This window comes from Urtica dioica, chromosome 8 (assembly GCF_054948205.1).
Source record: "Urtica dioica subsp. dioica isolate 48M chromosome 8, U.dioica_male_clone48M_v1_H2, whole genome shotgun sequence".
Lineage (NCBI taxonomy): Eukaryota > Viridiplantae > Streptophyta > Magnoliopsida > Rosales > Urticaceae > Urtica > Urtica dioica.
This window is the reverse complement of record NC_142763.1, coordinates 26,400,230-26,460,669: the sequence shown is the minus strand read 5'-3', so window position 1 is coordinate 26,460,669 and position 60,440 is coordinate 26,400,230. Positions and strand designations below refer to the sequence as shown.

Sequence of the window (60,440 nt, the reverse complement as noted above, 5' to 3'; positions counted from 1 at the left end):
TTTTATCGACATTGAGAACTATGCATTTATGTTTTGATTATCTTTGATTTCTTTCTTTATGTCTCTCAATATTTCATTGATAATTAATTTTTTACCTCATCAATTATATATATATATATATATATATATATATATATATATATCTTTTTTATATATATCTTTTTTATATATTTTTAAGGGTTCGTGCCAAATTTATATATTTCAAGAGATAAATTTTACGTAAAATTATTATTTATGATGTCAAAAATCATATGCGCATAGGGCGTTTCCGTTACTTTGAGTAAAACATGTTTTCCTAAGCTACTTTTAAACTTTTTGGTTTGTTAATTTTTCATTACTTTTATTTATCTATCAAGATACCAAACTTTTGGCTTTTTATTTATTTATGTCAAATTTTTTTTTCAAAGTATGTCATTGACTATATATTTCTTTAAAATGTTTGCAATTATTATAAGAGTCTCTAAAAAATTAAACTCCCTAAGTATTATGTATGGTTGAAATATTTGATATCTTACTATTCATTTATAACCTCATGCATTGAAGAAAAACTTGGTAAATTAAATCATACAAATTTTAATTATTTACTGATTACAACTACAAACACCACGTGCGAATCACGTGTTTCAGACTAGTGTATATATATATATATATATATATATATATATATATATATAATATTCACCACGAACAATCTATAAAGAGTTTAATACCAGCATCGGAACAATATCTATTATCTATAAAGAGTACCATGAACAATCTAGGCGACATAGTATAGGGTTTAAAACCTTTCCATCTGCCTTCATATTATGATATATACTATTTTCTAGTCTCTAATATACATTCAATTCTTGGTTTCCCCTGATTAAACGTTCCATCAGAGGGTAACCTTTGAACGGGTCGAGGAGGTACTACTGGGGGAGGGTTATACCCCAGAGAGTCTAGAAGCTTTGGATTGTTATTAAGATATATATATATATATATATATATATATATATATATATACACTATTTAACATGACCCTATTGACCTATTCCTAATCCCCTATCTTATTTTCTTTAAAATAAATATATAAACAAAATCCAGACTTTATAAAATCTTTAGAATGGATTAGGAATAGGTCAATGGGGTCATGTTAAATAGTGTGTATTACTCTATTGACCTATTCCTAATCCACTATCTTATTTTCTTTAAAATAAATAAACAAAATCCAGACTTTATAAAATCTTCATTTTCCTTGCCGACCTCTTTTTTTATTTTTTATTATCATTTCCAGTTTACGTTCTAAATTTTATTTTCCTTACTTTTGTCTTTTATTTCTATCAATATTAATTGTAATATTGCTAACACATGCATCTCCAACTCGCGATCCGTGGGGACAAAGAACTAGACAAGTCTCTCATCAACAAGTCCTCCAAAGAGTAGTCATGTCGCCAGGGCCGGCCCTGGGCTAAGGCGGGCTAGGCCCAAGCCTAGGGCCCCGGATTTGGAAGGGCCCCCAAATTTTTTTTTTCCTATTTAATGAACGAGGCTATTTTCTCTTCTGCCTAACCTAAAGACGCGAGTCACGCGACCCAAACGAAGAGCCACCTGCGAGAGCTTCTCCTCCGCCTCGGCGACCCAAACGACCGACTCCTCCGCCTCCGCGCGACCCAAACGCCCTCTGCGCCATCTCCTCCGCGCGACCCAAACGAAGAGCCACCTGCGAAGAGCTTCTCCTCCGCCTCGGCGACCCAAAGAACGACTCCTCCGCCTCCGCGCGACCCAAACGTCCTCTGCGCCGCCATCTCCTCCGCGCGACCCAAACGTCCTCCTGCGAATCAAGGTGAGCCGTGAGGAATTAGAAAATTTTCCCCAAATTTTTACTTGATCTTGAGATTTGAGAATTAGGGATTTCTTTCTCTCTTGTTGAATTTACCCTGCGTGTCTACAGGGTTTTTTTTTTTATGTAGCACTTTGATCTAATCTAAGTACTCTTTCTTCACTTATCGCAATTGTCTCATCGTTCCGCTGAGTTAATTTGAACAAGCAATTAGTTAGGTTAGTAGGTATTTGATTTTATTTGAGTTTGACTGGAAGCAGGAAGAGTCCGTGTATGATATTGATACCGGTGAGTTTGATAATTGATCCCCTGGTTTGATTTTCCGCTGAGTTTGATTCCCTGGTTTGATTTTCCGCTGAGTTTGAGCAAGCAATTAGAATTAGGTATTTGAGGTTGAGTTTAATCGGTAAACTTCGGTATATATTCGTTTGAGAAAATTGGTAAACTTCGTTTGACTTTTTATATTCGTATTTGGGAGTAAATTGTATCCAGGAATGCAATTGGCTACATGTATTTGGCTGTAATACAAGTCTCTAATATTAATACAAGTCTCTGATATTAATACAAGTCTCTAATATTGATACAGGGAGCAAATTGGGAGTTTGAACATACCAAGCAATTTTTTTTTATGTTTTTTGCGTGTGAGCATCAGGTATTTGGCTGTAATGCAAGTCTCTAATATTAGTACAGACTGTAAATATCAAGCAATAGTTATGCTTTTTGCGTGTGAGCATATTTGGTTGGCTACAACAACTAATTTGGATGTAATATATTTTTTTTTTGCATCTTATATATTTATGAACTTATTTTAAATTGTTTTCAGTAGTTAATTTAATGAGTTCAATTAGAAAATACAAGTCGGGTGCAGAAAAAAAGAAAAGAAAAAGAGAAAAAAAAGTTTTACACAAGAGTCAAATTGGTTCTCTCGATAAGTATTTAAAAAAGATGTGGTTACGGATGAAACAAGAGTTGAAGTCGGGATTGAGAACGAACAAACTAGTCAAAACGAGAACGAGAACGAACAAACTAGTCAAAACGAGAACGAGAACGAGAACGAGAACGAGAACGCGAACGAGAATGAGAACGAGAACGAGAATAAGACCCCAAATGAAGAACACGATAATGAAATAGGTCCCATTTGTTTTGACGAGGATGATCCGGCGAATTGGAAGCAAATAAATCAAAGTCTCATCGATTTTCTTGTTGAAAAAGGTCCTAAAAGAAACATTGATATGAGATTTCCTAAAGATGAGTCTGATAGAAGTTTCTCTTCAAGTCATTATTGGCGACACTACTACAAAACAAGGATTCTACAACGCTTAAAAACCGTTGTGGAATGATTCTACAACGCTTGTCAAGCGTTGAAGAATCTTGCGTTGTAGAAGCTTCTACAACGCTTAAATATCCGTTGTAGAATCCAAGGGGTTTCTACAACGCTTCAATATCCGTTGTAGAATCCAAGAGGTTTCTACAACGCTTAAATATCCGTTGTAGAATCCAACTTTCTACAACGGATATCTAAGCGTTGTGGAACCTCCTACAACGGTATACATCCATTGTGAAATTTCTAAATAATTAAAAAATCCCCGCCGCGGCGACATATAATTTTCGCCGCGGAGAGATTTTTATACAACGGATATTATATCCGTTGTAGAATCAACTCGCCGCGGCGAATATTACACGTCGCCGCGGCGGGAATTTCGCCGCGGCGACGTCAAATCTTAGCCGCGGCGACATGATTCTACAACGGATAATTATGCGTTGTAGGAAGGTGGTGAATTTTTTTAAAAAAACTCGTCGCGGCGAAGAAAAAATCTCGCCGCGGCGAGACTAAAATTTCTAATTTGCCTGCTCTCGGTATCTTTTCTCGCCGCGGCGAATAATATTTCTCGCCGCGGCTTGAATTACTTGCCGCGGCGAGAAGTATAATTCGCCGCGGCGAGAGTATTTTTTTTCAATCCAAAATCTGTTTTTACACGATATACCAGCACCTGAAAATAATCTTCAATACCAAAAATAATATCCTCATCTTCAAAACATTCAAAATCTAATATATACATCTACAACCAATCCATAATTCAATAAAAAAAAAAACTAGCTAATCATCACAGTTAATAAATGTTTGTACATAACTTACCCATTCTTCCCTAACTCTCTCTAAATCCTCCTTTGTATAGGATTTCTTATTTTCTAATTTTCCTACACCTCCTACGACTATATCACGCATATAAGAAATCACAAAATACCCGCATTCCGTGTTTCCCGTTTGTCTCGGAGCGTCCCAAGCCTTGATGTACGTTGATTGCCCGTTACTATGGGCGTTTTGATGCTCGAGCTTGAAATCAACAAGAACCCTATATAACACGTAGATTATAAGAGAAAAAACATCTAGAACGATTTATAATAAAAATTATTTAAGAAATCAAAATATTACCTTTTTATCAATCGATTTAAATCGATTGGGATTTTATTTCTCAACGGGTCAAAGAACATAGCGCTATTTCTCCAAAGGTCGAGGACAACGAGCATCCAATGCGCACCTTTGTTATACGGCATCAAAACAAGTTCACCAAATGTGCAATGTCGTACCACGTTTCCAACGTCCTTGACTCGTTTTGACAAATAAGCCTCCTCGTCGTCATTTTCGATGTACGAACTTAAGCTCGGATTTATAAAACAATAATTTCGAGTCTTCTTCGCCTTTTCTAGCCTCGAGCGTAGATAGCTATGACAAACAAATATTTAGTTGATCAAAACACTAAATATTGAATATTGATATTAAAAAACGCATATAAAGAAAACTCTTACTCCATATAAACCGTTATGCTCCCCGCGCCAATTTCCAAGTATTGCAAAAAATCGGAAACGTCTTCAAATGACACCGGAATCGGGATAGCCGCGAGACTTGGACTAACATTGACCATAATCATATCCCCTTCCGGTAACATTACTTTGTTGGCATGTTGAGCGAGCAATCGATACTTGGGATTAATCACCTTGTACGAAATCTTCTTAGCATCATCGATGCTAGCTTCACTGTCAAAACCGAGCTTTGAGAGTTGTTTGACAACCGGACCGTGACTCTCTATTCCCGTGTCCATTTCTATGAGTCTCTTCGGCCACGAGACAAACCCGCCTATAGCATCTTCAATGGTTTGAGCTTCTATTTGTTTTTTTAATCAAAACCCCCAAAACGGCCACGCGTAAATTTCCTTCCTCCAAAGGTGAGAAATGAACTACGTCTCCATTCATGTACGCTCACCCATTTGCAACATGAATTGTGTCTCCTTTCACAACATCATCAATGAAAAGAAGACACTCGACGCTTTCATCCGAACTCGGTGTCACCGGCGTGGTTGGATTCAAAGAGCAACTAGCACGAACACTATTTGGTTTTTCCACAACGACATGATCGATCTTCGGACAATCATCAACGATGTTAGGATCGATCTTCGGACGATCGCCAACATCGTCGTGTTCTAAGCAAATCACGAATATATATCAATATCTTAATACCAAAATATTTAGCTTTATAGATAAAAAAAATGAACATACCTAAAGAGACCGCGTCATTAACGTGTTCTTCAACGTTTGCCATCTCTTCATCATCAACAACCTTGTCCTTGAGATTCTCTTCCACACGCTCGACACTAGGCGACTCGATATTAGCATCTCCGACATTAATGCTACCATTTCCACCGAAGGCTTTCATCACCAAAGATTTCAACTCGCTCATCTCCCGACGCATCCTAATTAATTCTTCGTTCGGCATTGGAGGAACAAAGTACTTGAAACGCGAAGTGTGTTTGGATTGACCGCAAACTCGCGACGTTCCCAAAGCTTCTTGCAAAATGCTCTTTCCCGATTCCGGCACCAATGTCCCTTGCGTTGCTTGTTGTGATAACGTTTTCTACACAAAATTATTTTCAAATAAAATTACAAGATTAATTGTTATAACAAATGTAAAGTACTTACAATTTTTTCTGCCATTAGTTTGTCTTTCTCATCCTTGTAGTTATCTACGTCTTTCATTCGCGAGTCACTCCAAAGTTCCTCTTTCGTAGGCCATTCCCCCGTTTCTTCGTGCTAGTAAGAAGTAATTATACAATAATTAATAAACAATGGCAAATTTGGAATAACTAAAAAAAATAAATGAACCTAACCTTTTCTTGATCAAGCTTTCGATATCCATTTCGGCCCGTTCGAGATTTGTACACACTTTTTCCGGTATTTGCTTTCCCATGTTCCGATGTTTGTTTGAACACTTCGGATCGTCTATACTCAACAAATGCTATCCAATCTTCTTCGGTGACACTTGTGTAGAATTTCAAAACACAAGCCGGTCTCTTTAAGGCGATTGGATCGTTGATATCTTTGAGTAGATCGTTGTATAGCTCATGACAAAATAACCTTTCCGCTTCTCCGACTCTCATAAGGCAGTCGTGCTTTTGTTCAATAGGAATCGTAAATCCTTCTAACATTTCGTTCCAAATCCGTTCTTTAATTTGATTATTCTCTTTAGATCTTCAATCGCGCATCGAAAGTGGAACGTATTCTCTAGCTAGCACGCCAAAGTAACTCGACAACTCATCACCCTCCTTACCAATTGGTTGTCCCTTTTCATCAAATTGTACCGGAATTTTTTTACCTAGAGTTTTGGCCTTATTAACCCGACTCATAAGAGTGTTTCTTCTTTTTCCTTTTTCATCGGAATTTAGTGCTAGTTGTCTTCTAATTTTTCTTTTACCACTATCGCTAGAACTAGTAGTAGTGGACGACATTGAATCTAATAAACAAAATTCAAAACATAATCTCAATTTCTAACTCAAAATCCAATCCGATTCCAACTTAAATACAACTTCAAATCAATATCAAACTCAAATACAACGAATTCAAATCCAATATACTAAAATCCAATACAAATTCTTCCTAACTTCAAATAAATACCAAATTCTAACTAAATAATAACATAAATCAAATTAAATTCAAAACAAGTTGGGAAATAACATACCCGGTGAAGGCGAGGACGTGGCGAGAGAGAGGCGAGGTGGAGGCGGGGCTGGGCGAGGTGGAGGCAGGGCTGGGCGATGTGGAGGCGGGGCTGGGCGAGGTGGAGGCGGGGCTGGGCGAGGTGGAGGCCGGGCTGGGCGATGTGGAGGCGGGGCTGGGGCGAGGTGGAGGCTGGGCGGGGTCAAGGCGGAGGCAATGAGTGAGGGTGAGGACCGGGGAGAGAGGGGCGGGAAAAAGAGAGTATGAGGCCGGAGAGAGAGGGGCGGCGAGAAGAGAGGATGGTGGCCGGAGAGAGATCGACGGCGAGTAGAGAGAGGGGCGGAGAGAGAGCGACGTCGAGAAAGAGGAGTAGAGAGAGAAGAAGAATAAGAGAGGAGTTGAGCGACGGCGAGAAGAAAGAGGGGCCGAGAGAGAGAGAGTGGTGGCAAGAGAGTGGCGGAGAGAGAGAGATGAGTAGTGGAGAGAGAGATGAGAAGAAATGAAGTAGAATAAGGAATGAGAATGAGGGAAAATTGAAAAAAAGCGCTAAGTATAGAATATGAAATGGGCGGGTAGTTAAAAATTTTGAAATTTTCAGATTTTAAAACGCTCCTACAACGCTTAAGCGTTGTAGGAGCTCGCCGCGGCGATGTATATTTCTCGCCGCAGCGAGCTGCTTCTAGAACGCTTAAAATAAGCATTGTAGGAGCCTCGCCGCGGCGAAACCAAATTCTCGCTGCAGCGACAGTTACCCAGAAAATTCTCGCCGCGGCGAAAATGTGTCATCGCCGCAGCAAGGTAACCCTAGATGTCCTCGCCGCGGCAGTATACAATTTTCGCCGCTGCGACCCCTTTCTACAACGCTTAAACAAGCGTTGTAGAATCCTCGCCGCGGCGAGGAATACATTCGCCGCGGCGTAAAATGTATGATGTCGCAGCGAGACTATATGTCTGGAACATGGTGCTCTCGGTAAGATTTTTGCCGCGGCGACGACGTGTTCCCGCCGCGGCGCAGGACTCCTGCCGCGGCGAGATTTGTACCTCGCCGCGGCGGGATTTTGTCGCCGCGGCGAACGCATATTTTTGCCGCGGCGAGGACATTCTACAACGCTTATGGAAGTGTTGTAGAATATTCTCGCCGCGGCGAAGTAGAAATGTCGCCGCGGCGAGTGACACGAGACTAGTGATATAAATTATCATTTCTGGTCTTTTTCACTTTGAACTCTCTCATAACCTCACTCGAAAAAATATTTCCAGTACCTTTCCTACTCATTCTAGAGCGTCCTCGTTTACTAGTCTCATCTACACATTCAAATCTTGTAAGTTCTTCTTTAACTTGTTCTAATTGTTGTTCTCTTGATAGTTTACTAATTAGAATGGGCAATTTTTTGTATAATTAGGGTTTTTCTATGAAGATGAGAAAGTGGATGTGGGAGAATAGATTGAATGAGATATATCGGAAAGGTGTAGATGAGTTTTGTGATTTTGCTAGAGAGAACATGGTAGATGTGAAATCTATTCGTTGTCCTTGTATTAAATGTGGAAATCATAGACAGTTTTCGATTGATGTCGTTCGGACCAATTTGTTTGCATATGGAATAATGACCTCGTATCAAAGATGGTTCTACCATGGTGAGGTTTTTCGTTCTACGGAAAATGAGGATGATGTTGAAGATGATATTGATGATATGTGCAGAATGGTGAATGATTTGGAGGACGATTTTGTTGAGCGACCGAAATTGTTTGAGTCCATGATGAATGATGCGGAGACACCATTATATGAAGGGTGTACAAGCTATTCGAAGTTGTCATTTTTAGTTACATTATTTCATTTGAAGGCGTGGGGGGGTTGGACAAACACTAGTTTTACTCTATTGTTGGAAACACTGAAAGAAGCATTTCCGAAAGACAATAAAGTACCTTTAAGTATGTATGAAGCAAAGAAGACTTTGGGTACATTAGGCATGAAGTACGAGAAATTCCATGCGTGCCCAAATGATTGTGTTTTATATAGACACGAGTATGAAGATCTAGATGAATGTCCGACGTGCAAAGAGTCACGGTGGAAGAAGGGTAAAATTCCATGTAACGGGGTTAAAGGAGTTCCAGTTAAGGTACATACATTTTCATCACTTGATTAGGAAATACATGTAGCTCATATTCATTCTTTATTATTGATTTTCGTTAAATATATTTCAGTCGCTATGGTACATTCCTCCAATGCCGCGCTTTCGTCGAATGTTTAATAGTGTCAAACACGCGAAGAACATGGTTTGGCACTCCGAAAAGCGTATCGATGATGGTATGTTGAGACATCCTGCTGATGCTGCACAATGGAAATCATTCGATTTAGAGTATAAGGATTTCAGTGTTGATACTCGAAATTTGCGCCTTGGTCTAGCTTCTGATGGAATGAACCCGTTCAGCATGATGAGCAGTAAATACAGTGTTTGGCCGGTTATACTTGTGAACTACAATCTCCCTCCAAAGCTATGTATGAAGAGAAAGTTCTTGATGTTAACGCTTTTGATTTCAGGACCGAATCAACCAGGAAATGATATTGATGTCTATTTGGCACCGTTGGTCGATGATTTGAAGATGTTATGGGAGAAAGGGATGGAAGTTAAAGACGCTTACCGTGGAGATTCGTTCAACTTAAGGGCAATGTTAATGTGGACTATTAACGATTTTCCGGCCTATGGAAACTTGTCAGGATACTCTGTGAAATTCTCTATTGGTTGTCCGATTTGCATGAAAGACACATCTTCCATCCGTTTGAAGCATGGTAAGAAAACTGTTTTTCTGGGTCATAGAAGATTCTTACCAAGAGATCACTCGTATAGAAGATTGAAACAAGTATTTGATGGAAATTCAGAAGAACGACCCCCTCCTAGAATTTTGTCTGGTGAAGATGTCTATGAGATGGTTAAAAACGTCAATGAAGTGCTTGGGAAAAGAAAGCGGAGTGCTAGTACTAAAGAATCGTTCAAAGAGAATCCTTGGAAGAAGAAATCGATTTTCTACGACCTTCCTTATTGGAAGACACACTACGTCCGGCATTGTCTGGATGTTATGCACATCGAGAAAAATGTTTGCGAATCGCTTATTGGTACACTTCTTGATGATCCAAATAAATCGAAAGACGGAATAAAATCTCGATTGGATCTCAAAGAGATTAATATTAGAAGCATTTTGCATCCCGAGGAGGGGGTGGGAAAAAAACAAAATTACCACCGGCAAAGTACACTCTAGATCGAAAGGAGAAAAAGAAATTGTGCAACTGGTTTGCTTCTATTAAAGTCCCCGAAGGTCATTCGTCAAACTATAAGAGGTTCGTGTCTTTGAAAGATTTGAGACTTATTAGAATGAAGACGCACGACTGTCATGTGCTGCTACAACAAATGTTGCCTCTTGCTTTGCGAGGAATTGTGCCAAAAGATGTGAGGTTTGCAATATCAAAGATATGTGTATTCTTTAACTCGATTTGCTCGAAGGTCATCGATCCAACTCGGTTGGATTTAATGCAGTCAGAATTGGTGAAAACTCTGTGCTTGCTCGAAAAGATCTTTCCACCTTCGTTTTTCGACATAATGATCCACTTAACCGTCCACTTGGTACGTGAAGTGAAATTAGGAGGGCCCGTGTTTTTACGGTGGATGTATCCAATCGAACGTTATATGAAAGTGTTGAAAAGCTACGTGAAGAACTACAATAGGCCGGAAGGAAGCATAGTTGAAAATTACATAGCAGAAGAGTCGGTTGAGTTTTGTTCTGAGTATTTAGCTAAAATAGACGAAATTGGGTTACCCAAGAATACCAATTTTGATTCAAAAGCTCTATCTACAGGTATTTTTTTAACACTTTATTTGTTTATTTAAATTATATATGAACATTGTTTTTAAGTATTTGTTTCATTATAGGTACTTATTCGATCGTCAACCGAAAAGAATGGGAGCAAGCAAGTCTCCATGTGCTACACAACGTTTCCGAGGTCACGCCATTTGTGGATATTCATTTGAATGAGTTGAGAGTGAATAATCCAAAGAAGGGTAGAAATGAAAAACGGTTGCAAGAAGAGCACAACCGTTTGTTTCAAAACTGGCTTGGAAAACGCTTATTTAAAGAGGCAGGACATTCATCTCCGTTGAGTAAACTATCTGGCGGGCCTTCCTCAATGGTTACAAGGTACACTGCTTGGTCTGTTAATGGTTTTACATTTTACACAAGAGAACGAGACAACAAGCATCCCGTACAAAATAGTGGTGTTACATTGTTTGCCGAAGCTTTACATGTTTCGTCGGCAAAAGATAAGAATCCAAAACATGCTTTTATGAAGTATTACGGATACATTGAAGATATTTGGGAACTTGATTATTGCGGATTGCGAGTCGCATTATTCAAGTGCAAATGGGCAGACAATAATCACGTTAAAGTTGATAATGAAGGAGTTACAATTGTCGACTTTAGACGGATTGGCTACGAGAATGATTCATTTATTTTGGCTTCGCAAGCAAGTCAAGTGTTTTATGTTTCGGATCCAGCAAATCCTGAGTTATCGTTAGTGGTTCATATGAAAGCGAGAAACGGTAACGAAGAAGAAGACGAAGACATGTCTAGCATTCCTCCGTTCACATCAGGATTACCGCCAATTGATCAAGAGATGGATGATTTTGATGATGACAATGTTTCACATCTACTTCGTAAGGATATAGATCCTATTTTTATTTGATATTGAACATTTAGATAATGTATTTTCATTTTGGATTTTATGTTATTCTCCTGTGGAAAACGTTATTTTTCATTCAAAATTTCTCTATACAATGTCATTTACATTAAAATTACATTTCTCCGACATCGCCGCGGCTGAGTATAACTCTCGCCGCGGCAGGATAATTTCGCCGCGGCAGTATACAAATCCTGCCGCGGCGAGAAGCTTTCTACAACGCTTAAACAAGCGTTGTAGAAACCTCGCCGCGGCATCGTATAGTCCATGCCGCGGCGAGGTTAGTTCGCCGCGGCGGGAATATCACCTCGCCGCGGCGAGACAAGTTCTTAAAAACCCCAGACTCTCGGTATAAAAAAATCAAAACCTCGCCGCGGCAAAATACAAATCCTGCCGCGGCGAGAAGATTTCTACAACGCTTAAACAAGCGTTGTAGAAACCTCGCCGCGGCAACGTATAGTCCATGCCGCGGCGAGGTTAGTTCGCCGCGGCGGGAATATCACCTCGCCGCGACGAGACAAGTTCTTAAAAAACACAGACTCTCGGTATAAAAAAATCAAAACACTCGCCGCGGCAGAATACAAATCCTGCCGCAGCGAGAAGCTTTCTACAACGCTTAAACAAGCGTTGTAGAAACCTCGCCGCGGCAACGTATAGTCCATGCCGCGGCGAGGTCAGTTCGCCGCGACGGGAATATCACCTCGCCGCGGCGAGACAAGTTCTTAAAAAACACAGACTCTCGGTATGAAAAAAATCAAAACCTCGCCGCGGCGAAGTAATATTTTAGCCGCGGCATAGAGCACTCGCCGCGGCGGGGACTATACGGTGCCGCGGCGAGAAATGTACCTAGCCGCGGCGAAGAAGCACTCTACCACCTAATCATTCACTTTTTTCCAATATTTTACCTGTTCTCCAACTACAAATGATCATTCAATTAAAATTTCGACAATCAATAAAACAAACCAAACTAGTCTTAAACATATAACATCAAGTTTCAAACATATATGAAATAAAACACAGCAAACGAGTCTCAAACAATGACTGAAGTCTAAAAACACACAAATAAAACACAGTAATCTAGTCATAAACATAAACAAACCAAGCGCGTCTTAAACTGAAACTTAAATTTAAAAAGAGTTTGAAATTTATATGGAAGAGTCGTTGTTGTTGGTTCTTGAAATTTACTCGTCATTCGGTGGTGGTGGTGGTGGTGGGTTCGCCGGATATTGAGGAGGTGCCATATGCGGTGGCCACTGTGGTAGTGGGTACGGATAGTCGGAGTACTGAGGATATGGAGGAAATAACACCTGATTCTCTTGGTTGATGTCCCACCGAGAGTAGAGATCGTTCAATTGGTTGATGTGAGAGGCGCCATACTCCGCTTGTTGGTGCATGTACTGTTGCGTGTGTTGGAACCCGTCGACGAGATAGTTAGAGCAATGAGCAATGTAGTCGATGGTGGCGGGGTCGATTACCGGAGGTGCTGGTAAGCGCAATAGTGGCTCCGCTTCCCTCTCTTCCCCCTCTTCCTCCGCTTCCTCCGCTTGTGGATCCTCCCTAATCTTGTACCGCTCGATAATGGAATCCGTAATAGGCCCCATTGGACTGTTGATCGTATCCCTTTTCGAGCGTGGTACCCCCGCATTTGTACAAAGGCCGGTAATGATCGACGGATATGGCAAACCGTGTCGTTCATTAGTATAGTCGAGTTTCTTCATCCAATTATAGATGAATCGACCGACGTTAATGGAAAGGCCTTTAACAATGCAGAACAACACCTGGATACGATCCTCGTCGAGAGTGGTGAAGTGCTTGATCAGATAGAGACGAGCGCAAACAAAGTAAATCCACGCTTTAGCGATCCTGGTGAGTTGGTCACGCTTGAGTACCCTTTTTCCTTTTTCAGTGACCCAATCCTCTCCCGGAATGCACAACACCCGCGACATCTCCTGATGGCTGCAACTTCTTAGCCATTCTCGATAGCCCTCGTTCTCGAAAGGCACATCTGGGGTCCCAAGAAGATCGTTGATAGCTTCGATACTCATATCGACCGGTTTCCCACGGACCGTCACAACATCACCTTGGGAGTCCGGCAAGTTTGCGTAGAATTCGTACACGAAGTTGACGTTCGAATCGAACTCGGGTACAACACAGTACCTCCACCAATCATGACCAACTATGCTGTTGCGGATTTGTAGAAATCCATATCAACAACACGAAATTAAATCAATAAACCACCTATATGCAATTCGGGTAAACAACAAGAAATCCATATCAACAACACGAAATTAAATCAATAAACCACCTTAAAAAACTTTTAAAATCATACCTTACAATGAGGCGGCAAGAGAGAGAGAGAGAGAGGCGCTAGAGGAAGCACGGCGAGGAGTCGGCGAGAGAAAAATGGCGGCGAGGACAAGGCGAGAGAGAGTTGGCGGCGAGGACAAGGCGACGGCGAGATTTTTGGGCGGCGAGGACGTGGCGAGGGATTTTGGAAGAGAAAAACTGGAAAGATGCGGCCGAAAATGGTTGTCTCGTGTGTGAGCATTGGAAAAAATGAGAAAAAAAACTGAAAACGGCCTTTTATAGTGAAAACCTAAAAAACCTCGCTGCGGCGAAAATATGTCTTCGCCGCGGCGAGACGTTCCTACAACGCTTTTTTAAGAAACTGTCTTTTACTGCGGCGAAAATATGTCTTCGCCAAGCAGTTTTTTAAGAAACTGTCTCGCCGCGGCGAGACGTTCCTACAACGCTTATCCATAAGCGTTGTAGAAACACCAAGTTTCTACAACGCTTGTCATAAGCGTTGTAGAATCCATAGTTTCTACAACGCTTGTCATAAGCGTTATAGAAAGTGGGTTGTATAATCCAACATTTGTAGTAGTGTATATTGTTATTTTATTTATTTCAGAAAGTCTATTCTAAGTAATTCAATATAGACCGTCCCTTAAAATTATAGCTCAGTTATCTTGATATTAAAGATATATAGGCAAAACTCAAACGTAATTAGATAATTATTATATATATTTCTTAATAATTAGATAATCAGATTAAAATGTCAACGTAAGTGGTATAAATGAGTCATATATCTAGCTTTTCGTTTATTAATTTTTTTTATGTCTATATATTTATTATTTAAAATTTAATTTTTCTATCTATTCTGAATTATTTTTCTTGAAATCAAATTAATTCTATTAATTAATTATAACGAACCTTTGAATGAAATAAACTATTACAATAAATCTTGCTTATTAACAAAGAAAATTTGTGTGATACCTTGTTTGATCTATTAGTAAATTTCACACCACCTTTAAAATATGAGTTATGGGTTCAATCCCATACCGGCAGCAAATTCCCTTTAAGAAAAACATACAAATTTTTTATATCATAATATATGTCAAATGTTTTAATGTTGCATTGTTGATTTACAACATTGATGTTACAACTTGAGGATGTAATGGTTTCGAGTTAAAAAAAATTATATATTAACCTCAAATTCTGATGTTACAACTTGAGGATGTAATGGTTTCGAATTAAAAAAAAAAAAAAAATATATATATATATATATATATATATATATTAACCTCAAATTCCCTTACTTATTCTAAAGAATAATGACCCCATAATTTATTTTAAAAATAGTTACAACTTATAACTTCAATAATAAATTTTTAATCGATCTTTTTCACTGGATAATAATAATAGATATTATCCCCAAGGGCTTAGCTTGGGTGACAAGACCTTCTGCATGTGAAGTGACCTCTGCGAAAGGACAAGGGTTTAATCCTAAAAAACGTATTATTGACGTTTGAATATTTGATTTTATAATTTGTGCTTAAATGTTCAATGTAATTGATGATATGATGTATGATATAGAAATTGAATTATATTAAAAAAAGTAATTATTAATAAGAGATTTGTAAAGAAATAGCCACTTGAGGAGAGGTGTTCTAAAATATTAGCCCAACTATCAGTTTATTAGGCAAATAGCCCAACATTAGACAAAGTACCAAAAATACCCTTCCTCAATATCCAAACTATCATCTTTCTCTCTGAATCGATCTTCTTTTTCAACTATGAGCTCTGACCCAAATTAAATGGCGATCTTTCCGATCCCGGCGACGATCTTCTCTGCGACGATAATGGTGGTCCTGACCAACGCGACGAACACGAACCGCATATACTCATCGCGATCTCTGATAGCTTCACTTTCGGAATCGTGTTCGGTCTCCGATGAGACTCGTGCCATCGGTCTCAGAGCTGTTCGTAGCTGAAAGAATCTATCTCAGAGCTGTTCAGCGAACTCCATCCCCACGCCGGGCGTCGCGTCCTCTCGAGCTCGCAAAGGCCAACGCGTCTTCCAACCCTAAGACCTGGATCGCCGTCGGGGTAGGCGTCGCCGGGATCTGAGACAGGTATGTTGGTTTTTTCAAATGGTAAATATTATTTACTATCAAACGGCGATTTGTAAATATTATTTACTATCGAACGAAGATTTGTAAATAATATTTACTTATCATTTTTATGAATAATCTAACCCAAAATCGTTCGGAGATGACGTCTAGGGTTCAGTTAATTATGTGTGTCTATATTTGAATCATGGAATTGGCCAAATCTGAGACAGGTATGTTGGTTTTTTCAAATGGTAAATATTATTTACTATCGAACGGCGATTTGTAAATATTATTTACTATCGAACGGCGATTTGTAAATATTATTTACTATCGAACGGCGATTTGTAAATAATATTTACTTATCATTTTTATGAATAATCTAACCCAAAATCGTTCGGAGATGACGTCTAGGAGTTCCCCGACCTGTTCTCCGTCTGCGAGGTCCGCGGCGGCGATGCGGAGGCTGGCGGCGGCGTCGGAGCTGCAGAGGCGCGCGGGGGAGTCCGGTCTGGTGGAGTTCCCGGAGAGTTTGATGTTTGGGCGGCGGAGAGGAGGCTCGGGGTCGAGATCCTCCCCTGTTCTGCTTCCACAACCCTGGCTCCGATCTTCTGCTCCTCCGTCACATTCCGAGCGTTCAGCGGCTGCTCCGCCGCGATCGGTCAAGCCAGAATCGGCACCGTATTTCGCTTTGGCGGCGGTGGTGGTGAAGCTTGCGTAAAATCGTTACTTGTTTGGTGAGATTGATTGGACGAGAAATTCAATGGAGTGAATTCAAAGGAGGTTTGAGTTTGCTCTATGACCACAGGTTCGTTGGATTGTTTTGTGAGAGGATTTGAATTTTGGCGGTGTATTATTTGAACGAAGGGTAGTATTGGAATATTATAATGTTTGGTTGTGAATTGGGCTAGTTACTTAAATTTTGTGATAGTTGGGCTAGAATTTTAAAAGTGGTAGTCAATTTGGGCTAGATACCTAGCCGCCCCTATTAATAATCTCCGATGTTACAAATTTATATTTAACCTCCTTGGAAAAAGTTCCTAACTTCATCTCATTTGAGAACGACAAAACTTGACTTCACACGTGTGTTACACACGAGACCCAATATTCTTACACACTGATAGTACCTCTACATGAAGAAGAGATTATTCATATTATGTGAAATCAAGACGTTCTTCATTTTGAATAATGACATACTTCGAGATATTTATAAATATATAATACGTACTAATTATCATTGACCACACTTAATTTCGTGTAACGCCGATGTCTTTCTCATCCTCGGGCTAATAATAAATCATTAAAATAGATCAATTATCAAGAAGTTCTTTATATCCGCCAAAATTCTCAATACAACAATAATAATTTGTGGTCTTACTAATATCGCGTGTCTAATGTCTAAACTCACCGCCTTTCACATATGTCCAGTTAGAGCATCTCCAATGCAAGCAACGTTGTTTCACACATCATAAAAAATAGTATTGTTTATTTATTTTTATCCACATCAACATTTGTGGTATCTTACATAAAAATTGGTGATAGCGTCAAAAGTTGCTAAAAGTGGTTCTCACTCTATTCAAAACATTAATGTGTTTAGTATTTTATATATTAAAAAATAGTTGGCATTGCTGTCAGAATTGGTTACTTTGCCATAATCATTACAACTCATAATATTAATATACAAAAATGAAAATGACATGGTATTGCCAAATAAACAATAAAGTTATTTTAGTTGCATCCATTGGAGATAATCTGTATAATTAGATATACCCTTTTCGTCCGGCACTTTTTTTTGTTATATACGAATTTTTGGACGTCCACATCACTAACCCAATCCGTTAATTTCCCGCTCTTCATAATCCACGTACGCTCGATGATTTACACGTCGATGCCACGTCACAAGACTATATCGAATATGCTGGCTTCTCAAACTCTCATCTTAAAAAACAAGAACTACTCAATCATTGTTGTGGTGGGATCTGAAAGGTACTAGCAGCTCTGTGCCTGAAACAAAACAATGATTCCCTATGGAAATTGATTCCAGAAAGCAGTTTCTTGGTTTTGCAAACCACGAACCTTATTATACGCCAAAAATTAATATTCTGGACTATTGGCTCTCTTCAATCTTGATGATGGATAATATGAAAATGAAAGCAACTTAATGCGAGCCATGAAAATTAAAGCTTACCCTGACCCAAAAGAAGGCTTGGTCAAGAGTTTCAACCAAAAAGGACACTCTGACTAGTCTTTGGTGCTTATCTTTTCCATGCATTAGAGTAGTGGCTGTTATTTAGTTTTTTTTTAGAATACACAAAGGCAACAAGGTTTATATTGTTTAAATGTGATATTATATTTTTCTGTGACATAAAAAGATGGGTTGGCTTGAATTTTCTTTATTTTGGTAAATAATATGTTGATTTACTGTTTCCATGGACAAAATTGATTTATAGTTAATAGACAGGGGAGGCCGTCGTTATGAGGGAGGCCGTCATTATGAGGGAGGAGGCCGTCGTTATGAGGGGGGCCGTCGTTATGAGGGGGCACTACAAGAAAACAGGGTATCAGAGACTAATTATTTAGTCTCCGATACCTGACAAACAGTCTCGGATGAGTATCCGAGACTGATTTTCAGTCTCCTAGGCTAGTCTCGGATACCTAGTGGCGGATGCTACTATCAAAGACTAAAAGTCAGTCTCGGATATGCCGCAATATTCATGACAAAGAACTAGTCTCAGATACCACATTTTTCAGTCCTTAATAAGGTCGGCCGAGAACTCGTATTTAGTCACTAATAAGCCTTTTTCAGACTGACTGTTAGTCCCGAATAACGTGATTGTTAGTCTCGGATAACGTGACTGATTGTAAGCCTTTTAAAACGAATTTTTAGTCTCGGATAAACTAATTTCTAGATTGAATTTTAGTCTCAGATAACATAATTTAGGGACCGATGTTTAGTCACTGTTCCATTTCTTGCTTTGTCTTTGATGTAGAGCTTTCGATACTGATTTTCACTCTCCAATACAGTGGCATCTGTTACTGTTTATTTAGTCTCGTCATGATGCTTTGGAGACTAATTTTTAGCTCTAAATATAATGCTTCTAAGACAAGCATTTATGTATACAAGACTAATTTTTCAGTTTCTAAAAAAATCAGAGTACATAAGAATCTAAAATAAGCTTCATTAGAATAGCTTTCGTACCTATAAATTCGTAAATAAATTTATAATAAAATCATGCATAATCGTCAAAACAATATTCATGAAAAACTAAGAATAAAAAAACAATCCAAATATATCCAAATCTCTACTGCAAAAAATATATAAGATAAATGAAATATTAAAGTTGAATCCGACATCCACGATTTACTAACGCTCTTGACCTGGTATGCCGTTGGAGTTCTCATTTCTTTGATCACCACTTCCTTCATTGCTCGTGTAGATGAAACCATGGTCGAGTCAAAATCATCAAACTTAGTAGCTAGATATTCTTGTAGTCAAAATCATCAAACTTATAAATTACATACATAGATGTGTATATTTCCAGCTCTATTTCACAATAAGATTTTCAATCCTACACTAAAACAAATATTTAAACAGATAATTTTTTATTAAAAAAAAAACTTACCGGCAACGAGTAACTTTAGGAAGAGTAGAACAGAGGCGGCAACGGGCTCGGCAGCGGACAGCTTTATGAACAAGCTTTGTAAAAAAAAATTAGAACGTTATCTAAGAAGCAAATTTACATATGTTACGTGTATATTTCCAGCTCTATTTCACAATAATGTCTACGAGATTGATCATTAAGACAGATTAATCCCTTATATTTAAACGGTGTTTAGTTTCATTTACGGAAGACTCTACGAGACTCCAAGATATTCACAGCACAAATGGCAATGTCAACTCAACATATCAAGTCTAAATTAAGAAAATTAGAAATTCATATGCAACATGCAGCAAGTTAGTAATCGTTCCAGGTAGAGAAGCACATGAAACAAGGAGTAAATATTAGCATTAGGTTATCATTGAGAAAGCCACAAAACCTTATAATCATAAAATCGTGGATAGAAATCTTTGTCTAAAACCATAAACAATTCATGTCAAATTAATATTCATATGCTCTATCATGTTTGTTTATTTTAATTCTGTGTGTAATGCTTGAATTCGATTAGATACCGTGTTCATGATATTAGGATTGCTTAATGCTCGGAAGAGATTATGTTAGTCGTGGACAAGGATTAATTTACCGGGATACATTCCTAGGTTAGACATAGTTAGGCTGTTTCGGAGTCGTGTGAACGTTCTTGTTTTTAATGCTAACCGTTGTTTTTAGAGGTTGAGATCGAGTGTTTTTAGAGGTTGAGATCGAGAGAAGATATCCCGGCATAGATAAGATTTTAGAACACACGAGTTTTTTTGGTACGCTGACAAAGACTAGAACTGGTCGTACTCATAAACATGCAATGCCTATCAGAAGCTTTAAGTTTTTGATCAAGTCCTAACACAAGTCAACGAAATATTAGGTTTACCCAAGTGACAAATTTGATTACGTGTCGTGGCTTTAACAAGCTTCCAGCTCAGCTAACTCAACCAAGCCCTTTTGTAGTCCTAATAAATAAATAAACAAACCCACACTTTTCAAAGCGAAGGTAACTTTCACAGAAGAAGTAATCAGGAAAAAAGATAAGAACCTTTTTTCATTTACTATAAGGGGTAACAAAACAGTTGCATCGTCATGATAATAATAATAATATCATCAATGCAAAAGTAGAAGGGGATTCATAATCAAATAATTTATTTTGGACAGCCAGAATCTAGGGCAAAAGCTCAATATAAAAATATCAAATAATTGGGACCCCAAGGAATAGTATATCCAACAAATAGCATTGGAGAAGTTGAAAAACAGAGAAGAAAAAAAATATGAATATGGTGGTAATTTATGCTGATCTGAAGAAACTCACCGCTATACTATAAGATCAATCAGAGTGTCGGAGAGAAACCAAATATCAGAGGCGATGGAAATCTTGCTATATCGCTCGTAATCCAGCGAGCTCGCGTAGCTTCTCGCAGAGTATAAAAGTTATTGTTGTTTGCGGACCTAACCGTGCAAAAATTGCAAAGCCCCTCATAAAAGATTTGAAACAAATAAATATCCGAGAAAATAACACTTCCAAGTTAAACGTAATGCTATTTTCTCAACACTGAAACGAATGAAAGGTGAAAAGAAGCATGGCATGACCGAGGAAACTCACCCTTTATAAAGGCTTTAGGTCCTTCTGTACGGACTACCTGGAAAAAAACATGCACACACATACTTTGTCAAGTTCAAGAGTTAAGAAATGTGTTCGCTAAATTTTAAAACTGCCGACTAGTAAATCTGGGTCCCGATATCACCAAGCCAACTTAACAGACATAAATTTGAATGTGAAAAGTATAAGAGACAGACACTGCTCTTTGTCTAGTTGCTGTAGGTCAACAATTAAAACCTTGAAAGGAAGAAGAAGAATAATAATAATATAAAAAAATGAACATTTGACGGTTACCTTACATGCACAATGAAATCCATTTCGGTAGTTGCCAACCGTTTTAGATACTCGTTGCAACATGAGGCGGGTTTTGATCATGTCCATGGGAGCTGTTATCAAGGTGCTGATTCCACCAGCAACCAAACTTGAACTTCATCAAAAGCAAAATAATGACCCCAAATGTATAAAAAGTTAGCTAAGTGGTAAACACATTCACCAACATAATAATTAATAATAAAAAAAAGTTTTAGGTTATGAAAATAAATACACAAGAATTAATGCAAGGAAAAAGCATTTTAGTCCGTTTATTAGGCTGGTTTTTCCTTCTCTCTCTCTCTCTAGGCCAGACAAAGTTTATATTTTAACCACAAACAATTTGTTTTAGCCTGAAATTTAATGAATCTAAAAGTTTATGATCTGTTTTTCATACATTTGGAAGTAACACATTTTTCAACATCATGTTGACATGCTCTAGGAGACCATCTTTATCGCAAACTTTTACTTGATTATTATCATTATTACTATTCCAGTTATCTTTAAAACCATTCTAAACGACAATTATAAAAAAAGCACCAACTACAAAGTCAGTAAATATAGAGAACATTAAAACATCGGAAGAAAATGAAAGTGGGTTGAGATGTCATACGCAAGATGAAGATGAAACCCTTCCTCGAGTGATGCCCATCTCACAAGAATCTGCAAAAGCAAAGGTTTTGGGACAAATATTAAAATAAAATAAAAAATTTAAAAAAATGCATAATAGACCAGAAATTCTTTCCAGTGACCAACTAAATATTGGACCGAACGATTTGGAAATTACTTTCCTGGGATACTCAAAGTGAAGAAAAGTAGCGTTGGCTTAGAACTTGACCCGCTTGGTTTCGTCATATGTCGCCAACTGCGATGCCGTCAGCGCAGAAGCTCTGGCCATGGCAGGCCCGACTCCTTTCCACAGAGCCTTCATTCCCTCCTGAGACGCGATTCACCTCAATTCCTCACCCGCTCCTCCTCTGCTCGAGTTCGAACTCATCTGTAACCGAACCTGGTAAAAAGATGAGAATGCATTCAGTTGTGAGAAACGAGGAAATCGAAACAAGACATTCATGAGTAAATAAGATTGCTTATTATAATTTACGTCTGACCTTCAAAACCTCGATTGGGTTGGTCAAAGCAGTTGCGATGGCACCGGAAAACAAACCAGAAGCGATCTTGACGAAGATGTTGGTGGATCCGAAAGCCTGATTACAAGCGTACTTTGAGGGTTCGTACAATCCTAAGCGGAGACCACCGTAAAGAACCGACCTTATTAACGCAGGGCAACAAACTATTAATCTCAATTATGACATTTCAATACCCTAGAACTAGAAATCCACGGACAAAGCTATAACTTTCATTGTCCGTGATTTACCAAGCTGCTAATCCAGGGCAATCGTATAGAAGATTCGTAACAGTGCATCCACTTAATAAACTAATGTACTGTTTATATATATATATAAAAAAAAAAAACCATACATAAGTTCGTCCTATAACCAGTCAAAATGTGTAGATTTCAGCATAATGAATCTTACATTAGACTCAACTACGAAAGTGCATTCACAGCAGGCTATTTTGTATAAACAACACAACAGTGTAGCTAGCCACAATTCGCTATAGGAATAACATAACGACCACGAGGTTCCAACATTGAGAAGAAGAAATTCGATTTACGAGAATCCATAACATATAAAAAGAAAATGAAGTAAACATATATATATATATATGTATACTAGAGGGGAAACGTGCTTCGCACGTGGGGGAGAAGGGGATAGATAATACATGTCGTTTTTCAAACAATTGAAAGAGATTACGAAAAACGACATCGAAACCGAATCAACGAACAAACCATTCATCCAGTTATTACGGTTTCAGAATTTTAGATATTAACAAAACTTCGCGCTCTGTCTTTCTCTATCTCTTACCTACAACAATGGCGGATGAAGAAGTCCCAAAACCTTGCTGGTCCAACATCCTCAAGAGTCAACCAGCCCCGACGTCGAACCCGAGGTCGATGCGCCGACAAGTTCGTCTCCGTTCCCGAGGTCATGGACGAGATCCGAGACCCCTTTTGGCTTCCACGACTCGCCTTCGTCCCCTTCACTCTCCAGACCATCGAGCCCTCGCCGGTATCTCTCAGCAAAGGTCAGTCTTCTAGGGTTCCGGAGATCAAAATCTCAGCTATTGTTTTAATTGGTCGTGTATTTTGTGAAAATCTAGAATTCATTAGGACCTGGAAGCAACATCTTCCGTAGGCCTGGAAGGCAATGATCCGCCAAAAGCAAGAAACCTGGAAGAAGGAAAAAATAACTCATCAAATGACTTATAAATACGAACAGGGACCTAGGTTACATAAAAAAGAATTTAAAAAAAAAGTACCATCAAACCCAATTCTCGATCCACATTTTGGGTTTGTTGTACGAGTTCGGGCTGTACAGATTGCAGTAAAATCCATTGCAAGTGTTGATCTGCAACAAGTCACTCGTTAGAATAATTATAAAAAAAAGGAAAAAAGAGTGTAGAGATCGATGTAATTCATTGGAGAAAACGGTCTCACAGTGGGATCGGGAGTGTCTTCTTGCTGGCACATGACCCACGGAACTCCAGTGTCCATAGCCAAAGCCGTACCCGCCAACCATCTGATGTACGATTTCCCTGAAGCCCCGTACGGCTCCGCAGTGTTTCCATACTCGTTCTCAATGATTAAAAAATTCTAAATAAAAAATGAATCAAACTTGAGAAAAGATAATGGGTCCGCCCTGTGAAGCGTAGAGCTTCTCTTGCTTCACCAGGCTGATTATCTTACCGGTGAATCGCTTCATTCAGCCTGAAAATAGATAAAAAAAAAAAAAAAAAAAAAAAAAAGAATGTATAGCTTAGTTTTAGACATAGCAAAGAATCAAACAAGTGAAAGACAATTGGAAGAAGAAAAATATGAGAACCTGACCTTCTAACCTTCTAAGGACCGTTATCAGTTCGAAGCTCGACTTCAGGGATGAAATGCAGCTACACATGGAAACCAATGTTGACATAATTTGAATCAAAACAACGATAGATATATCTTCTAAATTCTAATTAACCCAAACTGAAAAACAGTGAGAGAATTTAATACATTACTAACCCATAGCTCCACTCAGCACAAACATAAGGACCGAACCGTAAATGCACATACATACCAGCCTCACCCATGGCCTTGACGAACCGAACAGATCTTTGTTTCCTTTGAAATCATACTGGAAGAAGAGCACGATTATCGAAGAGAAGCATAAAAAAGGCATTTCTATTTCAGGGAGAAAAAAAAACAGAGTGCTAATCATGTTTCATTGTAAAATTTTAAATTAACATGGCCTCGACTTGGCTCGTGAATGTTCCATAAAACGTCTGTCTCGATCACATTAAGACCAAAGGAAAGAAAAAGAAGAAAAAGCTAAACATACATATAGTTGCACAAAGTAAACATATACATAATTTGTACAAACCATTACTTACTCCGCACAATCAGAAGAAGAAGAAATCATAACCATGAACACGCCATTAAATATCATGAGAACGAACTCTTAAAACTTGCACATGTTTCTTCAAGTACCATCGTGCGATCAGGTCTATTCTCTTGATATCTCCAGATTGTTCAGCCATTTATTAACAATAAGTCATGTCCAGTCTTAAAGCTTAGCTTAAAAGTCATGTCCAATTAAGCACTGAACAATTAACACTAAATATAGCTTATGAAGCTTCCACTTACAGACCATAAAAAATTAGCGCACTGGAACTGAAATTCAACGATTTCAAAATAATAATAAAAATGGTCTATGATGATCAACTCTGATAATATAATTAAAAAATATAAGAGAGCAACGAGAGAGGGATAATCGCCAAATAAAAAGGGCCTATATTTGTCCTAAAAAAATCCCCTAAATCAGCAACATCTATGGAAGAAACTGACAATTTCTTAACCTAATCTTGAATCCACACGAATAACTATTGATCGAGATATACGCCAAATTGAATTTGAAGTGAATATGTTTAACCACAAGGAATACGTATTTTAAAATCATACAAACTCAATATCCAGCATTACAGAGAAAAACTGTGAGTTCATGCATAAAACTAAAAGAAACAAATATAAAGTTTAAGGAGTAAAACAGTCCAATTCATATATTTATCTAAAATAATTTCCTAACAAATATGAAAGCCTAATATTTAGAATCACATATCAGCTAACTCTTTGTCCGCTACAGCAGTAAACTAAATAGATAAGCAAAAAAAGAAAAAGAAAATTGAACCCAAGACACCCAGCTAATAAAGATTACCTAAGGTTTTGTTTTTCCGGCAACCTTAACAATAACGGAAAAAATAAAATCTACCTAGACAAAATTATAATTTCTTTTAAGAATGATATCTCGTCTAACCAAAATTTCATGGTAATCTTATATCCACTACCCCTACTTCTTTTATAAGGATCAAGTTAAATGCAAAACCTACACATTCAGTTAATAGCGATGCCAAAAATTACAATATAGGCTTAACCTATACCCTTTACATACAAAATTTTCAACTCTTAGACGAGGAAAAGCCCTCTGATTCAGACAAATCAGACAACGCTGGTAACAGGCCATGAATCAAAGCCATATTAAATAACTGAACAAATCAGAAGACAAAAAAAAGACTCACGCTTGGGCGAAGGCCTTGAGGAAATGAAAATCCTGAGCGATGTAGGTGGTGGAAAGGATCGAGCTTGAGATTGCCGGAGGCGAGAGAGACTGCGAAAGAAGTGTACATATCGAAGACCGATTCCCGGCGGAACTTGATCCGGCAACGCCGCGCGAGGCTGACCTATCTGTCGATCGACATCACCGATGACGACTTCGATGCAGCTATCACCATCGCTTCCGGTGATGGCGATCTCCAGGCCGAGTCCGAGTCGCGGCGAATGAGCCGTGGGGGGCGAAGAAGCAAAATCAAGCAAGAAAATCAAAACCTGTGAAAGAGAGGAAGAAGAGTCAAAATCGGAGAATGGCCTTCATTAAAACAAATTGCTTATTTAAGGATTTACTTTGACCCTAACGCAGTCTTTTTTCATCTCCCACCAAGTCTTATTACCATAGTTTATAAGGCTTTTTTTAGTCTTGACTCTTGAGTATTAAACATCAGCTTTCTTATCAACCTCAATATAAAACAAGCGCATCATCTGCTTTTCAAGTACAAGTTGTTGAGCAAGAAATATTAAGTTTGTAAATTTAATAGCTACATGAGTAATATTTATACTGATGAAAAACAAAACTTTTTTTTTATGAAAAGTACCAGGTCAGTCTTGAATATTGCCTCACAGGCACCATAAAGAGACTCTGAGGCAGTACCAGCAACCAAAAAATCTTTTGCCAATTCCCTGCATAAACAGGCCATAGAAGTATCTGAAATACGATCAAAAAACAAATGGCGCACTTTATATTTCGATTTCTGGCATTTGAAGCTGAATTCTTTGAATTGAGCACATATATTACGCATAGGAACCTAGTACTCTGCAGTAAAACAATAATAAAGTTTAATTTGAAAATTCGAAGATACCAGCAAACTATAAAACCATGAAAAAACAGCTAAATCAAATATCCAGTAATAGTTGTTTTTATTTTTAATTTCAGTTTAATATTTTGTTCTTCAACAAACACATATAATATGTTGATTTTATCAGTAATATAAAAAAATATTCGAAATAGAAGTAATAGCGAATCCAGGAAAACAAAGTTAATCAGCAACTACGATTAACCAAACAGCTACAAAGAAAATAATCATTGGCCAAGACTCAACCTCAGAATCAAAATCACAACCCTAAATATATAATTCTGAAATTTGAGACTACCTCTTTTCTTTGCGACTTCGCGGTTAGAATCTTCTCAATCACCTCATCGTGTTCAATTCCTCGCTTCCTTAGTTCTCGTTTTTTCTTTCTCGCTGTCTCTCTGTCTTCCTCTACAGCTGCCTCTCTCTCTCTCTCTCTCTCTTCCTGGGCGATATTTTTCTCTATTTCGTTGCGCTCTGCTTATGGAATTGTATCAAGAAAATTGGATAAATAAGGGGTGTAGTTGTGGTGGTGTAAATGCTATACTATATTTGCCAATTCAACACTAAGAAGACACATGGATTACTTTGATAGTGAACACTATGCTTTTATGTATGCCTACGCAAATCCAAACAACCACGATTTCGGAATTCCCCAAATCAGATGCCAATATCAAACCTTAGAAATAAAAATTATAAAACCCCTAATTTACAAACCTAAAAGTCTGGAAGCCGATGACGAAGACAACGGAATCGGGCGACCGAGATTCTTCGGAAGCGTCGTTTGAGCGCGAGGACAGAGAGACAACAGGCGAGAGGGAGAGATGGCGGCGCACGGTCGCTGGTCGCGCAGTCGGCAGAGGCACGCGCGCAGTCGGGGTCGGCGCTCGCGCGGGAGAGAGGAAGAGAGGACGAAGGAGAGGAAGAGGGGGAAAGGGTGGTGGCGTTGTTCAGGAGAGAAGGGCCGAGAGTCGGTGAGAGAGAGAGGAAGAGAAAGACAGCGGTGAGGTGAGGTAAGGGAGAGAGGCGGTGAGGAAGAATGGAGAAGAAGAAATAAGGGCATGTTTGGTAGAAAATAAAAGTGAGAATGGAATGTGAATGGGAATAAGAACGGTAATAGTAATGGAATGCTAAATACTTTTCATCTATTTGGTTTGTTTTTCCTAATCCCAAAACTTTAGAATGGAATGAATGAAATTTTACCAAAATACCCTCATTTCTCATCTTCTTCATTTTATTAAAAATATTATTCACCTGTTTTTCAGCAGGAAGAGTCTCTGCGTAAAAAAAATTGTATCTCTTCCTAAACCTGAAAATACGAGTTACAAGAACAAACTTTTGAGACGAAACCTAACCGGATCAAATCTAAACATATCCGAAAAAAAAAAACACAATGACTTACCCATCGTTATCGAGATTACCACATAAAGACTCAAAACGTAGATCTCGGGTCATCTGAGAATGAAAAACACAAGCTGTACTCATAGGAAGAAATAGATATACAAAAATACAAAATAAACTTATTGTACTGAAGGATTAGGAACGGCGGCGACGAAGTGACGTGTGGGTGTAGGAGGGTTTCGGGTTTCTCCACAAGAGTCCGTCACGGCGGCGACGAAGCGACGGAGGATTAGGTTTTTTTTTTTTTTTTTGGTTTTCCTTCGTCTGATGTTTTGTTTGAAAAATATGAGTGGGGCAATTTTGGGATATTAAATTGTTACCGATGGAATGAGTGATTCATCTCTATTTAATTAAGTAAACCAAACAATATATTTGATTCCATTCCATTCCATTCCGGCCTGATTCTAAAGTGAATCATCAATTTGATTGGACAAAATAAGATGAACAGTAAATAACGATATGTACTTATAATATAGGAGAGATATACCAATAGGATGATGTCGGTGTAGTCAATGCAGATTCGCCATTTTCCGTTCGACTTCTTCACCATGACCACATTGGAGATCCAGCTCGGGAATTTGGCCTCGCGGACGAACTTGGCGGTGATTAACTTCTCCACTTCCTCGCTGATCGCGAGGTATCTTTTTGGGTTGAACGACCTTCTCTTCTGGATTTTCCCCTTCTCTCCGAGGAGCACGTTGAGCCGATGAGAGATGATCTATGGGTCGATCCCGGCATGTCCGCGTGCATCCATGTGAAAACGTCTTTGTGTTCTCGGAGGAATGCTTTGAGTTGGTCTTTTAATTCGGCTGGCAGGTGCGCTCCGATCATGACGACCTGTTCGGGGTTGGCATTGTCGAGTATCACAGGCACGAGATCGCTAGACGCCTCTACTTTCTTGGTGTCGGCTTCTTCTCGTGGGTCCAGGTCCTCGAGTTCTTGCGCCTTGTTGATCTCGCCTGGGAGGTCATCTCCGACCTGACATATGACCCCTACCATGGCGTTGCCTTTCCTGATGCGGGACCCCTGGACGTGGCATGCCCTGGAGTCGGCTTGGCTTCCTCGCATCACCCCTACTCCTTTCGGTGTCGGGAATTTCATGAGGAGGTGGTATGTTGAGGTGACTGCGCGGAGTCTGTTGAGCGTCGGTCGCCCTATGATGACATTGTGAGCAAAAGGTCGATCCACAATTAGGAAATCCACCAGGCGCGTGACCTGGGCTCCCCCCTCCTGTCCAAATGTGATTGGGAGGCTTATGGAACCTTCCGTGTAAATGCACTCTCCTGCAAACCCGAAGAGCGGGGTCTTGACTGGGGTCGGGCGGATTTCTCCAAGGTCTATCCGGTCAAGGGCAGTCTTGAACAGGATGTCGGCCGAGCTCCCGTTGTCAATGAGAATCCTCTTCACCATATTGTTTGCTATCTGCGCTTTGACAATGATGGCGTCGTTGTGCGGATGCATCACCCGGCGGGCTTCCTATTCGGTGAAGTAGATCGTTTCGAACGGCGTGGCCGGGCAAGTGCTCTGGGTGAGATTGATATGGTGGGATAGGCCCTCTCCGGCCGCCGCCCGAGCATAGTTTTTTCGCTCGTGCGCGGTATCCCCCGTTTCTGGCCCTCCAAATATAGTGGTCACCAAGTTGAGTGGGGCGTTGGCCACGTTGCCTCGGGTGTCGTTGTTGTTGCTTCCACCCGCGACAACTTCTTTCCCACGTTCCTGCCGCCTGTCGTTTTGGGGAACCTGCCTCCTCGGCACGGGGGTCCGGATTGACGACCATGGCCATCACGAACTCCTTCAGCTCGCCATTCTGGATGTGATTTTCGATCTGCCTCCTGAGCTCGATGCATTCGGCGGTGAGGTGACCGTGATCTTTGTGGAAATGGCAGTACTTGTTCTTGTTGCGTTTCGAGGGGTCCTTCGCCAAGGGTCGGGGCTCGGTGAACATTTCCTAGGTGCAAGGCCAGAATTCGATCCGGTGTCGTTTTGAGTGGTGTGAAGTCGGTGTTCCTCTGGAACTTCTCGACTAGTAGGGGTCTCTGTCTTGGCGGGGGTCGGACGTTCGAGACCGCGGTGTTGGGGCTCCGGCTCTTCTTTCTTCGCTAGTCGTCGTCGACCTCATCCTCGTCCTTACGCCGGTTTCCCCTCTCGCGGATTCTCCGACACTTGTAGTACTCCTCGATGGAGATATCCTGGGTGGCTTGTGATATGAGCTCTGTCATCGTAGCAGGTCGCTGCTTTACCAGCGACGTCAAAAGGTCGCCGGTTCGTAGGCCATCAATGAAGGCGTAGACAGCGTCGCCATCCTCGTAATCGTCCACCTTGTTGGACTCCTCGATGAACCGATTAAGGTAGTGTTGGAGCGTCTCGGAGCCGCACTGTTTGATCGTTAGGATGTATGATTTTTCCTTTCTCTGGATCAGTGAGGCGGAGAAGCAAGTGAGGAACCTCTCCCGGAGGTCTTCGAATGATTGCACGGACCCTCGTCCGAGCCTTTGGAACCACTCGAACTTGGTACCGGTGAGGGTGATGCAGAATGCCTGACACATTGTTGACGGGGATTGTCCCGCCATCCTCATGTTGGTCTGGTACTGGTGAATGTGGTAAAGAGGGTCTGTGCTTCCGTCGTAGAGCGGCATGACGGGCGGGCGGAAGCTTCCCCCAGTGTAGTCAGCGAGTACGTGTGCCGCGAATGACAAAGTCACGCCCTCAATCATGCTTCTCACCAAGGGGGTTCTTGTATGCGCCGCTCGCAGCTCTCGGACTTCCTCCCTTAGCACGTTGACCATGTTGGTCAACTCGTCGTTCCTGACCTGCGTAGCGGCCGGCGTGAACCTAGTGGTGCGCCCTCTCTCGTTCGATGCCTGGGTGACGTGCAGCGCCGGAGGCGTCGGAGTTGTCGTAGCCGGGGGAGCAACCTCATGCGGCTCATGGGTCTCCGGGGCAGGCTGGCGCCTAGGGATCTCCCATCTTGCATTGAGGTGGCGCCTCAAGTCCACGTTTGGCTCTACACGCCCTGGCGACCTGGCGCGTCGCGGCAGTGAGAATCTCCTCGCGTCCCCACTGTCGGCGACTTCCTCCCCCAATCCTAGACGTTCGAAGGCGGACCTTCGCGACTCGGTCCCTGCTCCGGCTGCAGAGCAGGACGCCTGGGGTAAGGGGGCGCGAGGCTACGCTCGTGGGTCTCTTTGCCCCTCGTCGCGGCGAGTCTCCGAGCGCTGTGGTACCTGCTCGTGGGCCGTCCGTCGCTCCTCTTGGTGGTTGTGTCCGATGTCTTGTATGCTCGGATAGGGCGCGTTGTCCTGACCGTCTTTTTCGTGACTCCCCGAGTAGACATCTCGCCCCCGTCCGCTTCTCTCACAGGCGTGACGCCTCATGGCCCGCTCCCCACTGTCTATTGCGAATTCACTCGCCAGCAAGAATAGACTGTTCTCGAGGCGTTCCATCCTGTCGTCTCGCTCGATGAATACCGACCCGGCGGGGTTCGCCGCATTGGCGGCGCTCGGGTCGGCCGTCGGTACTGCGCCCGTCGATGGACCTGCGCCCGCCGGGGGGGCTTTCTGGGCGCTCGCGTGTGGAGCGCCACACTCTCTGTTCGCCGGGGAGCGCCACTCTCGGAGACGGCTGGGCGGTTCGACATGTTGACTTTTTGATGTAGCGGGAGTTCCTTGGTACCTAAGAAAGGAATGTTTTTGCTGATGGAGAGCCCATACGTGGTTGTTCTCGGGATCCCCTCCTTCTAGCGCCGAAATGTTAAGCCATTTTTTGGTTCAACACTTATGGACACGTGACGTGAGAGGACTTGGCCACGTGTCTTCGAATCTGTGAGATTTGTAATGGGATATTCCTCTTATTGAAAGAAGAATGAGAGAATTGGTTTCTCAAGCTCTTGGACACGATCGTAGAGGGAATATAATTTGGCTCGGGAGCCTCGGGTTTTGAGAGAGAGTGAACCTATCTCTCCCACTCTAGAGAGAATGGAAGGAGATCGTTCCTCGTTTTTGTGTGAAAATATATGAGTGGAGTGGCTTTGATTCTCTTTGTTCTTGATTTCGGTCTCAAAGGTGTTTTTAGTGAGAGAAATAGTTGAATAGGGGTTTTGAGAGAGTCTGGTTAGAGAGAGAAAAAGCAAGCCCTTGATAAGTGTTTGTCTCGGATATTTATAGTGAGGTGGTGGGAGTTAGGGCAGGAGTACTGTAGGAGTAAAGGGGGTCGGGCGAGGCGCACTTTATGAAAATGGGAATGAGGGGGTTCGGGCGAGGACCCTTTTACGAAATGGAAATAGGGGGTTCGGGCGAGGCCCCCTTTACGAGATGGAATTAGGGGTTCGGGCGAGGCCTCTTTTACGAAATGGGAAAGGGGGGTCGGGCGATGCCTCTTTTATGAAATGGGAAAGGGGGGTCGGGCGAGGCCTCTTTTACGAAATGGGAAAGGGGGGTCGGGCGAGGCCTCTTTTACGAAATGGAAATAGAGGTTCGGGCGAGGCCTCTTTTACGAAATGGGAAAGGGGGGTCGTCAGCGAGCACGTGTACCGCGAATGGCAAAGCCACGCCCTCGATCATGCTTCTCACCAAGGGGGTTCTTGTCTGCGCCGCTCGCAGCTCTCGGACTTCCTCCCTTAGCACGTTGACCATGTTGGTCAACTCGTCGTTCCTGACCTGCGTAGCGGCCGACGCGACCCTAGTGGTGCGCCCTCTCTCATTCGATGCCTGGGTGGCGTGCGGCGCCGGAGGCGTCGGAGTCGTCGTAGCCGGGGGAGCAACCTCATGCGGCTCATGGGTCTCCGGGGCAGGCTGGCGCCTAGGGATCTCCCATCTTGCATTGAGGTGGCGCCTCAAGTCCACGTTTGGCTCTAGACGCCCTGGCGCGTCGCGGCGGTGAGAACCTCCTCGCGTCCCCACTGTCGGCGACTTCCTCCCCCAATCCTAGACGTTCGAAGGCGGACCTTCGCGACTCGGTCCCTGCTCCGGCTGCAGAGCAGGACGCCTGGGGTAAGGTGGCGCGAGGCTGCGCTCGTGGGTCTCTTTGCCCCTCGTCGCGGCGAGTCTCCGAGCGCTGCGGTACCTGCTCGTGGGCCGTCCGTCGCTCCTCTTGGTGGTTGTGTTCGATGTCTTGTATGCTCGGATCGGGCGCGTCGTCCTGACCGTCTTTTTCGTGACTCCCCGAGTAGACATCTCGCCCCCGTCCGCTTCTCTCCCGGGCGTGACGCCTCATGGCCCGCTCCCCCCTGTCTATTGCGAATTCACTCGCCAGCAAGAATAGACTGTTCTCGAGGCATTCCATCCGGTCGTCTCGCTCGATGAATACCGACCCGGCGGGGTTCGCCGCATTGGCGGCGCTCGGGTCGGCCGTCGGTACTGCGCCCGTCGATGGACCTGCGCCCGCCGGGGATGCTTCCTGGCCGCTCGCGTGTGGAGCGCCACGCTCTCTGTTCGCCGGGGAGCGCCACTCTCGGAGACGGTTGCGCGGTTCGACATGTTGACTTCTTGATGTAGCGGGAGTTCTTGGTACCTAAGAAAGGAATGTTTTTGCTGATGGAGAGCCCGTACGTGGTTGTTCTCGGGATCCCCTCCTTCTAGCGCCGAAATGTTAAGCCATTTTTTGGTTCAACACTTATGGACACGTGACGTGAGCGAACTTGGCCACGTGTCTTCCCACCTTGTTCCTTGGGCTGTACTCGCCGTGCTTTCTTTATTTTTGGGTTGGGCCTTAATGTTTTTTCGGGTGAGGAAAAATCCATCACAACACTACCCAACATAGGTCGGCACGGCCGGTCATCCCAAAGGCCGAGGGGTTGGCGCCTGGACGGTCACCGGCTGTTCGGAGGCCCGACGATCCCTCTGTGCCGTGTGGTTTATCTGGGCTGACCCGGAGACTTTCCGAGGGCCCAACGAACCATTTCAAGTGCTTGAGACACATGGATAACAATAGATATTTATGGTTGCAAGAGTCTCATATTTTAATTTTCTTTCACTTTATTATTAATTACTTCATTTCAAATTAACTTAAATAAGTAAAAAAAAAATATACAAATACAACTTAAAAATACAATGAAACGGCATTGAATATGACTCAATGAGGATCTCAACCCCGTCTCACCTCTTAAATGGTATCGAGACAAAAATCTCATACCATTTTTAATAATATGAATTATTTTTTCTAATTTTTGAGTGGTATCAATAATATTAAATAGGGTGATGTAGCTAAATAGCCAATTTAAAGTTATAAATTTGCAAAATAGCCAAATTTTATCTTAATTTAGTGAAATAGCCAAAATGTGCAATAATTTTTTTGAAAGTGATAAATTGTTTATAATAATCGTAAAATTTTTTAATCTTTATTGTAAAAAAAAAATTTGAAAATATAAATTTAGCTACTTTACTGAAAAGTTGAAATTTTGATTATTTTGCTAATCATTATAATTTTATATGGCTATTTTATATAATTTTTCCTATAAAAAATAGGGTCGCACAACATCTCATAAAGTTCACTTGACCAGCTTTAAGGAGGTCAAACAAACGTTTAGGTTTCAAACATAAATATATTTTAAGCCCGATCACATTAAGTAGGTCTAAATAAATTCGCTTTTAAGGCTAAAATAATCTTAGAGTCAGCTTGGCCGACGGCTTTATTTGTAGGCTTAGAGATTAATAAGCTTAATGATAATTAAGGCCCAAAATATACACAACATCTCGAGTCCGTCAGAAAACTTAGCTAAAATATACAAACGAGTCTCTCAGGACAAGTTAGGCTACACTAGCCCCTCTACAAAACGGCAAAAATAATTTAAGGTTGTTTTGTTTTTGTTATATATATATATATTGGGGTGGAACAGATCACCAAGTTTAAGATTATATAGGAATATTTATATACCTAAAGCCATTTTTTTTTTTTTTTTTGAAGAACATTTTTTTTTCATTAAATGAGATGTACAACAACATTTTCATGTATATAAAATTATTAATGACTATTTTCGGGTTTCACACAGATTGGCTATAGCCTATAGCTATACTATACATATACTTAAATATGGATGTCCTTGTGTTTACAACGAGTAGATTGTATATAAGACCCACTCATATGTTTCAATATCTACAGCATACAAGTTTTCAACACACACACACACACACACACACACACACACACAAAAAACACTAAACCTAGCTCAGGAATATCTATATATTCATTATTGAAAATTATTCTTTCATCTCTACTGGGCGGGCCTGCCTAAATTCTAAACTACATTGACATGGTTTTTTGAAGATCAAATTTTAAAATATATTTACCTTAAACTAATGCGTATCTATGATTGAATAAACAAGAAAGAAAAAAAAAACAAATAACATTACATTCATGCTATTCTTGACCATATAACAAATAAAAAAAAGTTACGAAACTCATAATTTCATAGCATGAGTTCTTTTTAATGTATCTCTCATGTCATCATCACATGGCATATAAAGGTTCTTTACTTAGTTTTATTACATTAACTAGACATAGAAGAATGGCAGGCCAATATAGGACTCCAACATTTTCCCAAAAACAAAACCAAAAAAATCACACTCAGCGATATATATATATATATATATATATATATATATATATATATATATATATATATATATAGACTTGAACAGAAACTCTTTGATTTTTATATTACATATTTGAACCTGCAAAGCATCCAAGGTGGCACGAATAGAGTGGTTCGAGGATTAGGTCTAGATCGCTTCTCCTTTCAGCCTCTGGGGTTTCGTCGTTGCTATTGTACATTCGGCTGCAACAAATTGTAATAATAGTAATAGTATCATTAAAAATAATGATATAGCCCCTCCAAAAGGTCTGACATAGATTTAAAAATAAAAAAAATAATAAATTTTATAAAAATATTATTATCATATAACTTGGAATTATGTAGTTAGTAAATGAGCAATAAATAATAATTACAGTATTTAAATAAACGTTATGAAGTTTTCCCTAGTACATTTATAAAAACAATAAAAGTGTAAGTGCTATATACTATTACCATGTATAGGGTAAATTGTCAAGTTTCGAAAAGAGTAATAGGCAGATGCCAAAGTGTTGTCATTTTGTCTACAATACAATATCTTATTAAATGATTATATACTACTGAATATCATTAATATTCAACTAAAAAAAAAGAATATCATTAATATTATTCAACAAAAAATTGTCTTTGACTAGCTGTAATATATACTTTAAAAATAGGGCTTAGTTTAGCCATATAGGTCTCGTTCATGCCTCACAACCTTTGGTAAACTTGACAACTGCTAAATGGTTACTTTCTAGGGACTTGAACTTAACGCCAACATTTTTTTACTAAGGCATAACATTAGCACTGGCCAACAACTCTTAGGTGACTAGTTATATATTCAATTATTACCATACATTTCTAAATATACAAATGATACGCCATTTGACAAGTTTGATATAATTACAAGTTATTTGGAATTTTAGCTAGAGCAACTTATATAAGATATTTCAGGGTAAGGATGATATGTGTGTGCGTGTGTGGTATATATATATATACATATATATATATATATATATATATATATTTACTTACCCCATATTCAAGCAGGAATTAATTGGAGTCGGAGGAATCATAAAGGAGGAATTTGTCACATGGGTTTGTGTCTCCCATTGCATCTGCTCAACGTTTTTCTCCTTTTCCTTGATCTATTGTTAATTAATCCAAAAGAATAGTTTTTTTTATTATAGTATACATAATACCACAAAATTATAAACTTTCAGTACAAAATTTCCTCCATCAGTCTCTCTTTCTACATTTAAGTGTTACCTTTAATTTTGATTGTCTATATAGTATATGTTTTTACCACAGTTAAAAAATCTAATTTGTAATCTGAGATACATAAATTAAAATACCGGTTAACAAGCATGTTGATACATTATATGATCATATTAATAATTATACTTGTTTTTCAAAACATTAAACCTGTTTTTCAAGCATGTTGTTCTGATCTCTCACTGTCTTCTCCTAAAGAAAAACACAATAATGGAAGCTAGCTATATAACAGTCCGAGACTTTAAAAATTATCATATTGATACGTTTGACATTTGTAAACAAATTAGCTAGAAACTGTAAAACTCTTTAAAATACTTACTGAAGAAAGGGCTAGTGTTTGTGAGGGAAACTCGATGATCATTCTCATGAATTACTTGTGCTTAAATACATGAATTAGAAGAGTAAAAATAGCTGAACTAACAACCTTAGCAGCTATAAACTAGGATCCGGTTGTAACTTATTTCCTAAGCTAACTCGGCTAACAACTCCTAAAAACAAGGAAGCTTGACCAACACGTCAACTCCTAATCCCCGGAATTCTACACTCCCCCTCAAGCTCGCTGGTGGATGTCAATTAAGGCGAGCTTGGAACAATTGTTGGTGAAGAGTTGACGTGACAATGGCTTGGTAAATATGTCAGCAGCTTGATCTGCAGAAGTTACATATAGCATGGAGATCACATCTCTTCAATCTTCTCACTCAGAAAATGGCGATCAATTTCAACATGTTTTGTCTTGTCATGTTGGACAGGGTCTTTAGCCATACTTATTGCTGACTTGTTGTCACACAATATCTTCACTAGACCATCTATCTTGATCTTCAAGTCCTCGAGCAGCTTCTTTAGCCAGATTCCTTCACACACTCCATGAGCTAAAGATCTCAGCTCAGACTCAGCACTACTTCTGGATACAACTGACTGCTTCTTGCTCCTCCAAGTAACCAGGTTTCCCCAGACAAATGAGCACATGCCTGAGGTGGATCTCGAGTCAGTCTTTGAGTCTGCCCAATCTGCATCGCTGAAGACTTGGATCTCACGGCTTGCTTGTTTCTTGAACATCAATCCCATTCCTGGTGTAGCCTTGAGATATCTGAGGATTCTCATTACAGCTTCCATGTGAATCTCTGAAGGGTCATTCATGAAGCAGCTCACCAGGCTTACTGAGAAACTTATATCTGGTCTTGTGTGAGCCAGATAGATAAGTTTCCCAACAAGTCTTTGGTATTGACCTTTGTCCACTCTCTTCTCAGTGCTGCTCTTTAGTAGCTTCACAGTTGAATCCATTGGAGTATCAGCAGGTTTGCACCCCAGCATTCCTGTGTCTTTGAGTAGATCCAGTGTGTACTTCCTCTGGGACACTGATATTCCAATCTTGGACCTTACTACTTCCATGCCTAGGAAATATCTCAACTCTCCGAGGTCTTTGACTTCAAACTCAGTAGCCAGAACCTGTTTGACCTTCATGATCTCTTCTTCATCATCACCTGTGAGAATTATATCATCCACATAAGCACTGAGGATGGTACATTTTCCCTGAGCTGAATGCTTGGTGAACAAGGTGTGGTCTGCAAGGCTTTGTCTGAACTGGAGGACTCTTGTGAAGCGTCCAAACCAGGCTCGTGGACTCTGTTTGAGGCCATAGATGGACTTGTGGAGGTGATAGACCTTGCTTTCATGATCACCTTCAAATCTCGGGGGCAAGTCCATAAAGACCTCTTCCTCTAGAGTGCCATTCATAAAGGCATTTTTGACGTCTAACTGATACAATGGCCAATCCAAGTTTGATGCAATGGACATAATGATCCTGATTGTATTTAGTTTAGCAACAGGATCAAATGTCTCTTGGTAGTCAGTTCCATAGGACTGAGTATATCCCTTGGCTACAAGTCGAGCTTTGTACCTTTCAATTGAGCCATCTGACTTGTATTTAACTGTGAACAGCCATCGACACCCCACTATTATCTTTCCTCTTGGTAGTTCCTCAATGCTCCAGGTCTTGTTTTTCTCTAGGGCTTCTATCTCATCCATTGCAGCTTTTCTCCATTCAGGGATTGACATTGCTTCTTCAATTGTATCTCGTGTGGTGACTTGATCCAGTTGAGTCAGGAATGCTTGATACTTGGTGGAGAGATTCCCATAGTAGATGAAGTCTTCTATCTGGTATGGACCACATGCTCTTGATGGCTTTCTCAAGGCAATAGGAAGATCAAGACCTGTTTCACTGTCAATAGTACTATTTGCAGGTCTTTCAGGACTAATGTTACATTGATCTGATTCATCTATGATGTTGATTAAGGATTCATCAGGTGATGTCTCATGGGAGTGCTGGAGTGTGTGTGTCTGTTGTGGTATTTAATCTTGGTGGGATTCATCTGTGAGGTGAGGCTCTTGTTGTGGATCTGGTATGGTGTCTATGATGTTTATGGTAGTAGGCATGGACTGAGTGTGTTGGAGTGGTGTGCTTAGGGTTTCTATGAGTCTTTCAGATGAGTCATAGTATGGTGAGGTTTCATGGAAGGTGACATATAGGTTTTCTTGTTTTGAGGTGAGTAGCATTTGTATCCCTTTTGAGTGGAAGAATAGCCAATAAAGATACATTTGATGGACCTAGGGTCCAATTTGCTGTGATCATATGTGTGTACAAAGACAGAGCATCCAAAGACCTTAGGTGAGATAGTGGATATGAGCCTAGTTGTTGGAAAGGATTCTCTCAGTTTCTCACATGGTGATTTGAATCCTAGGACTCTTGAGGGCATCCTATTGATGAGGTATGTGGCAGTTAGAATGGCTTCTCCCCAGAGGTATTTTGGTACATGTGAGGTAAACATAAGGGACCTAGCTACTTCTAATAGGTGTCTGTTTTTTCTCTCAGCAATGCCATTTTGTTGAGGTGTTTGGACACATGAGCTAAGGTGAATGATGCCTTGAGACTGACAGTAAGTGTTGAGTTGTGCATTGAAATAATCTTTGGCATTATCTGAATGTATGATTTGAATGTCTGTGGTGAACTGGTTTTTGATCATCTTGTGAAACTGGATGATGATTGAGCTAGCCTCAGATTTGTCTTTCATAAGGTATACCCAAATTATTCTAGTGTGATCATCAATGAGGGTTAGAAACCACCTAGCACCATTTAGATTTTTCACTCTTGAAGGACCCCACATGTCACTATGTATAACAGAAAAAGGTTTTGATGGAACATATTGCTTAGGGATATAAGTACTACGAGTATGCTTTGATAATTGACACACATCACACTGAAACAAATTTGTATCTTTATTGATGAATAATTTGGGAAACATTTTCTTGAGGTACATGAAATTAGGGTGGCCTAAGCGATAGTGATGCAACATAATGTTTCTATCTGCTTGAGAGAAAGCTGACTCATTTTTGAGGATTGAAGCTGAGGCAATCTTGTTGGTTTCAGTGCTTGTCTTGATGAGGTAGAGGCCACCACACATTTCAGCACTGCCAATCGTCATCCCGGATTTCTTTTCTTGAATTTCACAAGACACATCATCAAAGATAGTTAGGCAATATGAGTCCTTATTTACCTTATACACAGATAGTAAATTGCAGTGTAACTTAGGTACATGTAAAACATAACTCAATGTGAGTTGATTGGTGATTTTTACTGAACTAATCCCAGCTACCAAAGCCTTTGATCCATCGGCTATTGTGACATACAAATTCTCATTACATGGAGTATAATTGGAGAATAGGTGGACATTGCTAGACATGTGATCTGATGCCCCAGAGTCCATGATCCACACAATTGAGAGATTAGTAGTCACATGGTATGCTGTTAAGGCTTGAATGGCCTCAAGTATTGTACCTCTTTGAGCCATCAGACCAGTTGTAGGCGAGTCACCTTGTTGGCTGGCTTTTTTGATGAGGCATGTGAGCATCTCAAGTTGCTCAAGACTGAAGGGGCTTGAGGATGCTGAATTGGCTTGTGTCTCCGGGTCCTTTAAGTATCTTGATGGCTTCCAGTTTGCTGGCTTCCCATGGATCTCCCAGCACGTCTCACGTGTGTGTCCCGGCTTCTTGCAGTGATCACAGTAGGGTCTTCCTTTCTTTGTTTTGTTGCAGGGTGTCTTGACAGCAAAGGCTTGGGATTCTTCATGTCCTACCAAGGCCGAGCTATCATGAGGGCTTGTCGAGGCTGAGGTGAGCTGTGAAGTCATCATAAGATTTCTCCGGCTCTCTTCATGTCTGACCATTGAGAATGCTTCTCTGATGGTTGGCAGTGGCTTGATACTCAAGATTTTCCCTCTGACCTCGTCTAGTTCCTTGTTGAGACCTGATAAGAGCTTGAACACACGTTTAGTTTCCAAGATTTTAGCATAGAGAAGGGAGTCTCCAGGGCAACTCCACTTGTGTTGATCATAGACATCAATTCTCTGCCATAGTCTTGTTAGTGTGCTGAAGTATTGAGTGACTGAGGCATCTCCTTGCTTTGCATCATGACGGAGATTTTCTGTCTCAAACAGCTCTGATGTGTTTTCTGAATCTGAAAATGTGACACGTACAGCCTCCCAAATTTCAGATGCAGTGGAGTAGAGTAGGAAATTCTCACTGATCTCTGGCATCATAGAGTTTACTAGCCATGACATGACCCTGTTATTCTCAGGCTTCCAAATTTTGAATTTTGGATCATCTGCCTTTGGAGCTTTGGCTTCTCCGGTGAGGTAATCGTCTCTGCTGCGACCACAGATGAACATTTGGACTGACTGGGACCATTGAAGGTAGTTTTGGTCATTGAGCTTATGGCTAGTGATGGTGTAAGGATTTTGATCGGCTATGGAAGGGGTTTCAGATGATGATGCTAGGGCGTGTGATTGACCGTATTTAGTCATTTCTGGATCGAGGTTTAACACTGCTCTGATACCATGAAGAAAGGGCTAGTGTTTGTGAGGCTAACTCGATGATCATTCTCATTAATTACTTGTGCTTAAATACATGAATTAGAAGAGTAAAAATAGCTGAACTAACAACAACCTTATCAGCTATAAACTAGGATCCGGTTGTAACTTATTTCCTAAGCTAACTCGGCTAACAACTCCTAAAAACAAGGAAGCTTGACCAACACGTCAACTCCTAATCCCCGGAATTCTACACTTACAAATTATTTAACTAGAAATATATTCAACGCTCCCCAAAAAATTAAGGATAAATTACATCAATGCCCCCTCAACTATGTCACTTGTAACGTTTCACCCCCTCTAATATGAAACCGTACACCAGAGACCCTGAAATCCTACAGCGTAACGAACATCTCCTTCTGTTAAATATTTAACAGATTTTATGCTTACGTGGAGTAACATTTAAGAGTAACTTCTGTGTTGGACAATAAATTTACCTAAATACCCTTACTTATTTATTTATTTATTTATTTTATGACAATCTCTCTCTCTCCATCTGAGTTTTTTTTTCTTTTTTTTTTTTCCTTATAAGCTGTATTTTCAGGGACATAGGGGTTAATAAAGAGAATCAAGAAGAAGAAAAAAATGGACTCAAAACTAAAACACGAGCGATTTTTTAACAAAGTTTTCACAGTCTAACTCTAAATGTAACCCTTCCTAATTATTTACTTGGCTCCCGCGACTCTAGCTCTTTGACCGCCTCGTTCCACGACCAACCTGTACCATCCCACATCTGTTTTTAACACCCAAAAAAGTTGGTATCTTTCTCTAAGACATTTCGTCGAACACTTTCTCTGCACAAACTCCATGGACGAGAAACCACTGAAAAGCAGCGATTCCCACGACGACGCTTCTGTGGCGAGCGTGAGCCTCAACCTTCGCAGCAGCCTCGCGGCGAAGACAACCATAAGAACGCGAGCAAGAAGAGCATGTCGAGCAATTCAAACAGCTTCGACGCAAATGAATCGGCAACGAGTTCCGAGCTTCGTGCCAAATTTGCAGAAGTGGCACAAATAGAAATAAATATTCTACCAGGTAAAGCCGAATTTGGCGATGAAGAAAGAGACCCAAGTAGTCCCACCGAATCACCAATATACTCCCATGGAGCTAATTTTGAATTATAAATTATGGACTCTTCAAAGTTATTTAAGTAAATTTGGATTGCAACAGTTAAAAAAAAAACAAATGTTTAAATTCTATTAAACATAGGCAGGGGGATTGGAAAAAAAAAATCGGTGGTGTCTCGTCCATGGAGTTCGTGCTTATTTGGATGACTTTGGTTTATTTGATAAAAAAAAAAAAGCTGGTATCATTTTTTATTTTCACTTTTTTTAATGTATACTTACAAAAAAATACTTTTTTACCCTTAATAATTTCACACCGTCAAGTAGAATTTGACAGAAGGAGGTTGTTCGTTACGCTGTAGGATTTCAAGGTCTCTGGTGTACGGTTTCATATTAGAGGGGGTGAAACGTTACGAGTGACATAGTTGAGGGGGCATTGATGTAATTTATTAGGGTCTTACATCGCTATAAAACCTACCAAATAATAATAAAAAAAATCCCCGACTATCTTACCAATGCTCTTTCCATTATATAATCGTATCTTATATTTTTTAGATTAATAAATTATGATTTCGATAATATTTGATATATGTTTACCTTACCAAATAATGCGTAACACACACACACGTTACCTTTTTTTTTATTACTTTGACAATATTTAATTATAATAATAATAACTACTATTATTATTATTTTTACTTATGGCTGTAACATATTGTAACTCATAATATGTGATCCTTCATATCTATTGTACAAATCCTAAAAATAATTGTACAAATCCTAAAAATAACATTTATATATCCTACGATTCTAGCATATTGTACCTTGTCTCGATGGAGTGATAACATTTTTTATCGCAATTTACACATTTTTTGAGCGTGTAAATTGCAATAAAAAATGTGATAATTCCATTGATATAAGTTCAGACGTGCTAAAACCATAAGTGGAAAAGCCATTGGAAGCAAGTTAAATTGATCTTCATAGAAGCACACGTGTTATTTGTAATTACTTAATTTAATATAAAATTAGGCTTGGAATCCAATGTACTAATATGCAGCTTTGATTTTGTTATTGTAAGAAATTGTATAACACTAGATCGATTATAAATACTTAATCTAGGTTTTAACATACTTTGAAAATAAATATTTAAAGTATACATAAAATCTTTTTATTTCTAAACAGTTATATCCAGCCAATTAACAAGAGGTAGGATTCCAGTCAAAAGAAAATAAGTAAAAATCTAGTCAATATAAAAATATATTATAAAAATTGTATATATACGATATATTTATGTTATTTTTAGCAATTGTGGAGCAGATTTAAAGAGTCGCATATTATGTGCTACATAATTTTTTTTGGTACTGTAATGAAAATTTCATCAGACCATATTGAGCGACTAATAAACTAGAGCTAGGGTTAGTAGAAAAGACCCTCTGATTTATATAAAGCTACACAAAATTAGGCCATAAAGCTCACCAGAATATCTATCCAAATCTCCCACACCATATCGCTGTATTACTAATAGCTTGTTTGGTCAAATCCAAACATTTTCTACTTTAAATATAATTAGGTAAGAGAAAGCTGGTAACAATAAGACAAAAAAATATAGAGAGAGAGAGAGAGAGAGAGAGAGTGTTAAAGAAGTGAAAATCACTAGATATTATAGATCAGATTCAAAAGTGAAATCTAATCCAACCCTACTGGTTAATTACTATCGATGAACATATCTTTAACCTAACCCTTTATATATTTTATAAATTACTATTTAGCATAATTGAAACTATGGCAAAAAATTTAATTTTTTTTTTTGAATTTCCTACAATTTTAACTTGAGTGCACTTCGAATAAATGGTCAAAAATCATACGTGGGATAATTTATTAAGGATCCACTTACTTTATTACAGTGATCCCATTAAAGCAAATTCATTAGGAAAATACTAATTTAAATAGTTATAGTGGAGTATTTTTTTTCAGTTCCTCGTGATCTCGAAACGATGTACCTTCGTGTCAATGAATCATGAAATGAAGTCAGTTTTCCATGTATGTAATATTTGAATATATATAGTTTACTTCTCGCCCTCTCACAAATGTACTATAATTTGTATATATAAGTTAGTATACATATAATATGTATGCAAACAAGTTTGACTTGTCGTTACGCCTTCATTTGGAATATACTCTTTCATCTCAAGCTTATTTAGGTTATGATACGTTCAAAATATAGACACATATCATTTTTGTTTTAAGATATGCATAACATCATAATCTATAAATTTATGATGCAGTCCCTGGTAGTTTATAATTCTTACTTTTTATTTTATTTTTTTCCTCTTGGTGAAATATTTGATTCAATCCCACTTTTTTCTGACCTTTTTCCCATAAAACTGTACTGTAATTACATCATATATGTATGTAATAGAAAAAACAAGTACAATAGCTCACAATAGATTAAATCATAAATCTGAAAACATTAAAACCGAATTCCGCTACCAAAGTTTTGCACGGTTAGGCAATTCATCTTCGCAAGGGCATAGTGGTCACGGCAACGAATTACCTTGACCCAGCGAAAGGGAAGTCCAATAATAAATGAACACGTGGGACCAGTTGGCGAAATGACCATAAAAATATCTCGCGCGGTCAAGCACGCGCTGTTAACACGCGTGGTCTTAGTACTTTTTTCTTTGACGTTAAAAGAGTGACAAGAAGGTTACTATAAGGAAAGAGGGTTTACATGAAACCAATTATCTCTCTCTCTCTCTCTCTCTCTCTCTCTCTCTCTCTCTCTCTCTCTCTCTCTCTCTGAGCTAGGGTTTCAACTTCGAATCCAACTTTGTGTTGCTATTCACGGATTTGGATACAAGTTTGGTTCTGAAGCAGAAAAGAAGACTCACGAGGTAACCCAAAACTCAAAGGAGAGAGCAACAAATGATAGTTTTAGTACTAATTCCTTTGGTTTGATCGAGAAATTAATGTTTTATTATTATGTGATATATAGAATAAGAAGGAAAGAGAAAAGTTGTGGATCGGAGATTTGGTGAGAAAACATAGACGAAAAGAGAAGTTAGAATTAAATAGATTTAGAGAAAGAAAATGGGAATGTTTTCAAAAAAAAAAAAAAGAAAGAAAATGGGAAGAGGAAGAGTAGAGCTGAAGAGAATAGAGAACAAGATAAACAGACAAGTGACGTTTGCGAAGAGAAGGAATGGTCTTCTCAAGAAAGCCTATGAGCTTTCTGTTCTCTGCGAAGCCGAGGTTGCTCTCATCGTCTTCTCTAACCGTGGAAAGCTCTACGAGTTTTGTAGCAGCAATAGGTAAATATACTATATACATCCTCTACACACACACACACGCATATATATATATATATATACATATCTATATGTGCGTCGGAAAACTATTCTTTTTAGCATATATAGACATTGTACCTCCGAGATCTAGTTAGATTTATATATATTGCTCTAATCTGTTGCTTGATCTCACCTTGTTTTACATTTCAACACACTCCTTGAACTAGCTTTTTATTTGTGGAATATTTGAAATTTAATGGAATTTTTTGTATGTATTTTTATTGCCGTAATTTTTTTGATCTGAATTTATCTAACATTTTAAAACACTCCTTTAACCCTTTTTTTTGTTTTTTTTTGTTTTGTGTATGTATGTGTGGAATATATGAAATTTATATCGCTTTTAATTTAAGGCTTTTTTTTAATAATAATTAATAGTTCATGTTTGTGTATATATGTTTTGATTAGATCTTATAATAAACAAACTAGCTTTTTTCCTGTGTTTTTGGTGACCTTATGTTTCGTTTTGGGATCATCACTTTAGCAATAGATCTGTGGAAAAGTGAGTGTTTCTTTTTTGTCTATATAAATATACACCCATCTTGAAATTTTCCCTTAACCTCGAGATTCTGGATTTTGATAGATAATATTTCTCCAGCTTGATTTTGAGTAGAATAACCAGGCCCTTTTTAATTTTATTTTAACTATATTGTTGGATAAAAATGTTAATAATTAATTATTTTATTTAAGATATATAGTTTATGATACATATATATATATATATATCTATATATTTTACATAGTCACATAAAACAGGCACTTGTATATGTACACAAAGCTGTAATCCGTAGTATCTATTTTGACTGGAAAGATAAACTTTACTCCATTATAACTTCTTGGTTTAAAAAAATTTAAATTAGTATTTATCTTTGCACATGCAATTGTAATACGCAGAGAAGACTCTCTCGGATACCTAAAAAGATCAATGAACCTGTGAACAAAAACTGAAGGCCTTGCATCATGATTGACATTTGACCTGTACTTATTATTTACACTTTAAGATATTGTTATTCACTGTAGTGTCTAATTTTAGACTTACGGTCCATAGCTTAATATTACCATTAATTACAGCAAGTTTTCATTAGATCTCACACTCTTCTGAATCCCGTCTTGTCACTTCTGATGAAATCTTTCCGTTGTTCGTCAGTCACGTTCTCGCTTTATGCTTTAGCTCAAACACAGTTTAATTTTAACATATAGAGAATATTGATTTTTTTATATCATTATTATACTGACTGAGCCTTGCGCTAAAACAGCTATACAGAAATTAATACAATTAAAACATGGTTTTTGAAGCAAGTTACAGACTTTAAATATCATAAGAACTGGAGACATTACTTTGAAGTAATTTGCATATATAAGACTTGAAATGTGGTATAATATATTTGGTGTTTGTATGTATGTGTATAGCATGCTCAAAACCCTGGAACGGTACCAAAAGTGCAGTTATGGCGCTGTGGAAGTCAGTCGACCTGGCAAAGAACTCGAGGTCATTTTTTAAAATATATATTGTTCTTCTTGCAAATGATATATATATATATATAATATATATATACACACACATTAATATATTAAATGTATATATTATTAGATATGGGGTCGTTTCTTGACGTGATGTGTGTACTGTATAGCAGAGTAGCTACAGGGAATACTTGAAACTGAAAGGTAGATTTGAGTCCCATCAACGAACTCAGAGGTAATTATTTATATAAATATATATTACGTTAATAAATTATGCAGCAGTCTGTAAGAATATTTGATTATTGATTTAATTTTTTTTTGGGCAATTTTGTCGCCGATTCATGTATATCTGAGTTTTCTTGACATATGTGGCGTCACTGTAGAAACCTCCTTGGGGAAGACTTGGGTCCTCTAAATACAAAGGAACTTGAACAGATTGAGCGTCAACTTGAGACCTCTCCCAAGCAAGTTAGGTCAACCAGGGTAACCAACTAAACTGTATATATATATACACATACACACAGTATATGTATGTGTACATGCATGCATTTTTTATATTTTTATTATTATATGTTTGTATGTGTGTGAGCGCTTTGTTTTATATTTTGATTACATTTGATGGTTTTGCAAATATATTAGATCAAAGTTTAGAATATTTAATAAATCAAATATTTTAATCCATTTTGCAGACCCAATTTATGCTTGACCAGCGTAGTGATCTACAGAGCAGAGTATGCTTTTACATTGACATAACCCTTTATCTTTTTCAGTACCTATATATATATATATATATATATATATTATACTGAGCATTTAAACTCCTTTGTATATTTGACATATTTGATTGTCGTATAACTGATCAAATGCAGGAACATACGTTAATAGAAGCCAACAGAGCCTTATCAATGAAGGTACCGTCTATATAATAAAGCAAAATATATTAATAAAAAAATGATCCCGGCCCAAAAGTTCCTTATTTGAAGAAAATTAAATTTGAAGGAGACTAGGAGGAAAAATCAAAATTATCTATTGTTTTTGAACTTTGAAGAGAGAAAGAAGATAGTGAGAACATAGAGACGTGTAGTGTAGCCTTCACTTGTGTGGTTTTTCTTGGATTTTTATATTCCTCTCGTTGTCTACGAAAATTGAAATATCGATTGTACTTATACATTTTCTTTTCAGTTTTATCTCAAATATTTATTTTACTCTATATTTTTTTTTTTTCCTAATCCAAGCACCACAAGAAAAATCCAATAAATTCTCATTTTTTTTTTCTCACGGGTACCAAACAAACCTTAAAGCTAAATGTCTTTACAACATGCCAGCTTGTTTAGATATCTCAATTGAAAAGAAAATTATGCAACGTAACATAAGTTTATGATTATCAGCTGGACGAGATCGGCGCTAGGAATATGAACTTCCGACAATCATGGGAAATGAGTCATCAGAATGATCATGAGCAAGACATGTCGTTCGGCTCTCACCACGCTCACTCTCAAGGCTTGATGTTCCAGCCTCTTGACACAAACCCTTCTTTGCAAATAGGGTAATCATTTTATGTTTATCAAATCACTTAGTTGTGCGTTTAAATTTTATGTAATGTGCTTCTGACATTTTGAAACCTGTTTAATTAGGTATAATCCGGTGGCATCGGAGGAAATTAGCGCAACAAATCATCAACCTCATCATCATCAAGTCAATGACCTTCACTCTCCCTCTGCCTATGCCTCACAAGCGCCGGCGCTAGCGAGTATCGCGCGTATCCTCGTCAAGGCTCGCAATTTCCTCGTTTTTCAGGTCAATTTTCTTTTTTTGCAATTAGCGATGTAGTTATTACGGCCGTGAATTTTGTGTTTTGTTGTCAACATTGGACACGATATTGTCCTGGGTTTGTGATTCTCTGATACAAAATATTTAGTTGAAAAACCAAATTTGGTATGACTTCGTTTGAACCGTGCTCAAAATTGAAATTTGACTTTGTGTTGAATCTTATGGTTCAATTCTGTGTTGGCCTGATACTGCAATCTTTGAAAGAGAGGTTAGCAGCGAATTAGGTCAATTGGCGTAGAGGATGAATTCCTTTATTCTTGCTGGGGGATTTGGGTTTAACAAAACAGCTGTATTTTTTTTTTTTTTTTTTTAATAACCATGGTGTCCGAGTTAAACCCTACTATAATCAACGAGGTCCTGGCATTATTGACCGGGAGACTACCCCAGCGGTTCCTATTGTTGCGTTCCAGGGACAGACGAGGATTCAAGAATCTCCCTTACCACTAGACCAACCCCTTGGGGTTATTTAGTTATCTTTCTCTGACCTTTCTCTCTCAAGACTGATCTAGTACGATTTAGGTTGTATCTTGCTTTGGTTTTTCCCAGTTTTTTATTTTTTATTTTCTCTTCATTTTATGTTATTTAATTTCTTCTAGGAAAAAAATGGTGTAGAGGATAAAAATCCAACGGTCAGTGTTATTGTACAACCATCTACACTATGTGCTGATTATTGGTTCCGATCGCCACTTGCTGATTTTGTGTACGTAATTTTTTCTTTGTTTTATGCAGCTTCTGTCCAGCAATGAATCGTGATTCTACACGATAGCGTGTTACTCGTCAATTGATCTGTCAAACGATCGTGATTCTACTTGCCTACCGTGCTCTCTCGTACACTTCTGTCAAGCACCTCTAGTTTATTTTACATGTTATTCGTTTTGCTTTGTTGATTGTTCTTTTGTTGTTTGGATTCGGCTCGTGTCGATTCTTTCCTTTCCTTAGCTTATTTGGAGTTTAGACAATGGAAAAAAAAAATGTAATAGTTGGTTGTATTTTAAAGTATATTTTAGATCGACAATGAGAACTATGCATTTATGTTTTAATTATCTTTGATTTCTTTCTTTATGTCTCTCAATATTTCATTGATAATTAATTTTTTACCTCATCAACTATATATATATATATATATATATATATATATATCTTTTTTATATTTTTTAAGGGTTCGTGCCAAATTTATATATTTCAAGAGATAAATTTTACGTAAAATTATTATTTATGATGTCAAAAATCATATGCGCATAGCGCGTTTCCGTTACTTTAAGTAAAACATGTTTTCCTAAGCTACTTTTAAACTTTTTGGTTTGTTAATTTTTCATTACTTCTATTTATCTATCAAGATACCAAACTTTTGGCTTTTTATTTACTTATGTCAATTTTTTTTTTTTTTTAAAAGTATGTCATTGACTATATATTTCTTTAAAATGTTTGCAATTATTATAAGAGTCTCTAAAAAATTAAACTCCCTAATTATTATGTATGGTTGAAATATTTGATATCTTAATATTCATTTATAACCTCATGCATTGAAGAAAAATTTGGTAAATTAAATCATACAAATTTTAATTATTTACTGATTACAACTACAAACACCACGTGCGAATCACGTGTTTCAGACTAGTGTATATATATATATATATATATATATATATATATATATATATATATACACTATTTAACATGACCCTATTGACCTATTCCTAATCCCCTATCTTATTTTCTTTAAAATAAATAAACAAAATCCAGACTTTATAAAATCTTTAGAATGTATTAGGAATAGGTCAATAGTGTCATGTTAAATAGTGTGTATTACTCTATTGGCCTATTCCTAATCCACTATCTTATTTTCTTTAAAATAAATAAACAAAATCCAGACTTTATAAAATCTTCATTTTCCTTGCCGACCTCTTTTTTATTTTTTATTTTCATTTCCAGTTTATGTTCTAAATTTTATTTTCCTTACTTTTGTCTTTTATTTCTATCAATATTAATTGTAATATTGCTAACACATGCATCTCCAACTCGCGATCCGTGGGGACAAAGAACTAGACAAGTCTCTCATCAACAAGTCCTCCAAAGAGTAGTCATGTCGCTGTTAAGATGATGATTATGATTGTGCATTTTGTTATAATTTTATGTCATATGTTGGTTAGTTATAGCATTGAGATACAGTGGGACTGTATACATTTTGCCTGATAATATCTTATTAACAGTTGCCTGATATATATACATATATATATATATATATATATATATATATATATATATATATATATGCTCGTTTATAATATCATAAATTGGGCAGATGCCGGTGTGAATCAATTGGAAGAATTTATCTTAAGAAAACTTTCATGTAATAACTATAACTGAATCAATTGGAATGAGGGCGAAGTTTGAGAAAGAGTTTACAGACAACTCAATGGATGACGAGATTTTATTAATTTATTATGCTGTTATACATTTATGACAATATTGCAAATATAATAAGAAAGAAAGAAAAAAAAAAGCAAACACCATATATAACTAGCATTTAAGAAAGAATCAATTAAAGACCAAAGTTTCCTTTCTTTTAAAATAACCATAAACAACACGGAATTTTCTGAAAGTAATTGCTTGCATGCATTTCCTTTTTTTTTAAAAAACGGAATTAAGAAAAAAGTAATTGTTATGCATATATGCCAATATTGCAAATATAATAAGGAAGAAAAAAGTAAAGACCATATATAACTAGCAGAAGAATCAGTTAATAAAGACCATGGTTTCCCTATCCTAATATTACCATACACAAAACGGAAGTTTCTGAAAATTATTACTTCATTCTAAAACTATAAAGTTGTCTCCATAAATTCATAATTTTGCTTTTGCGTGTGTCTTCGTCGCGTTCCTAGGTTCTTTGAATTGAATGTTGAGGAAAAAAAAAGAAAAAAAATGGGAAAAAAAAAATCGACGAGTGGGTATATGTGTTGTTGCAAAAACACAGATGTTTTAGCTCAATACCCAGCTAACGTGTTGGAAGAATTGTAAATAATGAGCTTTATTTACAAGCAAATGGATGATTTGTGACTAATATGAGTGGGGTCCACTCATCGGAATTTGTTGATTCTTGCGTATTCTTATTCCTCGTTGCGTCGGGTATAAGATTGATTATTTATTTGCAAAAATCATTACTATAATGAATGAGAAATTGATGCTCAGAGTATGCTTAAAAAACACATTAGTCATGTGTAAATGAAGTGAATTGCAAGAGTCCCACATGGGTTGGGTAAGTGTGTTGTTGTGGTGTTTATATACCATCCTCTCTCTTTAGTGGTCAAGCAAGTGCAAGAGAGGAGAGTGTGTGTGGGTTATCTCTTAACCCCTCACGCGCGCCGCCGAGCCGAGCCGGCCCGGGTTTCGGATTTCGGGAATGTCTCGGGCTTGGGCCTTGGGCTCTTTGGGCTTATCCTTAACTTTTTATTGCAAAGTTCACTTACGATCTCTTTTAATTCCATAATTTATTATGCATGGGATTAATGCATTACGTGCCTTTATTCTGGAGAATAAAGGAGACTTAATGGAGACGTTTTTTAGCGAGCTTCCAAGGCTGCTCACGTTCAAAACCTGCAGAGTTAGTGAGCAGTAATTAATGTATTAATTGGAGTTTATGGCTGAACGTTTTAGATGGTTCAAATTCGGAACCTACTCTGCTTGCTCGGCTATAAAAGGCCTTCGGGTCTCTCATTCTGAACACACGGAGAACACTCCTCTCTCCCTCTCTTTGAAATTGTTTTTGTTTTGTAGTCTGGTGATAGCTTCTGACCTCTGGTTCTAGTTCGCCGAAGCCGAGTCTTGTGGTGCATTGCTCGTCTTGAAGTCGTTGTATCCTGGGAGGCTTTCGCTCACGAAATCCAGCACCCGTGGGAGGGCGATAAAAGCTTCAAGGAAACCGTCAAACGGGCCTCGACCTTTCCTTGTTTTTTCCTGTTTCCATTTCCGGTTTATTTTCTATTTAAATTTTCCTTGCATGTGTCTTGTATTTTCTATCAATATTATTTATAATATTGCTAACAATCTTGAAGTTTTTTTTTTTAAGGCAGCCTGCGAGGAAGAAAAGTTTTTCCAGAATATTTTTTTTCGGATTTGGTTTTATTCGTTATTAATAAGTGTTGGTTTCTTTTGTAGGAAAAAAAATGACTAACGCTAACGACACGACGAATGTGACTGGTGATGGGAGCCTCACCGAGAATCCCTCCGTGGTGAACACCCCGACGACCATGATGTTTGGTCAAATTCCTGTGACCTTGGGTCAAGACTCTATGGCGGCTACGGCCGGGAACGGACCTGCGGGTCTTGTCCAACCAATGGCTTCGATGGCCATGAACGGTTCAAGCGGTTCTGTGGCACGCGTGCCCGCCGTCATACCGGCCGAGAAGCCCGAGAAGTTCACGGGGTTGAACTTCAAACGTTGGCAACAAAAGATGTTGTTCTACTTGACAACGCTCGGTCTTGCACGGTTCATGACCGAAGATCCACCGACTCCTCGCGAGGACGAAACCGATCGTGATGTGCTAATGGCGTTTAGCGCATGGAAGGATTCCGACTACTTGTGTCGGAATTCCGTGATGAATAGTCTCAACGACTCGCTGTACAATGTGTATAGCTCCAAACGCTCCTCCAAAGAGCTTTGGGAATCACTGCATCAGAAATACAAAACCGAAGACACGGGATCTAAGAAGTATATCGTGGGCCGCTTCCTCAATTTTCAAATGGTGGATTCAAAGACCGTGGTGAGTCAAGTCCAAGAGCTGCAACTTATCATCCACGAGATTCATGTCGAGGGGATGACCATTAGCGAGTCATTCTAAGTTGCCTCTGCCATCGAGAAACTACCCGCGGGGTGGAAGGATTTCAAAAACTATCTCAAGCACAAGCGAAAGGAGATGAGTTTTGAAGACTTGGTTATCCGTCTCCGAATTGAAGAAGACAACCGTGGCTCCGACAAGAGGTTCAAGATCCACTCCAAGAAGGCCAACGTCATTGAACATGGCGAGAGCTCGAGGGGAAAGAAACCCGCCCACAAGCTTGGGCCAAAAGGAGGGACGTTCAAGAAGAAGAAGCATCAACAAAAATTCGTTGGGAAATGCTTCAACTGTAACAAAGAAGGTCACCGTGCTACCGATTGTAGGAAGCCAAAGAAGAAGAAGGAGGCCAATGTCGTGGAGGGCGATGATGAACTCCTCGTCGCTGTGGTCTCCGAGGTGAACATGGTGGACTCGAACCCCAAGGAATGGTGGCTGGATTCTGGAGCAACCCGCCACATATGCTCTGATAGAAACTCCTTCTCCACCTTCGAGCCGATGGAAGATGGAGAGAAGTTGTTCATGGGAAACTCTGCCACCTCTGACGTCAAGGGAAAAGGCGACGTCCTTCTGAAGATGACATCTGGGAAAGAGTTAAAGCTCATGAACGTGCTCTATGTGCTCGATATAAGGAAGAATCTCATCTCTGGAACTGTGCTGTGCAACCATGGGTTTAGAATTGTTTTAGAGTCTCAAAAAGTTGTACTATCTAAGAATGGGATGTATGCGGGCAAAGGCTATATTAAGAATGGGATGTTCAAGATGAATGTAATTGCCATCAAGGCCAATGAAATTAATAAGAATAATTCTTCCGCTTATATGATTGAGTCATCTAATTTATGGCATGGTAGACTAGGTCATGTGAATTATGACACGTTGAGAAAGTTAATTAACTTGGATTGCATTCCAAAGTTTAATATTGACTCAAAACATAAATGTGAAATTTGTGTTGACGCAAAATTAACGAGAACATCTTTCCATAACGTTGAAAGAAATAACGAACCTCTTGACTTAATCCATACCGATTTATGTGATTTAAAGTTCATGCCAACAAGAGGTGGTAATAAATATTTTGTGATTTTTATTGACGACTGTACAAAATATTGTTACGTTTACTTGCTTAAGAGCAAAGATGAGGCAATTGAGAAATTTACCATGTTCATATTAGAAGTTGAGAATCTACTTAATAAGAAAATTAAAAAGGTCCGAAGTGACCGAGGAGGAGAATATATAGAGCCTTTTGGGGCATTTTGTGCACAACATGGTATTATTCACGAAGTCACTCCTCCTTATTCTCCTCAATCAAACGGCGTTGCCGAAAGAAAGAATCGCACACTCAAAGAGATGATGAATGCGATGAATTAGATGTACGTAATTTTTTCTTTGTTTTATGCAGCTTCTGTCCAGCAATGAATCGTGATTCTACACGATACCGTGCTCACTCGTCAATTGATCTGTCAAGCAAACGATCGTGATTCTACTTGCCTACCGTACTCTCTTCTCACTTCTGTCAAGCACCTCTAGTTTATTTTACATGTTATTCGTTTTGCTTTGTTGATTGTTCTTTTGTTGTTTTGATTCGGCTCGTGTCGATTCTTTCCTTTCCTTAGCTTATTTGGAGTTTAGACAATGAAAAAAAATATGTAAAAGTTGGTTGTATTGTAAAGTATATTTTTTATCGACATTGAGAACTATGCATTTATGTTTTGATTATCTTTGATTTCTTTCTTTATGTCTCTCAATATTTCATTGATAATTAATTTTTTACCTCATCAATTATATATATATATATATATATATATCTTTTTTATATATATCTTTTTTATATATTTTTAAGGGTTCGTGCCAAATTTATATATTTCAAGAGATAAATTTTACGTAAAATTATTATTTATGATGTCAAAAATCATATGCGCATAGGGCGTTTCCGTTACTTTGAGTAAAACATGTTTTCCTAAGCTACTTTTAAACTTTTTGGTTTGTTAATTTTTCATTACTTTTATTTATCTATCAAGATACCAAACTTTTGGCTTTTTATTTATTTATGTCAAATTTTTTTTTCAAAGTATGTCATTGACTATATATTTCTTTAAAATGTTTGCAATTATTATAAGAGTCTCTAAAAAATTAAACTCCCTAAGTATTATGTATGGTTGAAATATTTGATATCTTACTATTCATTTATAACATCATGCATTGAAGAAAAACTTGGTAAATTAAATCATACAAATTTTAATTATTTACTGATTACAACTACAAACACCACGTGCGAATCACGTGTTTCAGACTAGTGTGTATATATATATATATATATATATATATATATATATATATAATATTCACCACGAACAATCTATAAAGAGTTTAATACCAGCATCGGAACAATATCTATTATCTATAAAGAGTACCATGAACAATCTAGGCGACATAGTATAGGGTTTAAAACCTTTCCATCTGCCTTCATATTATGATATATACTATTTTCTAGTCTCTAATATACATTCAATTCTTGGTTTCCCCTGATTAAACGTTCCATCAGAGGGTAACCTTTGAACGGGTCGAGGAGGTACTACTGGGGGAGGGTTATACCCCAGAGAGTCTAGAAGCTATGGATTGTTATTAAGATATATATATATATATATATATATATACACTATTTAACATGACCCTATTGACCTATTCCTAATCCCCTATCTTATTTTCTTTAAAATAAATATATAAACAAAATCCAGACTTTATAAAATCTTTAGAATGGATTAGGAATAGGTCAATGGGGTCATGTTAAATAGTGTGTATTACTCTATTGACCTATTCCTAATCCACTATCTTATTTTCTTTAAAATAAATAAACAAAATCCAGACTTTATAAAATCTTCATTTTCCTTGCCGACCTCTTTTTTTATTTTTTATTATCATTTCCAGTTTACGTTCTAAATTTTATTTTCCTTACTTTTGTCTTTTATTTCTATCAATATTAATTGTAATATTGCTAACACATGCATCTCCAACTCGCGATCCGTGGGGACAAAGAACTAGACAAGTCTCTCATCAACAAGTCCTCCAAAGAGTAGTCATGTCGCCAGGGCCGGCCCTGGGCTAAGGCGGGCTAGGCCCAAGCCTAGGGCCCCGGATTTGGAAGGGCCCCCAAATTTTTTTTTTCCTATTTAATGAACGAGGCTATTTTCTCTTCTGCCTAACCTAAAGACGCGAGTCACGCGACCCAAACGAAGAGCCACCTGCGAGAGCTTCTCCTCCGCCTCGGCGACCCAAACGACCGACTCCTCCGCCTCCGCGCGACCCAAACGCCCTCTGCGCCATCTCCTCCGCGCGACCCAAACGAAGAGCCACCTGCGAAGAGCTTCTCCTCCGCCTCGGCGACCCAAAGAACGACTCCTCCGCCTCCGCGCGACCCAAACGTCCTCTGCGCCGCCATCTCCTCCGCGCGACCCAAACGTCCTCCTGCGAATCAAGGTGAGCCGTGAGGAATTAGAAAATTTTCCCCAAATTTTTACTTGATCTTGAGATTTGAGAATTAGGGATTTCTTTCTCTCTTGTTGAATTTACCCTGCGTGTCTACAGGGTTTTTTTTTTTATGTAGCACTTTGATCTAATCTAAGTACTCTTTCTTCACTTATCGCAATTGTCTCATCGTTCCGCTGAGTTAATTTGAACAAGCAATTAGTTAGGTTAGTAGGTATTTGATTTTATTTGAGTTTGACTGGAAGCAGGAAGAGTCCGTGTATGATATTGATACCGGTGAGTTTGATAATTGATCCCCTGGTTTGATTTTCCGCTGAGTTTGATTCCCTGGTTTGATTTTCCGCTGAGTTTGAGCAAGCAATTAGAATTAGGTATTTGAGGTTGAGTTTAATCGGTAAACTTCGGTATATATTCGTTTGAGAAAATTGGTAAACTTCGTTTGACTTTTTATATTCGTATTTGGGAGTAAATTGTATCCAGGAATGCAATTGGCTACATGTATTTGGCTGTAATGCAAGTCTCTAATATTAATACAAGTCTCTGATATTAATACAAGTCTCTAATATTGATACAGGGAGCAAATTGGGAGTTTGAACATACCAAGCAATTTTTTTTTATGTTTTTTGCGTGTGAGCATCAGGTATTTGGCTGTAATGCAAGTCTCTAATATTAGTACAGACTGTAAATATCAAGCAATAGTTATGCTTTTTGCGTGTGAGCATATTTGGTTGGCTACAACAACTAATTTGGATGTAATATATTTTTTTTTGCATCTTATATATTTATGAACTTATTTTAAATTGTTTTCAGTAGTTAATTTAATGAGTTCAATTAGAAAATACAAGTCGGGTGCAGAAAAAAAGAAAAGAAAAAGAGAAAAAAAAGTTTTACACAAGAGTCAAATTGGTTCTCTCGATAAGTATTTAAAAAAGATGTGGTTACGGATGAAACAAGAGTTGAAGTCGGGATTGAGAACGAACAAACTAGTCAAAACGAGAACGAGAACGAACAAACTAGTCAAAACGAGAACGAGAACGAGAACGAGAACGCGAACGAGAATGAGAATGAGAACGAGAATAAGACCCCAAATGAAGAACACGATAATGAAATAGGTCCCATTTGTTTTGACGAGGATGATCCGGCGAATTGGAAGCAAATAAATCAAAGTCTCATCGATTTTCTTGTTGAAAAAGGTCCTAAAAGAAACATTGATATGAGATTTCCTAAAGATGAGTCTGATAGAAGTTTCTCTTCAAGTCATTATTGGCGACACTACTACAAAACAAGGATTCTACAACGCTTAAAAACCGTTGTGGAATGATTCTACAACGCTTGTCAAGCGTTGAAGAATCTTGCGTTGTAGAAGCTTCTACAACGCTTAAATATCCGTTGTAGAATCCAAGGGGTTTCTACAACGCTTCAATATCCGTTGTAGAATCCAAGAGGTTTCTACAACGCTTAAATATCCGTTGTAGAATCCAACTTTCTACAACGGATATCTAAGCGTTGTGGAACCTCCTACAACGGTATACATCCATTGTGAAATTTCTAAATAATTAAAAAATCCCCGCCGCGGCGACATATAATTTTCGCCGCGGAGAGATTTTTATACAACGGATATTATATCCGTTGTAGAATCAACTCGCCGCGGCGAATATTACACGTCGCCGCGGCGGGAATTTCGCCGCGGCGACGTCAAATCTTAGCCGCGGCGACATGATTCTACAACGGATAATTATGCGTTGTAGGAAGGTGGTGAATTTTTTTAAAAAAACTCGTCGCGGCGAAGAAAAAATCTCGCCGCGGCGAGACTAAAATTTCTAATTTGCCTGCTCTCGGTATCTTTTCTCGCCGCGGCGAATAATATTTCTCGCCGCGGCTTGAATTACTTGCCGCGGCGAGAAGTATAATTCGCCGCGGCGAGAGTATTTTTTTTCAATCCAAAATCTGTTTTTACACGATATACCAGCACCTGAAAATAATCTTCAATACCAAAAATAATATCCTCATCTTCAAAACATTCAAAATCTAATATATACATCTACAACCAATCCATAATTCAATAAAAAAAAAAAAACTAGCTAATCATCACAGTTAATAAATGTTTGTACATAACTTACCCATTCTTCCCTAACTCTCTCTAAATCCTCCTTTGTATAGGATTTCTTATTTTCTAATTTTCCTACACCTCCTACGACTATATCACGCATATAAGAAATCACAAAATACCCGCATTCCGTGTTTCCCGTTT

General features: G+C 38.7%; 1 protein-coding gene, 1 long non-coding RNA gene and 1 pseudogene across 2 annotated transcripts; 1 reads left to right on the top strand and 2 right to left on the bottom strand.

Moving 5' to 3' along the window:
• Positions 1–20,610: 20,610 nt before the first annotated feature.
• LOC149388716 (uncharacterized) lies at positions 20,611–23,593 on the bottom strand (annotated as a pseudogene).
• A 3,186-nt stretch (positions 23,594–26,779) lies between these two features.
• Positions 26,780–27,928, bottom strand: LOC149388715 (uncharacterized). Its single transcript, XR_016300722.1, has 3 exons — positions 27,749–27,928; positions 27,333–27,508; positions 26,780–26,861 (listed from the first exon to the last, which is right to left on the bottom strand). It is a non-coding gene; the product is annotated as an uncharacterized LOC149388715 (long non-coding RNA).
• An 18,400-nt stretch (positions 27,929–46,328) lies between these two features.
• LOC149388714 (agamous-like MADS-box protein MADS2) lies at positions 46,329–50,627 on the top strand. The gene is made up of 9 exons (XM_089622495.1): positions 46,329–46,550; positions 47,994–48,072; positions 48,218–48,279; positions 48,428–48,527; positions 48,734–48,775; positions 48,914–48,955; positions 49,433–49,590; positions 49,679–49,841; positions 50,604–50,627. Exons 1-9 carry the CDS (start codon positions 46,330–46,332, stop codon positions 50,625–50,627), a joined length of 891 nt encoding a protein of 296 aa, XP_089478621.1. The 5' UTR covers position 46,329.
• Positions 50,628–60,440: the final 9,813 nt, after the last annotated feature.

Excerpts from the sequence above, each read along its gene's own strand:
- LOC149388714 (XM_089622495.1), top strand. The coding sequence starts at position 46,330 with ATGGGAATGTTTTCAAAAAAAAAAAAAAGAAAGAAAATGGGAAGAGGA. Across the intron at positions 48,280-48,427 it reads TCCCATCAACGAACTCAGAG|AAACCTCCTTGGGGAAGACT; the intron begins GTAATTATTTAT and ends GCGTCACTGTAG. Across the intron at positions 48,956-49,432 it reads ACAGAGCCTTATCAATGAAG|CTGGACGAGATCGGCGCTAG; the intron begins GTACCGTCTATA and ends TATGATTATCAG.